The sequence below is a fragment of the Perognathus longimembris genome, chromosome 10 (assembly GCF_023159225.1).
Source record: "Perognathus longimembris pacificus isolate PPM17 chromosome 10, ASM2315922v1, whole genome shotgun sequence".
Classification (NCBI taxonomy): Eukaryota; Metazoa; Chordata; class Mammalia; order Rodentia; family Heteromyidae; genus Perognathus; species Perognathus longimembris.
In genome coordinates this window covers 43,447,428-43,519,516 of record NC_063170.1, presented here as the reverse complement: position 1 = coordinate 43,519,516, position 72,089 = coordinate 43,447,428, and the positions used below count along the sequence as shown (strand labels likewise).

General features: G+C 38.0%; 3 long non-coding RNA genes across 3 annotated transcripts in view; 2 read left to right on the top strand and 1 right to left on the bottom strand.

The window, feature by feature from the left end:
• LOC125358653 overlaps positions 1 to 10,012 on the top strand; it is a 16,715-nt gene extending 6,703 nt beyond the window's left edge. The window contains exons 3-4 of the long non-coding RNA XR_007212351.1: positions 4,237 to 4,245; positions 10,001 to 10,012. This is a non-coding gene — a long non-coding RNA (uncharacterized LOC125358653). The remainder of the gene's footprint in view (positions 1 to 4,236; positions 4,246 to 10,000) is intronic.
• Positions 10,013 to 47,205: 37,193 nt separating this feature from the next.
• On the bottom strand, positions 47,206 to 57,226 carry LOC125358651. The gene is made up of 3 exons (XR_007212350.1): positions 57,112 to 57,226; positions 49,291 to 49,393; positions 47,206 to 47,468 (listed from the first exon to the last, which is right to left on the bottom strand). It is a non-coding gene; the product is annotated as an uncharacterized LOC125358651 (long non-coding RNA).
• On the top strand, positions 49,534 to 61,619 carry LOC125358654. The gene is made up of 3 exons (XR_007212352.1): positions 49,534 to 49,544; positions 52,137 to 52,139; positions 61,487 to 61,619. It is a non-coding gene; the product is annotated as an uncharacterized LOC125358654 (long non-coding RNA).
• Positions 61,620 to 72,089: the final 10,470 nt, after the last annotated feature.

Below are 72,089 nucleotides of genomic sequence, written 5' to 3'. Positions count from 1 at the left end.
CTGTGTTTAAAAAATATTTTTGACATTTAATATAAACGAGATGTAGAAATTCTAAATGCTATGGTTCACTGTGACTTGTCATAGGTTTCTTTTTAATTTTTTTCTTTTTTAGTATCTCATACAAAGGAGTTATTTGTACAAGACAATAATTGTATTGCTGCAGCTGTACAAAGGGTTTGTCATTTAACAAAGCAGTCTATGAATACAATATATCTTGATCAGTGTAACCCTTTTCATCATTCTCACCCATCCTTTCTCACCTATCCCATCCCTTTCCTCACTTTTCTGATTATACATTGAATTTCTGGCTGCATTCTCCCCTTCTTTTCATTCATCTACTCCTTTCCCCTTGACCTCATCCCACCCCTTTTTGAATATCTACTTCATGGTGTTTCATTTTGCTGAACTTTGATTTTAACAGTCTAAGGAAATGCGCTATTTGAGAGCTCCCTTGATTCTACTCTAGTTCAGTTAACACACACACACACACACACACACACACACACACACACACACACACAGAGAGACAGAGAGAGAGACAGAGAGAAAGAGAGAGACTTGCATATCACCTGATGTATTTACTTAAAAGTTTATAAGCTAAATCTAGCTTCCATATGTCAGGGAAAACATGCATCTCTTTTGTCTCTGTGGGACTGATTTGCTTCCCTTAACAAAATGCTTCTGTGGACCTTTAAAACTGATTTGTGTGTTTTTCTTGCTACTTATATTATATCCATGAGAGGGCAGTAGAGTATCTGGTTCAGAAATGAAGAAATTGTGCCCTGGGAAATTCTTAAAAAGGAAAATCTGTATGTGCTGAGTGACTATTAGGATTAGATTAAAAGGATTTCTGTCTTGTCACCTAAGTGCTGTTAGGTAGAAAAGTGAATACTTTTCTTAGTTATACTTGTTCTTAGTTATTCATGCAGTTGTAGGCATTATCTTGTATAATTCCTTTTTATTCATTAATAATAATTTGTGGCAGTATTATTCATAATACTGATCACATGAAAGGTCTATGATGGTTCTTCTTTTTAAAGTCAATATTCTGAGTCCATTCTTTAACTCCAGAAAGAATATTTTTTTTAAGATCTGCTGGGATAAATCTGAATGAATTCAGATGACTTTTCTACTTAATTCTACTTGATCACTTAATATCAATTCTGATCCAGTAAAGTGCCTTCTCCTTTTTCTCCTGGAACCAGAGAAAAAAGGATTTTTTGTAATTTCATATTGTTTATCTAAACACTCCCATAATTTAGTTGGCTCATATCCTGTATAACAAATATTTGTATATCGAGTACAAGAAACCCATTTCACAACCTACTTATCTTAGATGGAAAACTAGAAATTTTTGTTTATTTTTAAATCATATTATGGTCAGTGGTTTTCAACATTTTTCTGTTGTTCTAAAGACTTGATGAAGATAGAGTCCATGAATTCTTTTGCATGCTTCTTGTTTTGTTGACAGGATCTTACTATATAGCTTAGTCAGATCTTGGACTCATAATCTTTCTTCCTCAGCCTCCAAACTACTAAAATTATGACATCAAGCTTGGCTCCTTTTTGAAAATCACGTGTGTGTGGGTGTGCACGTGTGTGCCCATTTCTACACACAAGCTGTGTGATACATGAACATTTGAACTCAAAGCCTTACATTTTTGTTGGCCTCTTTACTTCTCTGCCATTTAAACTATGCTCCAGCCAAGCATTTGTCTGGTTAATTAGAGATGGAATCTTGTGAACTTTTCTGCCTGCAGCTGACTTGAAACTGCAAACCTCCAGGTCCTAGCTTCCTGAGTAGCTAGAATTACAGATGCGGGCCACCAGTGCCTGATAGGTGTTTTTTTTATCTTTGTTATGTCTAATGTTTTCCATGGCTTTTTGCAATACTGTTGAAGCTCTGACAAACCCTACTGAGTCCTTCTACCTGTGACTTCCAGTGGCTAGATCTCTCATGGTTTGTCTAAGGGATTCTTCTGACCATAGGAAAACACACACAGAGCCATGTAGATAAGACAGAGGGTAGATACAGTGCCCAATGTCAGTCCATCTGTGCTGCTATAATAAAATATCTTACACAGGGAGGATTAATTCTTTCAATCCTGGAGGTGTAAAAGTCTAAGGTATAGGCACCAACATTTCATTTCTTGAGGGCATTTTTGATGTGCCTTCACACAATGCAAAGCAGAGGGCAAATGGAGGAGCCAGTCCTGTGCAAAGTTCAGAGGTCAATGCCTTAATCCCACTTGTGACAGAGGGGCCCTAAGGACTTGAACCCCTAAAAAGGCCATGCCTCTCAATACTGTTGAAATGGAAAATGCCAACATGAACTGCAGAGGGACATGGTTACAGCTTGGCAAGCCTTAGCGTACAGCTAATAGGAGTTGATAGTACATCAGCATTACATTGGTGATCCCAGAGGCACAGTTTTACATTCATGGTTTTCCAGTGGCCACTAGTAGGATTGAGCCCAAGTTGCTCAAAACATTAAAGAATTCTGCCCATCAATGCATCTCCCATTGTCTCCTTTTCATTCCATTTCTCTTCTTCTTCCTAGTTTATTTCTCAGAACCAGTTTCCAATAAACTACTTACTCTCAGGTCTTCATCTTTATATTACTTCTGAAAATAACATGAAGTAAAACATGCTATATACCAGGATCCAAATGCACATATGTCAACTAAAGTGATTGATATATGCCAGGGAGATACACATAAATAATAGTTTTACTTAAGCTATCAAATGTTCTTTTCAAAAGAGAATATTTTATATAAAGACTAATCAATTAGTTAAATAGCTAGCATTTTATATTGGTTTACTTAATGCTTTCTCCTCAATTTGTATAAAACCAACTTTTACACTAATTTATTAGGTAGTTGAAATGTTCTGTTCACAATAGTAAGCAGAGGAGAAATAAAAATTTCCCTTCGTATGAAGAAATACTAACTAGTATAGCTATTTTGGCCCCAAATAGAAAACTGATTCTACAGGAAATTGATTCTACAAGGAATTAAATTCAGTGCAAAAGGACTATCTGTGACAGGTTTGTCTCTTTAATCACAATGTAAATGGCTTTGTGAGAAGAAATGAATTAAATAGATGGAACTTCTGTCTAGAATGAGTTTACTTAAGGGATTTCTTCATGTTTTAATCAAAAAGCATACATTATCAGTTTGCAACTTACAATCATTTTATATAATTTATGGATTACATAAACAGACATTACTATTGTTGAATTCATAACCTTAACATTCTGTCATTATAATTTCCATAGTTATATATTCACTGTGAGTAAAAATGAAAAATAACATTTAAATGAAAAACAATATATGACCTAAGACTTTTTCTGAAAAACTGTTAGTATCAAAGTTTTAACCAACATACCAACAAAAACATGAAATTGAGCAATTTCAAATCTACCCTAGTGTTACAATACCTATTTCTACAAAAAATTTCACAACTTTCTCTGTATTTCTTATCAAGTACTATTCATAGTATTATAATATTGTCTGAAACAATATAGAGAAACTTCATTTTATTAAAATGTTTACTGCTTAAAAATTTGTATAGGGGCTGGGAATATGGCCTAGTGGCAAGAGTGCTTGCCTCATATACATGAAGCCCTGGGTTCAATTCCCCAGCACCACATATACAGAAAACAACCAGAAGTGGCGCTGTGGCTCAAGTGGGAGAGTGCAAGCCTTGGGCAAAAAGAAGCCAGGGACAGTGCTCAGTCCCTAAGTCCAAGCCCCAGGACTGGCAAATAAATAAATAAATAAATTGTATAATGATTATGATGGTTGCTGTTGAAGTCTATTTCCTTAAATCTTTGAAGATTTTAAAAACTATTAATATTGTGCTACTTCTCAACTAATATTTTTTATTTTCCTAAATCTGAACATTAAAATATTAAATGATGGAAATTGTGTTTTTTAGTAATAGATATGCTACAGCATAGTATAAAAGAATAATATCACATATATGGAATGAGTATCAATGCAATGATTATACTGTAAGTATAGCAACAATAATAGTCATAGTTTTTCCAAGTGCACAAGACTTCCCCAGAGTTCTCTTCTTGGATTGCTATTGGAAAGACATTAGTCCTCTTTGTAAGTTCAGATATGGAGAAAACAATGACTTTTAAGTATATATTTGTATGCATATATATGTCATATGTGAACCAACACACACATATATATAGACACATATATTTATGTATATATGTATCAGACACTATCAGTATTCATGTAAGTATTCATATTTTAAATATGCAATTGTATATGGAAACCAATAAACATATTGCCAATATAAATGGTTATACAGCCTTTAATTTTAAGTAATTTCTGTTAGAAATAGCTATACAAAAACAAATACTATTTTAACATAGCCTCTAATATATATTGGAAATTAATGGGTTTTCTATCTTTCTCCCATTGCTACCAACATTTGACTTTAAATGATCATAGATTTTATGACTGATGTTTGACACATTTCTCCCATCAAATATTTATTAATGCATTTTAATAATGAGCCATTATAACATTTAAATAATCTTGATGATATTAAAGAAAACTAAAAAATAATGCTTTTTTTGGAATTGGTAATCCTGGCTCTAATGAGTAGCTCTAGTATTATTCATATGCCATTCTTTTTTATCTGTGTAAGATAGAACTTGATGTCTTAATCTTAAGTAACACAAATATGCTGTGTGGATACATTCACTTTTGTTACAAAGCCAGATTTTCTTTCTTCCTTTATAGGACACATAAAACATTCAGACAGACAAGTTGTCTTTTTTTATCTTGCCATCATTTGGTCGATTTCCGAGTACTCTCATACCTAGCTTCCAGAAACCTTCCACTTCTATGACCTCTTCTTTCCTGAATTGACCACTGCCCATTTAAGTCTGCACTACTTTGACAAACGGTGATGTCCTATGTATAAAGGACTCCTTTTTACTTGTATAATTTTTTTAGATCTAATTCATTCCAGGGTCTTCATGACTTAACTGAAAGGATGCACAACTGGAGAAATCTATAACCACTGTGCAAAAAGTGCAAATGAAAGTCACTTTTAAAGGACTAGAGCCTTTCCTGAAGGGATCTTCCCCTGTATCGTTTATCTTTTCACATTTATCTTTATGCAACTCACACTAAGAGATAAAGAATGAGAAATCACTCAGAGATAAACCAGTTCAGGGTCAGCAAACAGGCAGCTCTCCAACTGCCATAGCACCATGCTCACTTGCTGAGCCTTGACAGCACTGGAACACCCAACAATGTTCTTGTCAACTCACTTCTGTTTACACTTGGTATGAAAGTGATTTGTAATTTTGAGTTCCAACCTATGCCTTTATCTTCATGAATGATACACAGAGGGGCTAAAAAGAGGAGTACAATTTTCGGTAGTTTGTGGGTATGTCCACTTTTTCTGTCCAATGTGGTATGCTATTCTATCACATGTTTATCTATAGTTGCATAAAAGACCATATAAACTTGGTTGAAAACTGTGTCTATATTTTCATTCTATGATAAAAGTGATAATTGCGTGCCTGCGTACATGAGAAGTTTAAAGAGCAGAAATGGCATTTGTAGACATATGCCAATGCTGTCAGCCTTTGTGAAAATGGAATTCAGTACACTATATCCTCTAAGATTAGTTTTCTGCCTATTTTGCCTGGGTTCATTGCTCTAAATTACATCAACATATATCAAGCCCTTACTGACCTATAAAGAATAATAGGATAAAAGTAACCATCGATAACCACAAGAGCAAATGTTAATATAATATTTGTATAAATGAGTAATGGTGATAAATATAAATATGTTTCTCCATAGCAAATTAAGAATCACTGGAGTGAGTCACTAAAACTGGCACTCAATTCTATAAGCATTTTATGTTCTTCAAACCTTCTGTGCTGTATATTGTTACTTTGTTTTTGCATGTTCTTTGTTTTGCATTTTCATATAGTTAATTGCAGGAAAATGGCCAGTGTAAAATGGTTAATTGCTGCAAAAATTTCTATGGCTCTCTATTAATTCATTTTCCAGACTACAAAACCAGAATTTGTTTGACTTGTAATTTATGCAGAAAGGAGAGACTTGATTTTGCAGCTCACTCTAATCATGTATAAGGGTAATAAATAATACCCTATTAAACAGTCTCGACAGTGTCTAAGTTCAGGAAACCGCCACTTTGCATCTCCATCTTAATTTCCTTTCTTTTGCAATAGCATCTTGATTTCTTTATATCTGATTCAAGCAAATAAATGTGATTGCCAGTCTTTGAAATTAGAGAACAGGATAAGATGTCCGATCAATTTACCCAAGTTATTGCAACCAGCTTCCTTTTTAAATTGTTTGGACTGGTACACCAGCATTAAAACTGATTGTGAGGGTTGGGGTGGCCTAGTGGTAGAGTGCTTTCCTTGCATACATGAAGCCCTGAGTTCAATTCCTCAGTACCACATATACAGAAAAAGCTGGAAGTGGCATGGTGGCTCAAGTGTTAAAGTGCTAGCCTTGTGCAAAAGAAGCCAGAAACAGTGCTCCAGCCATGAGTTCAAGCTCCAGGACTGGCAGAAAAAATAACTGATTGTGAAATCGCCTGTGCTCTTCGCCTTTTGTTGAAGGGGGTCTCTGTCCTATAAATTCAGCTTATTTTTCTTTAAATAAAATGTACACAATAGTGAGCTAACTCCATTTTTTCACTGTCCAGATTTTCATGAATGTTCTGAGCTCAACTATTTGGAAAACAATCAGAAGACATAAAAGAGAAAATAAATAAAAGTTTGAGCTGATGTCTTTTACTTTTTGTGGTTGTCGTTGGTTGTGGGGCTTGAACTCGGGGCCTGGGTGTTTTCTCTGAGTTCTTCTGCTCAAGACTAGCTCTCTGTCACTTTGAGCCACAGCTTCATTTCTAGTTTTTTGAGTGGTTATTTGGAGGTAAGAGTCTCACTGGGACTATTCTGCCCAGGCTGGCTTCGAACTACAATCCTCATATCTCAGCTTCCTGAGTAGCTAGGATTACAGGTGTGAGCCACTGGCCTGGCTTCTTTTACCTTTTTTATGGTTTTAGCTTGCCATTTAGCTTGCTATAACATAGCCTGAGTCCATGAAAGGAAACATGTAGAGAATCATTCCTGCCTTATCAAACTCTCAGGATGGCAAATTAAGAGGATCATTTAATAGCGCTGGATCTATACTTCTGTACCACATCCATGGGCCTCTTTCTGAGGATGAGTACTTTAATCCTTGATGGTCATCAGGGTGGATGGAAGGTAATTCCCCAGTGTATTGGCAATTCCATCAGTGAGGCCTTCTTTCTGCTGTGTCTGATGTGGGTGCCTGGCTCCAGCTCTGTTAGTATCTGTTTGATCTGATTCATTTAAAGCTAGCCTACATATTCAGCAAGTTTACATTGATCAAATTTATAGTCTGAGTAGGTTTAGGCCTTGTAGATATTCCTCCTCATGTCTTGAATCATTCTTAAGTAAATAGAACAGTTGGCGGACTTTGTCTTCAGATTTGGATGGTGTAGGAAAGGGAAAATGGAAGCTAGCATATTGTTCCAACTGCCATTACTACAGATAGTCATCCATTTAGGATAGAATTTGTGTCAACATCTTAGTACCAATGGTGAAATTTGCAACATTTTAACCAACATTTAGCCATAACACCAGAGTGGCCTTGGTCAAACCATGCAGCAAAATGACAAAGCACAGGCCCAGAGCTTTTGTGCACAGCTTTTCATAACCATTAGCAGAATCTTTCTCATGTTTCTTGTCTGTGAGCAGCACCCTCAGTTAAGGCCTGTTGTCTCTGCTAGGTTCCCTCCCTAGCTCTTCAGGCACAATACTGCAGTTCCCCACTTCCCTTCATCATCAGAAACCCAGTTCTGCCTCCAACCCCATCAATCTGGCATGTACTTCCTCGTTTGCCAGACCTGTCTCGAACATCTTTGGCCCTAACATGCTTTATCTTCACTCTCTCAGAAGATACAGGTCCCTCCTCAAATAGTTGAAGTGTTGTCATGAGCATGTTTCTGTGATGCTGGCTATTGTGTGTGCAATCTTAATCTCATGTCTATATGTTAGCAACATCTTATATTTATCCTTGTGTGTCCGTGTGTGTGTGTGTGTGTGTGTGTGTGTGTGTGTGTTTCAAGCCTGGAGGCCAGATTCTGGCCGTCCCTGAGCATCTTTGTGATCAAGGCTAGCACTCTACCACTTGAGCCACAGTGTCCCTTCTGGCATTTTTGGGTTTTTTTTTTTTTTGAGATAATAGTCTCACAAGAACTTTCTGCCCAGACAGGCTTTGAACTGCAATTCTCAGATCTCAGCCTCCTGAATAGCTAGGATTACAGGCATGAACCACCAGATCCTGGCTATGTCCATTTTTATAATGCGTGGCATAACTGTGACTAAGAAATTATTGGCTGGGAATGTGGCCTAGTGGTAGAGTGGCTGCCTAGCATGCATGAAGCCCTGGGTTCGATTCCTTAGCACCAAATATACAGAAAAAGCCAGAAAAGTGGCGCTGTGGCTCAAGTGGTAGAGTGCTAGCCTTGAGCAAAAAGAAGCCAGGGACAGTGCTCTGTCCCTTAATTCAAAGCCCAGGACTGGAAATATGTGTGTGTGTGTGTGTGTGTGTGTGTGTGTGTGTGTGTGTGTGTTACTGAGTAAGTGAGTAGAAGGATAGATGATGGGTGGACAAATGGATGGGTAGATGAATACACAAACGGACTTTTGTATCTGTTTACACACATATACATGTATATACACACATATAAACATGCATGTATTTGCATATGTGTTCATATATACACAGATATACATGTATACGTATAAGTATATACACATACAAGTGTGTGTATGTCTTACTGCCACATCTTGCTTTTTCTCATATAAAGAAGTTGAGGTCTTTAAGGCCATGAAGAAGAACATACATGATAGGTGTAGAATTCATGTTTTTTGAATAAGAAACAAAACATCCTAGAAGTAAGCCACACATTTAGTTTTTCAGAAAAAAATTGTGGATGGGAATGAAAGATATCACTAATAAACATAAAGCAAGGAAAAATATATATCCTTCATGAATTCAATGTGCATACATAGGCAAACACACCAATATTCCAGATTATTTTCTATCTTGGTCTATTTTCTACTACAGTGACAGAATACCCAATACAGTAATTTATTTATTTATTTTTTTAATTTGGTGATCTTTCACTTTTTATTTATAGTTACAATGCACTCCGGCACTGTGATCTTCAATTTTTGCTAAGGTACAGTCTCACAGTGTAAGTCTTCTTGTTCATTCCTGTGCTTTGCTAAGGGGTTTTGAAGGCAGGTTTAGTTTTGCCTCTTCACTAAGTAAGTATGGTGTTTACTGAGTATCATTTAAAGGGCTATAATATTTTCTAAAATGTCATATTTATGATAAGCTAGAAATGAATAGAGAGAAGAATGTCTATCAGTTAGAAATAATAACAAGGTTCAAAATATTACAATTTTTTCTAAATTACAAACAATAATAAACATACAATAATGAGATAAATTACATGAAGAATATACAATTACTAGATAATGGAATCTGTAGAATTAACTCATCTACCTTTGGATTATGAGTTTCCTAGACATAATATTTTTCTCCAGTACTTACTTCAAGAAATTTGTCTACACAGCATGTATTGACTTCAACCAATACAGTAATTTATAAAACACACACACACACACACACACACACACACACACACACACAGAAATTTATTTCTCATGGATCTGGAGGTACAAGCATCAAACAAGTCCTGTTCATTATGTTTTCTCATAGTGGCAGTTGGAAGAGTAAGGGCATGAAACACTGCTATGATGCTTCTTTTAAGCCAAAGTTTACCTGGTCCACAGAGGATGAGCTATCTTGGTCTAAGTCACCTGTTAAAGGCCCCACCTCCCAACACTATCATGTCAGCAATACCTGAATTTTGGAGGCAACAGATGTAAATCATATCCATCCTTATATATCTACATAAACCAGCTTTTTAATTATTACATTGCAAATAGAAACATATGCATAGACAAATAATCTACATATAATTGATATCATATAGTACATACACATAAGCAAAAAGACTAGAAGGAATTATAGCAATTTTTATGAATTATCTATTGATAAAATAAATCAATATTTTAATGCATACTTTTATATAGTTTTCTTGCAGTATCTATATGTTATAATTTAAATAAAGTTAGGAATATAATCTTTAAAGAGGTTGTTTCTTACATATTATGTTTCTATTTGCATATGAAGCACTTAAATATCAGCTGACCCCATTATATTTTAGAAAAACTCAGAATGTCTTTTTTAACTTGATAATTTCTTTGTATAATCTCCAATTTCCTCTCCTACTTTTTCCTTTCCCTCTGTTCATTTTATAATCCCCACTTTCAGAAAGAACCTAGAAGATTTGACATAATTTTCTGACAAAAGGAGACTGTCTTTTAAAAACTGTAATTGCAAGTTTCTGGCATAAATAGATAAGGTAGCCATATCAGTGAGACCTGCTGGGAGCTCCTTTCAGAGAGCTGTGAAAGAATGACAATTCCCAGAGCGAGTTGACCCTGCTTGTAGAGAATGAGTATCCCAGTGGCCATAGGCATCATAATGTGTCTGGATCATAATGACACATGGTCTCACCTATATTGACAACTACTCTGAAGGGGTCAGGCTTCACAGCATTCGGTTAAAGCAAGTTAAAGACCCAGATGGGTCACAGGAGGCAACTGAAGGAGTTTCTGGAGGATAAGTCTAACTGTAGGAGTTAAAACTAACAAGTACAGGACAAGAGGTCAGGCCTTTGGCTACTGGGCTTAGGTCAGGGCTGGTATTACAGAAGTGTGTGTGTGTGTGTGTGTGTGTGTGTGTGTGTAAGAGAGAGAAGAAAGACACCCACACAGAGAGCGCAACAGAGACTTAAGCTGACTTGTCAGATCATAAATTATTATAGAAGATACTTTCAAACCAAAGTCATATCAGGCAAAAGAATGATACTCACTTTCCAGACACAGAAACATGAGGAGAGGACCCTGTTATATGCCCCTTCACCATCTCTCTTACACAAGATTGAGCCTGCTGGATTACATATTTAGGCCTTTCAGTGAGACGTAGGAGGATAGTCACTAACTGGCTGACCATACCAATTTCCTCATGACTAATTGGGACATAAATTTCCCTCCACCTCATATAAATATCATGTCAAAGAAACAATGCATGCTTCATGCATAGGTTTGTCACTGGGGGTGGAGCGAAGAGGGGAAACCTGATGATGGTTGATAATCAATTCCCTTATGATGTAATGCCAGTAGTATTCAACAAAATCAAGATATGTCATGGGGATTTTTACAACTACAAACACAAGGGAATCCACTAAGTTGATCGAATTAACGGAGACTCAGGCTGAAATCTGAGGGTCTGTGGCTATCCATGAATTTTTGGGGTCATGTACCATGTAAAGAATGACAGAGTGTGACATTCTTTCTATTGCTAAAAGTTATTTATGATGTCTTATCATGATCCAACAAATACAATGCTTATTTAGACAAGTACACAGTTTATGAAATGAATGGATGATTAGTTTTATGTGTCCATGTACTTAGTCACAAGATCCCCAAATAGCTGGTTCCACATTATTTCTAGATGTTTTTGTTTCTGGAAGAGATTAGCTCTTGAGTTGGTGGCTGAGTCTTCCATTTGACCCTCTTCTGTGTGGGTGCTCATGGTCTGGTCCACGGTCTACCTAGGTGCCTGCATACAGCCCAAAGGCAGAGGTGGTATGAGTTTCTTTCTTTCCTCTCTAGTGGGGCTAGGAAGTCGATCATATCTGCCCTTTGCTCCCCTGGTTCTTAGTGCTTGAAGCTGGACTGTGTTCTCTGACATCTCTGGGTTTCAGGAATTTGAGCTACATAGACAAAAGATGGTGGGAACCTCCCAGTCTCCACTGTCATGTCTTCCCTCCCTCCATCCTTTCCTCTCTCAGTCCTCCTTTCACCCTCCATCTTTCCCTCTTCCCCTCTCAGTCCCGCTCTCCTCTCATCTCTTCCTCCTTCCCTCTTTCTCTGCCCACCTGCTTTTGTGGAGAACGCTGGGTCAACAGAAGTCATCTCTGAAGAAAATAGGTAATCCCCCATGGCTTTGTTCTAGGTGTACTAACTGTACATCATTTGGTTCTTTTATTCTCAATAGAAAAAAATATTTTAGCAATAGTATTTCCTGCTTCAGGTACACTGAAAATTACATTTCCCTCTACTCACCTCTCATACTCCTTCTGCCTGTAAACAAACACATAAGTAAGTGTACATAATATATGTGGTGCCTGAGAAAAGACTATAAAGGCAAATACAAAGGTATCCTTATTGCGCATCTCTTCAAAAGGGGATTCCTTTTGATTGTTAAAACTGCCTCAGCTTTCAGCATGGCAGCAGCTTTAGTCTTTTGTCCTACTGCATGTTGTGACACATGGCAACGGACTTCAGTAAAACATTGGCCATCTTCACAGCGCGCCTACTGCAGCCGCAGCTGACACTGTTCCTCTGGGGAAAGTTGCCTGGGAGTTACTGCACTCCCAGCCACAGGCTCTGTCTTTATTTCCAACAATAGACTACTAGGCTGCACACCTCATGGAACACAATGGGATTCGTACTTGCTAGATGGTGCAATTTATCTCCCATAACGATTCTTTATTTTCTAGTGCTTTTGATTGGAACAATTTTTCTTTTTAGTATGGGTTTAAAAAAAAAAGACTAACAACTTCAGGTTCCTTTTTATGCCCCTATTTCATGTTGTAGTTTTATGTAGGAGGCAATAGAAATTCATAATTCTAAAAAAGAAAAAGGAAGAAGTGGGAAGAACACGTATACATTTCCAGTAGGGAATGTATGCCAAGCTCAAGGGGTTATAAAATATTGAATCAACCACTTACAGGTAGTGAAATAGAAGAAAAAGATGTGTGGAAAGAATGAAGAGAAGGATGGAAGGGAGGAAGAAAGAAAGGAAGAAAAAAAGAAGGAAGAAGGGAAGTAAGGAAGGAGAAAGAGCTGCAGAAAGTCATCATTAGTCTTCTCTAAAGCAGAGCAAGTAGATGCCTGACTGTGAAAAAAGTGATGTAACTCTCTTTTTCCTAGTCCTCTTAGAAAGCAGGACATTGTGGAAGGAGGGGCCTTAGTGCTCACAAAGGAACAGAGGAAGCTTCAGACATACCTACCAGAAGCCACGTGGACTTGGTGGTGGTGACTTCATCCACCATCCATGCCTTGTGTAAGGAGCTGGACTAGTTTTACTCCAACATAATTGTCCAACATAAATAAGACAAAAATGAAGTTCCCTACAGATCTCCCACTCTCTACATGGACAGGAATTTTGTTTTAATGCATTTTTATTTACTATGACTTATGTATATAAAATTTGTGTATATAAAATGGATATTATGTATATGGTAGATAAAATGTATGTTCTGCATAATATATCCATATAATAAAGAATAATGTCTGATGATAATAACTTTTATATCACTAAAGTAAAAACTGATTTGCCTATCAAAGCTGGCCATGGGAATGAGATTATATGTCTGTAAAATGTCAGTTGATTGGAAGATAGAAATAGAAAGTTCAAGGTTAACCCAGGCAAATTGCTTAGTGTGTGTGTGTGTGTGTGTGTGTGTGTGTGTGTGTGTGTGTGTGTGTGTGACAGAGAGAAGAGGAGGGGGGAGGGAGAGAGTACTGGAGCTTGATCTCAGGGCCTAGGTGCTTTTCTTTGGCATTTTTTGCTCGTTTAATGCTTCACCTCTTGAGTCACAGCTATACTTCTGCCTTTTAGTGGTTAATTGAAGATAAGTGTCTCATGGACTAACCTGCCTGTGTTGAATGTGAAATTACCTTTCCTGTATATGGTCTGTTATTTGGACATGCGTGTTATGACAACTCAATTTTCCAAACATATACTACTGGCTTTTGTTATAATAAGATATTACTTACCCAAGTTATTGTTAACCCTCACATGTTACATTTGGGATCACAAGAATCTCCCAAAAAAGTGTGCACTGGAGTTACAAAACAGTCATCAGTTTTAGTTTTGTGGAGTACTCAGTCCCACAAAAAAAGTGTGGATCACCTCTGGATCATCAAAATGCAAAGAAGCATTTAAAATAAACCAATGAAAAGAATTTCCTCAGATTTAATTGGAAAGACTCAGATGTAGTTTAAAATTGTCAAATAATCCACATTGTCTGTAGTTTCTGAGGGCAGTCTCGGAGACATGGGTACCAGGTGGGGTAATTATTTACTTTCTGATGATACAATTTACTGAACATTTAACACTCTCCAGTCAAAATGATGAGCATTAGTGAACATTGTTGACATAGATAAGACCTTTGTCTTTAAGAAATGCAAGAGAAACAATTATGTATTTTGACACATCACCTCAATGATTAGTAACAACCCTAAGGCAGTGATCACAAAAGTATGTGCAAAGAGTTTTGGGAAAATGTAGAGAATATGGATTTAATTTTCTTTAATCTTTCATCTGTAAGGGAAATTGAAGACGAATTCAAACATCATTCTCTATTTGAAAATGGGTTAGGATCTATCTTCTTTTTCTCAATTTTTATTGTTTCATTACAGTTATTGTATATTTTTCTCACCTTTCCATGGCTCTTATAGCCAATGGCACCAAAGAAATGGTTAGCTTTGTTGGGGACATCTTAATACTAAAGAATCTCTTTTGGTTATAGAACCATCAGTGAAAATGCTGTGATTGACACTGTATTAAATGAGATTGGAAATTGGTTTAGCTTAGATATGAAGCTCAGGGTTTCTTAGCTCAAACTACAGGAATTCAGATTCTAACTTCCTATCTGAGCAGCAGTGGACTAATTGCTCCTATTTGATCTTATTTACCACAAATAATTGTATTTGATTCTTATAGTAACTAGAAGAATGAATAAAATTAAATGAGTGTAAGCACATTATACTTTCAGACAAATGATAAGTTCAATAAATACTAAAAGAGCCCCAGCCCTTAGTCATAATGATGAAGAAAATCACCCTGTTTTAAAAAAATATCAACAACACTACACTTGAGCTCTGTTCTAGCTGTCAGTCTCAGTGCATTTTGAAATTTGCCATGATTGATGATTTCCTTCTAGAGCAGGCCTCTAAGTTCCCATGGAAATCACTTCATTTTATTCTATTATGAAAATGCCTACTGTTCAAAGGGAAAGGAACAAGGGACTAAAATCAGATTTTATAGAAGTCCAATTTGTCCAGTAGCACATTCCGTTGAATGAAATAAAACATTTTGCCTCACCAGTGTACTCATTTATAAACTAGAAAATGCAGTCAACAGAAGAATGAAAATATGACCTTGCACTTGTTCTAAGATTTTCAAAAAGTGTCCAACTTTTGATAATTATCTTTTGGGCCCACAATTTATGAACATATACTGTTAGCATGGTATTTGATTTTTGCCAGAGAATCCCTTTCGTGTGTGTGTGTGTGTGTGTGTGTGTGTGTGTGTGGTTTGTAGTTGAACTGTAGAAGTATATAAATTACTAATATTCTTTCAGTAGCCACACCTTGCAAAACCAAGTATGTTAGCTTATAGGAAAATGCCCAAGTGTCACGTTGGAGTTTAAGACTTTTATTTTCTGAGTACTAATTGTATAGTAATAGGCATATTATTTCTCCTCTTTAAGGACAGTCAGTTCACAGACTAGTATGTGGCATAATACCAGAATACGATCTTGTTCTTTGCTTTCTACCCATATCTTACAGCTACAGCATCTTTCCCATTTCTAACTACACCAAATTGTTGATGTTTACTTATATCTCTGTGTGTGTCTTCTACTTTTTGAACTTTCCTACAAGATAAGTATTTTCACTCATCACCACATGGGAAATTTTGGTGATTTTTATTTCCTAAATGATTTTGAATACTAACAGAGTAGATTGAGAGAAGTGATTTTTGTAAAATTACAGTCCAAATAAAAATGTGTGCGTGTTAGAACTCAATAAAACCTCACTTTCCCTTAGTTTCTATTCAAATTAACCTAATGCACCTCAGAAATAATTCCATTAAAAGGTATTGAGAAGAGAGAAAAGGGTAATCTGATCAGAGTATAGACGAAACAATCATCATGAAACCCATATAAAAATTTCAAGAGTTAAAAATGAGCAAAGTAAGGAGAGTGATAATAAGAAAGTAACGGGGTGAATTCAATTAATGTACATTGTGTACATGTATGAAAATATCACAGTGGAGCCTTTCACATCGTGGAATTAATAGATACCAAGATGTAATTTCAATATATAATGAATACCTAAATTAACATATAAAATAAATACAGAAATAAATACATAAATGTGATTTTACAACTATAATCCTACCTATTTGAGCAACTGTGATCAAGAGAATCCTGGTTCAAGGCTAGCCTAGACAAAAAAGTCTGAAAGACCCTTATTACTCAATCACTGGGTGTAGTGCTGTTTACCTGTCATCCAACCTATGTAAGAGGCTGAGATTGGGAAGATCACAGTTTCAAGCCAAATTAAGCATTAATCCACAGGACCCCATCTCAATGGAAAGGAGCTGGGCTATTTTCACAGCTACTAGAGTGGGAAGCACATGGTTACATGTGGGCCTCACATGCACTTTGTGGAGGGGAGGAACAAATCACAGGAGCAGATTTGGGTATGCTATCTGAAATCAAGGTAAATTTGCTCATTCCTGGAGGCCTTCCTGTCTTTCCACTTGGTTTTCTTGTGGGTCTCTGCTTGTGCTCTGACTTCTGCATTCTAGCCCTCCACTTCTCACATCTCCAGTGTCTGTGGGAGCCCTGTTATTTCTTTAGGGACCTCTAACCAGACTTTATCCAGTAGCACTGAGCCTTTCTCCTTCCTTTCTATTAGAGTCAGGTCTTTTTCTTCTTTGATATTGCAAGCCAGTCTCCCATTTTGTTCAGAATATTTGTAATAGTGCTTTGGTAGGTTTGTGTATTTGTATGAATGCAAAGGATTTTTTATCACTAAAATGTGGATTCTTTCAGCACAGGAATTATCTTCTTATGTCCAGATACTGGAATAGGGTACAAATCCAGATATTTACAGATGATTAGATATGTGAATGAACAAATGGTTGAATTAATAAAACTATACTGAGTACTTTTCACAGCTAACTTGTCATACTTTTATTTAAAAAAGAGTGAAGATATACATTATGATTAAAATATGTAAAAAATATAAAGTTTAAAAGAAATTCAATATTTTTCTTGATGTATTTTCTGTTTAAATCTTTGAAATAATAACTTGTTCCTAAAAAATAAGGTATAAGAGTATTTGGAGACACAGACAAGGAATTAAGAGATTTGTGTCATGCTTCTTTAGTCAGGCTGCCATCACAGATTAAAGAGTGCTATTGTATACTTTATTATTTTTACATGTGTTCATATCATAAGTTTGTAGGTTTTGTTACTCAGTAAATATTGTAAATTTCTAATGACTAGCTTTAATAGACCAAATTTTCTTAGAGGTGTACACTCAAGGTTTTTCTTCACTCTGTAGGCTGAGAATAATGTTCACAAGAAATTAGAATTAAACTGTCTCTTTTTATCAGACTCCAGTGGCTCCTGCCTGTAATCCTAGCTACTCAGGAGGCTGAGATGTGAGGATCACGGTTCAAAGCCGGCCTGGGCAGGAACGTCCGTGAGACTCTCTTATCTCCATTTAAACACCAGAAAACTGGAAGTGGTACTGTGGCCCAAGTGCTAGAGAGCTAGCTTTGAGCTGAAGAGCTCAAGGACAGTGCCCAAGCCCAGAGTTCAAGCCTCATGACCAGCCAAAAAAAGTTTCTTCTTTCTGAGTTATCTAATTTTTCATTACTTAATTTATATAATTTCTCAGTATATAAGCATATATTACCTGAAACTATCAGTATCTAGAAATTTATTTTAGATAATTCATATTCTCAGTCAAATAGACCTTGCAAAAAATAGTAGATTTAAATTTATAGCTATATAATTCTATTCAGTTTTCTATTTCAACCAAGTTGTTGAAATACAACAGAAGATTTACGTATAAAAGTGAGATACCAGTATGGTACTAGCTCTTCAGAAGGCTGAGATCTGAGGAAGGCGGTTCAGAGCCATTGAATAGATGAAACCTAGAACCTCTTATCTCCAATTAACCAGCCAAAGTCCAGAAGTAGAGGTATTGCCCAATTGACAGAGTACCCACCTGTACCTGAACAATAATAGCAGGCCCTGAATTCAAGCCTCAGTCCCCTCACCAAAAAAAGTGAAATACCAGTATCACAGGTACTCTTATTCTTTTCACCCAGAATTCTAAACCAGAAAGATGAAACCAAAGCTACACTGAAATGGGTGAAAGCAGTGATAAACCTTGTGAGAGACTTTTGGAAGAATGAGAGCCCAGTCTGTCTTAAATGTAGTGATGAGGTAGGGTGCACATGGCCTTTATTTAGATATTCCTTAGTAAAGCATCAGTTCTTGGGTCATGGTGTCTGTGATTTAAACACTAGAGAAAGTTTCACTTTCAAAAACTCATCCAGTAAGCCAAGGAGACCAGGATTTCTTCCCAGTTTAATATAAAATTGGAATTCCCCTAAAGTTCATTTAAAAAATGGTATTGCACTATTTGCATGGTTGGCTCATGTCTATAACCCTAGTTACTCAAAATGGTGAGATTTGAGGCTCCTACTTACAAGCCAGATCAGACAGGAAAGTCCATGAGATTCTTTCTTTAAAAAAAAAATTTACTTATTTTGTCAAAGTGATGTACAGAGGGGTTACAGTTTCATATGTAAGGCAGTAAGTACATTTCTTGTTCAACTTTTTACCTCCTCCCTTATTTTCCCCCACCCCTCTCCCTTTCCCTCTCCCCCCCTCCCATGAGTTGTACAGTTGGTTTACACAAAATGTTTTTATAAGTATTGCTTTTGGTATCATTTGTCTTTTTATCCTTTGTCTCTTGATTTTGATATTCCCTTTCCATCCCCTAGTTCTAATACACATATATACAATATACAGGGTACTCAGATGAGATACAGTGATAACAGGGGTACAACCGCAGGAAAGGAATACAAGATAAACAAAAAAAGCTATTGTTTCACATGGCAAATACCAGATGAGAAGCTATGGCTCAAGCGGTGGAATGCCAGCCTTGAACCACAAAGAGAAGGGACAGTTCTGGATTCAAGCCTTAGTATTAGCACACATAGACACAAAATACTGGTAACGTGAAATTGTCTTTCAATAATAGGCTATTCAACAAGTTGTTACTCTTTGTTAGAATGACATAGGTAAGAAACTGGCTTTTCATTGTATGGCTCTTTCCAATGTTCTGTCTTCAACTTGTTATTGTATTTGGTAGTTTTAACAACAAGCAGAATGAGACTAAATATTACATATTATTCTTATATGATAATATTTTCCCCCCAGTCCTGAGGCTTAGACTCAGGGCCTGAGCACTGTCCCTGGCTTCTTTTTGCTCAAGGCTAGCACTCTACCACTTGAGACACAGTGCCACTTCCAGCTTTCTGTTTATGTGGTGCTGTGGAATTGAACCCAAGGTTTCATGCATGCTAGGAAAGCACTCTACCACTAAGCCACATTCCCAGTCCCCCTATATGGTAATTTTTAACCCCAAGTTTTGATTGGTATGTTACATTTAACTTCAAGCCACATCTAAAGCAATAGTTTCACTAAATCTTATTTGCTTTAGTAATTAAGGGAATCAAATAGTCATAAATGATAAAGAACTAAAAATTAAATCTAGTTAAACTAGAAATAAATGAAACACTGCATTCGGTAGGTCTAATATCACAGATTTCAAAAGTATGCCAATTAGAAGATGAAGAAACACATAAGTTCAACATGAGTATCTTAATTTCAAGTGTCAAGATCTCATTCTTTCCCAAATATGGCCTAAATTTCATGTGAGATACTTTGCATAACATGAATTTAATTGTTGTTATTTAGCAGTATACACAATTAAATATTGTGTTACATATTCAGACCGACTTGCCTTGTGCCTACCAATAGTAAAATATTCTTTTCTGTTTCTCCTGGTAGTTCTCTGGCCCTTGGGCATTGACTTGAGCTTGGAAGTTGTCACTTTTCTTAAATCTGAAATTGCTCAGGTGTGATAAGAAAAATCTATATCATACTGCAGCCCTTGCAGTCAGCAGGAGTGATGTAGTGGTCAAGTGCAGAAGCCACTTCGCTCTTATGGCCCTTGCTTCATGTGGAGTTTTTTATCATAATACACCACAGGTGACAGGAATTGACTCAGGACCCTGCCTGCCCTGGGTGCCTCCTGTCCCCTTCCCATTCGTGTAGCAGAGACCTCTGCAGTCAAACCCAGAGCTACACCAAAGCATCCCCTCACTGTTCTCTTGGCAGATCTAACTTCCTAGGACCATTTGCGGGCACAATTTAATGTTAGGAATTTTTTTTTATTACAATAAAGGACTGTGATAGGGGATGGGCTAATGGTGATTAAAGAAGACTTTTCCACCAGGTGCCAGTGACTCACATTTGTAATCCTAGCTACTTTTAAGGAGTCTCAGATCTGAGGATTGCAGTTCAAAGCCAACCTATGAAAGAAAGTTGTAAGATATTTATCTTCAATTAACCATCAAAAACCACTCAACTGGAAGTGAAACTATGGTTCAGATGGTAGAGAAACATCCTTGAGGGAAAATGCAAGATACAGGCCCCAAGTTCAAGTCCCAGTACCTGTACAAAAAGAAGATAAAGGAGGAGGAGAAAGATGGTGTGGGGGAAGGGGAGGGGGAGAGGATGGGAGAACAGGGGATGGAGAGGTTCTGGAGAAGGGAGGGGGGAGGGGAGGAGAAGGATTAGGAAAATATTATCAGGCTGATGCCAGATCATGCCCAAGTAACAACTAGTAACACACCACCAACATACACACACACACACACACACACACACACACACACACACACTTCACAACACTCAACGCAAATGTTAAGACTGAGATCCAAATCTCAGAACATGCATGACAGAATAGACTGAGCCTGCATGTTCTCCAGGAAATTTATCTGTGCTGTTGCTAGACAGCACATCTATAGAAGGCATGCCTGTAATGGAGGAGGGGTGAGGGGAACTATGTGTGCATATTGGCATCTTCGAGGCCCTTTCCTCTCCAGTGTCTTCTAACACTCTCTACTCATGACATCATGACAGTGAACAAATAATTGTAAGGTCCATCAGTAATAAGCAATGGAGCTAGAGAGATGACAACTTAGTGGCCATCATAGCCTGCTTTCAAATTAAGGTTATATTTGAAAACAACTTTGCCAAGAAACTATGAACACATGCTCTAATATGAAAACAGAATCTCTGAGGAATACAGCACAAACCTAGTGTCAGGGACATTTTAACACATACCCACTAGGTGTGTAAGAGGATGACATAGATTACAGTATCTGAACAAAGAGTGAAAAAATCTGAGCTGGGGGTCTGCCTCAAGTGGTAGAGCACCAGAGCTAACAAGCAAACCAAGCAAGGGCACAGGGCCCTGAGTTCAATCCTGGTATTGGCAAACAGCCATTTATTGCTATTGTTGCTGTGTTTTATTTGGGTGTTTTTGTGGGAGCTGTGGTAGGGCAGTTGCTTCCATCTGGAATCCACAACCCCAAGCATACTGCCCCATCTAAGGTTCCCACACATGAAAGACACTGGACTGCTCTAGCCTGGGCCACTCCAGCAGACCTCTCCTTATCCCTGTCCACATTCAGAGGCACAAGAGCAGTCATGGCCCTGCTTCATCCTGGTGCTTCTTTGGTCTCATGCCATGTTGGAATGTGTCACTCTGAAGCCAGACCTGAAAGCTGTCATGGGCCACCACACAGCAAGTGGCTCAGCAGCCTCCTCCCACCAGGTCAATGATCCCAGAGCCATCATCTCTGAAGTCCAAGGTGAGAAGGCTGCTCAGAGCCCTCCTGATCTCTCATAGTTTCTCTTTCTTTGTTGTCTCATAATCCCTTGGTCAGGGGAGACCAAAGGCCTGCTTTTTTTCTTCATATTACTGGCACGCTGTGCCCATGCTAACATGGCATGCAGCCCAGAATCAAGGGCAGAAGGCATGGGACAAAATGGAGGGTTTTTATCCTCCTTCCAATGTTTTCACTGATTTACTAAGTTAATTAAATGTATAAAAATCTCTTGCTTTAGACAAAGCCCTGCTCCAGTACTAGTAACAGAATCTTATTTGTTAACATTGATTTTCTTTGCATGCCTCCTATAACAACACTAAACCTTTTCTGGGCATATAGATGATGATGGCAGAATAGGAGAATGCCTACAAAAAATGAATATGAGACAGAGGAGGCCTTAATATAGCTCAGAAGTAGCACTTTTACACAGGCTCACTACAGGAAGACTTTCCCTTATTATTAATAAAGTGCTGATTTCCAACTTACTGCTCTTTTCCATATGGTAGGATTAAGTCTGGCCTCAAGTAGTAAAATGCATGCACAAATGGTTTAGTCATTCATATTTATTCCCATCTCATGTACAGCTAGGCAGCCGCGGAGTCATGTAATAGCTCAATGTCACCGGAGATTAAGGCTCCTAGTGTGTTTATCACCATCCCTAATAAGTAATTTCTGCTTGTGTTTCCAAGGAAAATCTCCCTAGTTCCAGCAACCAAGTAGTTTGTCCTAGTCCAGCAAACACAACCCAGGCCAAGGATGGAGAATACATCATCTCTCCAGTCAGTGACACCTCCTGAAATGTCTACAGCTCATTCTACTGGCTTCGTTTACACAGAACTAAGTGATATATTACATCTATGTGCAAGGGCCAATCTTCCTTTTTTTCTTTCTGGTGGGCTAGTGTTTAGTAAGGATTTGTGGAAATGAACAGTGACAGAAAATTAGCAGTCACTGCCAAAGGACTAAGTTACAAATGGTGCTCACAGTGAAAAAATATGTAGTCATTTCATGACATTGCTAGAAATACACTACTTAGAATACTCACAAATAGTTTTTGAAATTGGTGCTCATGGCTCATGCTTATCCTAGCTACTCAATAGGCTGAGATCTGAGGATCAAGGCTAGAAGCTAGATATAAAGATGCATAAAATAAGATTCTTGACTTGTCTGTAGAGATGCAGAAAATATGTATATACCATGTTATAAGCCAGTTGGTGACTTATATACAACAAATATTTATTTCTTTCAGTTCTGCAAGTACAGTAAGATGAAGGAATTTATAAATTTGGTACTTGGTGAAGATCTGTTTCTTGTTTTATATATGATGCCTTCTTATACCCCACTTGGTAGAACAGCCTCTCTCTCTCTTTCTTTCTCTCTCTGTCTCTGCCTCTCTCTCTGTGTGTGTCTCTCTGTCTCTCTCTGTCTCTGTGTCTCTGTTTCTCTGTCTCTCTCTCTCTCTCTCTCTCCTCTCTCTCTCTTTCTCTCTCTCTCGCTCTCTCTGGATACAGTGTGGAGACCTTAGAGCCCCTTGGGAGCTAGGAAGGGGAAAGGAAGTGTTAGTGGATGAAGAATGTGAAGAAAGTCTCAGTGGTGTGTGTTTGCCGTATCTTGTGTTTGAGTAAAGACACAGGATTCTGAGTGATTGATATTGCATAGTGATCCCATCCAAAGACAGGATGAGTGCCTGTGGGAACCTGATACTGACTTCTTCCTGACGCCCTGCAGTCTACCTCTTGGAATGTACCCTGTGATCTATGAACCGAGATTGCCCCAAGTTAGCATGTACTCTTTGAACCATTAACAGTGGAAGATGGAGAAAAATTCTGGAGTCTGGAGGGTATATCCATTAACTCTTCTTCACCCCTCTCAGCAATATGAATATTTGTCTTGAGCAATCTTTTCATCCACCATCAGGAAATCCACTGGCAAAGGGTGGCAATGTACAGATAAAATATTCATATGCAAAATCTAACTGTGGTGATGTAGAGTTATATGTAGAGTATACTTAGTTGTACATATAGAATATAATTGGGGTAATATATACTAGCTGGCTAAAAATTATAGTTTTGGATTACTTGATACATTTCAGTTTCACTCAGTGCTCATGAGTTTCTGTTCAGGACATGGAATGGGAAAGGATTCTTTCATTCCTTGCTCATTCATAGACTTTGCTTTCTCTAAAGACAAACGTGCTGTCAGTGCTCCAGCTTGTGAGGATTCAGGAATGTGCCACTTGTGTGCATTATTGTTAGTTGTCCATGATTGAAAGGCTCCAGAGTTCCCTGACACAAGATCAAGGTATTTGGGTAGGTGTTAGTCTATGTTTTCCCCACAATACTGCTTTATGTGATGAAATAGATTATTCAGGATCCATCACTATATTGGCATGTGATATAACTTCTGTAGTGAACACTTGACACTCTCTCCAAGTAAAAACATCTTAGAACATGATTGCTGAACATTTTGTGTCTCAATTAGAGTGCACACACTGCCAGGTCAGTGTGTCCCTTTTGATATTCTTTCCTAAGTATATATTTAAAAAATGATTGCTCTAATATATTTAGATTGCTCTGATACAAAAATAAATGACTCACATTTAAATGTATGTAGAGATCAGAATCAGAAAGCATTTCAAACATATCTTTCTATGCATATAATTCCCACATCTTTTTTTTCTCAATAGAAGTACAAATATATATATATATATATATGAGTGTGTGCATATATATATATATATGTCAAAACCTAAAATAATAATCTTCTAATGAGATAATGATACAAATTGAGGTATTCCATATGCTGTCAATGAAAACTGAAATCTTTCAGGAAGTATCTCCTTTTGCTAATAGGATGTTGACAGTTTCGAGAAATAAAACAGTTTTTCTCTGCATTGCAGGGCTGTGAAGGGACACTTGGTAGCTAGTATTCTTGTCTACCAATTAGTAATTATCATTACTTCACTTCAGAAAACTCTCCTCTTTCTAATTCTCAAGCACAGGCCTTGATGAACATTCAACAGAATGTTTCCTCTGTAAACATTGCAACTTATGCTTGGTAAATGCATTAAAATGGAAATATTTTAATTATTTAGTTTATTTATTAGACTTTCACTTGATGTTTTAATTGATTTATTTATAAAATGAAGCTGGGTGCCTGTGGCTCCTGCCTATAATCCTAGTTTCTCAGGAGGCTGATATCTGAAGATTATGGTTCAAAGTTAGCCAGGGTGGAAAAGTCTGTGAGACTCTTATCTCCAATAAACTCTTCAGAAGTGGCTCTTTGGTTCAAGTGGTAGAGCAGTAGCCTGGAGCACAAAGAGGCTCAGGGATAATGCCCAAGCCCTGAGTTCAAGTTCCAGGACCAGCAAAAAAAATATAGTAAATAAAATGAAATCCACAGTTTGACAGTGATTTTTGGGTTATTGTGAATAGTTTTCTCTGGTCAACCAAAATGTCCTGTGTTCTGAGCCACTCAAATTCAGGGTGGGAAAGACAAAGTTTACAAGAAACCCTTTAGACCCATGCTCAAGACATGTTTCCTCTGGTATTTAACAGAATCAGCTGTCCACACTTCTTCCTTCTAATATCTGTTTGTTTAAATTTTTTATTTTAGGTCAGGGTTTTGAGATGTAATACGGGTTGGCCTTGAACTTGCAGTCCTCTGGCCTAGGCCTCGGCAGTTGCTGGCATTTCAAGCCATCGCTAACACACTGGCTTCTCTTTGCATTCTTTGAATCATTTTTTATTCTATTTCTGTCTTCTCCACTTTAGAATTAAAAGATGAAAACAGCTACTAGGTGTGGTGGCAAGTATCCATCACCCCAGACATTTAAGAGATAACAGGAAGCAAGAGGAATCTGAGACAAGCCTCGAGAACACAGCGAGACCTTGTCTCGCAAGAAAATGAAAGGAAAAAGAAAGGACTAAAGAATATTAAATATCAAAGTAACATTAAAAAAATCTTAAAAAGCCATATTAGAACTAAGGGAAATAAGGTAGTTTACACATATGAGAACAATGCACATTTTTTTTTTCCTTTTTGGTACCATGTGTTGATCTCAAAGCTCTCAGCTCCCACTTAGCTGTCTTGCTCACATCTGGTACACTGACACTTGAGCCGTGCCTCCATTCCAGCATTTTTTTTTCAAATTTTTATTATCAAACTGATGTACAGAGAGGTTACAGTTTCATATGTTGGGCATTGGGTACATTTCTTGTACTGTTTGTTACCTTGTCCCTCATACCCCCTCCCCACTCCCCCTTACCCTTTCCCCCCCTGAGGTGTTCAGTTCACTTACACCAAACAGTTTTGCAAGTATTGCTTTTGTAGTTCTTTGTCTTTTTTTACCCTGTGTCTCGCAATTTTGGTATTCCCTTTCAATTTCCTAGTTCCAATAGCAGTATACATGGTTTCCAATATACTCAGATAAGATTACAGAGATAGTGTAGGTACAACCACAGGAAGGTGATACAAGAACATCATCAATAATAGAAGCTACAGATACACATGGGACGTTGAAAGTAGTTACAACTGTGATATAACAATTGTCTCTATAACATGGAGTTCATTTCACTTAGCATCATCTTATGTGTTCATAAGGGTATAGCTATTGGGCCTTGTGATGCTCTGCTATGACTTGCCTAAACCTGTACTAATTATTCCCAATAAGGGAGACCATAGAGTCCATGTTTCTTTGGGTCTGGCTCACTTCACTTAGTATAATTTTTTCCATTCCAGCATTTTGCTGGTTAATTGGAGATGGGGTCTTTCAGACGTTTCTGTCTAGTCTGGTTTTAAACTTTGAACCGCAGATCTCAGCTTCTTGTGTTGCTGGCATTATAGCTGTTAACCATTAGCACTAAGCTGAAAATACTCATATTTTTTCTTCCTTTCTTTTTAAGAAACAATGTTCAGCGGAGCCCCAGTGGTTCACCCCCATAATTCTAACTACTCACGAGGCTGAGATCTGATGATCAAAGTTAAAAGTCAGCCTGAGCAGGATAGTCAGTGAGACTATTATATCCAATTAATTACAAAAAAAATTGAAAGTGGCTCAAGTTCAAGAGCACTAGCCTTGAACCAAAGCTCAGGGCCAGCAGAATTCATGCCCCAAAACTCACTAAAAGAAAAAGAAACAAAGTTCAGTTTTTTATGCATAATAGCCAACATAATTATTTCTATAGAATTCCACCTTGCTTATACATCTACACTATTTTGAGGCTAATTTATACAGAGGAATAACTTCCTAACTCACCCTTCAAATATGACATTTATTTCTGCAACGTGCCAGTCTTTGTGATACGGGTTTCTGACAGCTGAGCTGTGTAACACACTGATTTTCATCACCTGCCACCATTAGAGATTTCTGATTTGAAGGTAATATCAAAAGTGACCAGATATTACTGCTTTTGTTGTTGAATTTTCTTATCTTCCTAAACGCTGAGCTTTCCACAATTTTCTTCATGATCTCTCATCTGTGAACCTGGAGACAACATATCTCAATGCCAGGTCATTATCCACTCATCTTTTGACAGATTGGAAAGTGATAAGTAAGTGCTAAGGGCGCATGTGCACAGCACAGCCACCCACACTGATGGGTCTGAGCCCGTCTGACACAGTGTGTGATGATCACCAAATGATGACCACTCATGATTACATTGCAACATTATGAAAACATTCATGCTTTCAATTTGCCAACACTCTGCCAAAAAATACAGGCACCCAGCAACTGTAAACTCTTTGCAGCACATAAAAGCTCACATTTATGTCTTTTGCCAAAGATATAAATGTGTTAAAAGCATTTTTTAAATGGGCATTTACTTGACATTCTCAACACTACATATTTAGTTGGACATTTCAAATTATAAGCTGAGGAAATTCTGTCATGATTTCAGTGTTCATATAAAGGAAGCCAGAGAAACTAAGACAATGTTCATAAATGTCAGGGTTTTGAAAGACAGGTTATCTTCAGTTTTGAAGTCTAATAAAAATACACAAATATATATGTATATATATACATATATATATATATATATATATAAAACTAAGGCAGGTTTTGTTTTGTTTTACTTTCCACCTTGTCAGTTGGTCTATTTAAATGTTCCACAGTCAAAATTCAAATTTTCAGAAATGGAGATTATAGGGTCTTTTTGTAAATAGAAACTTTAGTTGTATATATTTATTTATCTTGGGTTTATTTTTAAAAACAAATTGTTGTAGAGGTAATACACAGAAGGATTATAGTTACATGAATTAGGTAGTAAGTACAATGCTTTTTTTTTTTTTTGCCAGTCCTGGGGCTTGGACTCAGGGCCTGAGCACTGTCCCTGGCTGCTTTGTGCTCAAGGCTAGCACTCTGCCACTTGAGCCACAGCGCCACTTCTGGCCATTTTCTGTATATGTGGTGCTGGGGAATCGAACCCAGGGCCTCATGTATATGAGGCAGGCACTCTTGCCACTAGGCCATATCCCCAGCCCAGTACAATGCTTTTTGAACCATATCTCCCTTTCCCATGCTCTCTCCCAGGTTGCCCCCTCTCATCCTTACCCATAAAATGTATAGATTGTTTTCCATATAGTGTCTAGTGAGTATCACTGTTTTATTTGTTCACTCTTCACTCCACCTTTTTCTGTGCCCCCGTACCCTTCCCAAGACAAAAAGATAACAAACAAGATGAAAGGAAAACAAAAACAGAAACAACAGCATTTGAAAAAAATCTCTTCTTTCCCCTTTTTTGGAATTCATTTCATAAAATATTATTTTATATGATGATATGCACATAGCTATTAAGCTTTTGATATCTGCTCCTATGCATATTCCTTTGGCCTCAATGTGTGAATAGAGACCTGTATAATTTATCATGTCCCAGAATGGCCAATAGACAAATGAAAAAATGTTCAACATCACTGGCCATAAAAGAAATGCAAACCAAAAGAACACTGAGATTCCACTTCACCCCAGTTAGAATGGCCATTATCAAGAAAACTAACAATAACAAAAGCTGATGGGCTTGTGGTCAAAAGGGAATTCTTTTACACTGTTGTTGGGAATGTAAACTTGTTCAACCACTCTGGAAAGCAGTATGAAGGTTCTTCAAAAGACTAAACATAGAGCTACTCTATGACCCAGAATTCCCACTTCTGGGCATTTATCCAATAGAGCACAAATAAGGCCATACTAAAGTCACCAGCACAACCATGTCCACTCTAGAATTATTTACCATAGCCAATATATGAAATCCATCCAGATGACTCTCAATGGGTGAATGGGTCAAGAAAATGGGTACATTCTACTTATCCATCAGAAAGAATGATATTGCACCATTTCTAGGGAAATAGAAAGACTTGGAAAAAAATATATTAAGCAAAGTAGGCCAGACCCAAAGAAACATAGGTTGCATGGTTTCCCTCATTTGTAGTAGCTAGAATGTGCCCATAAATCTACAAGTAAATACACTTAATGATATATATATATATATATATGTATATATACATATATAACAGTCTTTATGAAAGCAATGGTCTCACTTGAAAAATGAATAGATAGTAACCTATCACTAATGAATCTATTTCCTGAAATGGTGATTCGGATTGATATTTTACTACCCCTCCCACTCCTGTTCGTAGAAACACCTCCTAAAGCAGAAATTATATAGGTGTTATGACTATAATTTGGAACATCTCTTGAGAGGAATCATTGAATGAAGTGATTGTTAAATGTGAAGGAAAACTATGTGATATGTGTTCCAAACTGTAAAATGCTGGTCTTTGCATCTAGGGAAATACTGTAAAGTAAATCTGCTTTGCATTCAGATGCAGACACTCACCCCCAGTAAGTGTTTAATGAGTTGAAAGAAGACTGATTTCTAGAACAACCTACTAATAAGGAGCATTGCCTATTTCAGTCCTGGCTGCCCTGGACCAAATCACATGAACACTCAGTTAATGGTACGTTTGGTTGATTACCAATGTTGCATTGGTTTAATTTTAATTTTTGTGGTGTCTCGTATTCTTTCTAAATTATTTCCATTTAACATTCTCCTTTGAGGAGAGTAAAAATTAGGCAAGGTGGAAGGTGAGAGAAAAACATAAGTAAAATTAGCTGTGAAAGCATAGAAACTCCTTCACCTGATTTCACATTCATAGTAGCATACAGTAATGAAGGAAAGAAATCATGCATAACATCTTAACAAAAGCAGCCACCAATACTGAAATTGGAACAAAGCTATGTTAGCTTTGTCCTTGGATGCAGTTATTGTGAATACTGAAATCTTGGGTTACTAAGAAAATCCATATACAAATATATGAGTTTTAATGGTATATATTGCACATATGTATAAACTCATATTTAATATGTCTATATGTTATGCATAATATATAACTTTAAGTAGTTGTACAAAGGGGTTTCAACCCAATATGTTAATTGATTATTGTAATGCATCTTAATCAGTGTCACCCTTCTCATATGTATTTTGATTTTTTTTTTTTTTTTTTTTTTTGGCCAGTCCTGGGCCTTGGACTCAGGGCCTGAGCACTGTCCCTGGCTTCTTCCCGCTCAAGGCTAGCACTCTGCCACTTGAGCCACAGCGCCGCTTCTGGCCGTTTTCTGTATATGTGGTGCTGGGGAATCGAACCTAGGGCCTCGTGTATCCGAGGCAGGCACTCTTGCCACTAGGCTATATCCCCAGCCCCTCATATGTATTTTGAATCCAGGGCTTCTAACCAGAGTTCAGATCACTTGAAAGGTTGCTTTGAACACCATACTACATACTAGATAAATGCAATGTTCATCTCACAGATTTATATATATATATATATATATATATATATATATATATATATATATATATATATATTATTTTTGGCCAGTCCTAGGCTGTGAACTCAAGGCCTGAGCACTGACTGTCCCTGGCTTCTTTTTTGCTCAAGGCTTGCACTCTGCCACTTGAGCCACAGCGCCATTTCTGGCCATTTTCTGTATATGTGGAGCTGAGGAATCAAACCCAGGGCCTCATGTATACGAGGCAAGCGCTCTTGCCACTACGCCATATTTCCAGCCCCATATTTTTTTTTAAATTTCAGGATTATAAAGAATTTTAAAATGGATAGTTTCCTATGCAGATTTATGGAGACTAGAACCCAAAGTTCAAGTATTTTATTTGAGAATAAATTAGCCCTGGGAACAGTGGAGTGTTAGGAATTGGTGTTTGTCTAGGGGTGTGGGGTTGTATCCACCACTGATTAAAGAATTAATAAGCAGACATATTTAAAGCAGGCAGAACATGTTTACTTGAAAGTAAAACAGCAAAACAGACACTTCATAGAAAGTTCACCATACCTGGAAATCTAAAGGAATCCTCTCAGTAGGTGTTTATTTCACAGGACTCCTCTTGAGTCTCCTCCTCTGGGCTTTGCAGTAGCTGGTGGTGTGTGCATGTGCCATGCCAGTTCTTTTCATTGGTTTAGTAGGAACCTAGGGCATTGTAGGAATAAGAATCATTTGAGCAGGAACCCAGGGTACCATGGGGAATAGTGCCACGGTGGGCCTCACAGTATCTGTCACATGCTATGTCTGCCATTCTTTAAGTCCCCATCTACCTAATGTGTAAGGCCTAACTCTACCACAGAATGACACTGACAACTTGAGATCACATGAGTGGGACGATAGGCTACTAGCATTAGTGATCAAAACCAGGGACGATATTAAAATCATTGAAAAGATTTTGAAAGTATAAATGCTCAGGACCATCCCAGAGTAATCAATCACAATCTCTAGAATGTGCCCTTAATATTTTTTTCCTTTTTATACAATTCCCCACATGATTCAAATACTAGTACTGAAGACCACTGAATTAATGTAGTGGTTCTCATTCCTCAGGCTACATCAGAATCACTCAGTATTCAGAATTCAGGTTCCCGTGAGAGGCTGTTATTACTTATCTGATAACCAGTGAGACAAGGAGGGAACAAAGCCACCTGGAGGTGAGAAGGGAAGGGTCTAATGTTGAACAAAAGGCTTCATTCTTGACAGATCTTCATTTTCTATGATCACAAGAAGAGACATGGGTGATGAGAATGTAGAATGGCCTGCTTGGAAAAGTCAGGGCAGAGTCATCTCCATAAGGTGTATGTCAGGAAATCAGATGATAATTCAAACTCAAATAGACACACAGAACTGTAAGGAAACAGAATGTCCCTTTTCTTGCATCTTTGAGCATTAAGCAATGCATTGAAGGCACTGGAGAAATAGTACACAGTGTCTTTTTGAGGTTGGAATCAGGAATTTTAAAAGGGGAAGCAGCCAGACTCCTTTATGTAATTTTCTCTTATAGTAATCAGAAGTGGCCACTACACTAGATTCGTGTCCAGCTATCATCGGATAGTAATTTCCTCATGTTAGGCAACGGGCTAGATGCTTTTTATTTTGATCCATCCATACAGAAATTAGCTTCCCTGCCAGGCCTCGATGATATCAATGGATACAATTATAGCCATTGAAATACTTCAAAGGCTGTTTATGGTAATGATGTATCTAATTATTTTTTCATTGACATAATCAGAGTCTTCACTCCAGCTGATCATTGTGGCATCTGCTTGTCTCAGCCTTTTTTTGCTTCAGAGCCAAGGAGCTGGCACTGGCCCGCAATCTACACAGCTGTTCAGAGTGGTGACTTAAACTCTTTTGGGAGCTTACTATAGACATCTTTATCTCACAGGTACACAGAAGCCAGCAAACATCCCAGAAAAATACGAATGCCTACAAACAGTGACTAAAAGTATCTGAAGGCACCTAAACCCATATTTTTAAATCCCCAGAAACATGCAGGAAACATTAAGTCAACATTGTTCAGCACAAGCAGAAATAGGAGCTTGCGTAATGATGTTCCTTTTAATACATAAAGATGCACTTCTCCTTTAAAGAATGAGAAACTATTCATGGATGACAGAAATGAATCTGTTTGTTAAAGGTTCTTTTATGAAGGAGAGAATGCTTCTCTTGGTATGGATAAATATATTGCATAAAAAAAAAACACATGTGGGCTGGGGATATAGCCTAGTGGCAAGAGTGCCTGCCTCGGATACACTAGGCCCTAGGTTCGATTCCCCAGCACCACATATACAGAAAAAACGGCCAGAAGCGGCGCTGTGGCTCAAGTGGCAGAGTGCTAGCCTTGAGCGGGAAGAAGCCAGGGACAGTGCTCAGGCCCTGAGTCCAAGGCCCAGGACTGGCCAAAAAAAAAAACAAAAAAAACACATGTGTGGTTTTGGCAATTCTCCTATTTCTGTCTTTTTGTGATACTAAAAATACTGTGCCTTTACTTCTTCAGGCAGCTTCTAAATGTATTTACTTCTCACTTCAGCAAACGATTCTTAATGCTTTTTGTGCCAACTCCTCATCCTGTTCTTTCCCACTGTAAACTTGCAAACACAACACAGGCCATTATATTCCTATTCCAGGTAAAGGAAAAAAATCCCTAAATTATTTGTGGAGTCTTGCAATTGGTGGCTGAAATGAGGCTAACCTTGGATCACTAATTCATTGCTAAAATTATGCCTTAGAAAAGTTGTGAATTATAACATTTTACAGTTAAAATGATTATGAATACATTTCAGGAAAGATTAAGTTACTAGAAATTTAAACTACTTTCCCCCCAAAGTGTAAAGAAGAACGGAGAAATAATGACATTTTACTCCTCATTTCCCTCCTTTTACTGATAATTCCTTTTTATGTAAAAGTAATTTTAACTTAAAAAATTGGAAAATGAAACAGCAAGGAATTGAAAGGAAAACATTATTGGATTTCTTCACAAACCATGGTTTTCTCAAATTAATTTTACTTGTAAGTTAAAGATAATTCAAGGTCTGCATTTTGACCCCAATATGGCTTTGTTTCACGAACAGAATTCCCAGAGCCCCTTTTGCCTTTGTGATTCTGACTCTACTCATCTCTGCCTTCCCTCCCCCACTCTCCCACCAAGAGCTTTTAAGATTCTGTTTTTTCTAAGGTGCTTGGAACTAGAAGTCTGAACTACAAAAAGAATTGGAGAGCCTGCAAACCATCTGAGAGGCTGGTTGGAGCTTGTGGCCTCACTCGGCTGAAGACTTAAAGAAAGTGCTTTTATCTCAGCCCCTGAGAGCAACTGTTCTCCATTTAGAATCACACAGCACAGCCTCAGGAAAAGATACGCATTCTGAGTCACTAGAAAGCAAATCTAGACTTTTCCATTTGTTCTCCGGGTCCACATGTGCTCGGTTCCCTGTCATCTTTAATATTGTCTTTTTTCTCCTCGTCTGATAGTGTCCTTCCTTTTCCCTTTTCCTTTCCTCTATTCCTTTCTCCTCTTTGTGCGTGTCCCCTCCTTCCTTTGTTCTTTTCTTTCTTCCTTCTTTTTCTCATCTTTGCCTCCTTCCTGCCCTCCCCATCTTTTCTCCTCCTTTACTCCCTTACACAACTTTTTCTTACAACTTATCTTCTTTTACTGTCTTTGTTCAATTTGATTAGTCTACAGAACAATGTATCTGAAATGTAACAATCATTCGGTTTAGGGAAATGGTGACTCTGAGCTGGAACATGGCAGTGGCTTATGCATGACTGCAATCCTTGCCACGTGAGAAGCGAAGATCACTGTTCAACACCAGCCAGGGAAAAAATACATGACAACAAAATAGCTGTGAGTGCTGGTGAACTTGTCCTTCCAGGTATACAGCATGTGTAAGTACTAGGCTCATGATCTAGGCCAGACTGGGGGGAAAAACAACAACAACAGGAGACCTCCTACAAAAATAATAAGTAAAATCAAAAGGGATGGAGGTTTGGTTGTATTCATAGAGCTCCTGCATAGTAAGCATGAGGTACTGAGTTAAAGCCCCAGTACTCCAAACAAAAGGAAAAAAAATACTCATTGTAACTCCGAGCCAGGCTTGGTGGTGCATATCTATAGTCCTAGCTACTCAGGAGGCAAATATGGGAGGACCATGGTGTAAGGCCAGCTCTAGGAGACACGATAAGAAAACAAGAGTAAAAAAGGTCTGTGACATAGCTTAAGTGAACAAGTGTCTCTAGAAGTGAGGTCCTACGTTTAAACTTTAGTAATACACACAGACACACAGATACAGATACACACACACACACACACACAGAGTTGTAAGTCTGTATACATTACACACACCAGAAAAAATAGTCAATATAATCAATCCTGTTTCATGCCAAGCTCTTCAGTAACTAGCTGGTATTCTCACTTTTAGTGATAGTGACAGGATTCTTTTTATTTATTTATTTTTTAGTAGCTTACCCCTAACTCCTACTGGAAAATTAAACCTTGCCTAACCCTAATGGTGCCCCAATCCCAAAAGTGACACAAATGCTCAAGATTTTCTGCATCTTATCTTCGACTCAAACCAACTTCCTTAAAATAAGTTGCAGTTAACTCCCTGAAGGCTTCTTTTTTTCTCCATAACCTTTTCCATTATCCCAAAAGTACCCATAACCCTGTCCAGAGCCTTAACCTTCATTCTAGTCTTTATCTTATAGCTAATAGCAATGATAGGATTCTCCAGAGGAGACTAATGCTGCTTTTAAGGATTGGAGGAAACCTCTGTGTGACCAGAATCTTGAGGAGTTTCATGAGATATTCTTTGCCATTCTTAAAAAAAATTTCAATCCATAAATATAATCCAAGGAGTCTATAATGCCCAAGTATGGTCAAGATGCCTAGTATACCTGGTCTTGTCACAGATCTAGGTAAAGAATGTTCTGTGTCCATTTAAGAAGTTTTATCAGACTCAATTGACCATAGGATGTGACTTCTTGTCACACCCATTTGGACCAAAACTTCTAACTTGGTCTCATGATTCATCTTCTCCAATGCTTAATATCATCATGATTACCAGATGGGACTATGAAAATAATGTAATAAGTCCCTTGACTTGCATATAATAGGTAAATTATTGCCCTTCTCAATGAAGTAGTAGGGAATCATACTTCTCTGACTTTGTAGGTATCCAAAATCCCATGGCACCAGTGTATCATTGAAAGTATATGCCATGGTATCAGTGCACTGACTATCTTTGACATATTTGGGCATGTCTGCAAGGAGGTGTTCCTCAAACTCACTAGCTACAGGTGCAGAGTGTAGAATGCAGTGTGTGGTATGCCACACGCAGAAAGAGCTCCAGAAATAGAGAACTCTCATAGAACTGCCCAGATGTCAGATACACAATACCTTCTGCATGTCAGCTTTTTCTGCCAACCCAAGAGAATGTGAGTTCACTCAAAACTGAGCAAGAATTTCCTGTGGCATACCCTATGTGGTTACTGTTTATGATTTTGGTACACTGGATATTGTATATATGCCTACCTGATCTAGGGAAAGGAAAGAAAAATGAGGGTGTAAGATATCACAAGAAATGTACTCACTGCCTTATTATGTAACTGTACCCCCCCCCTTTGCATAACATCTTGTCAATAGAATTTAATTTAAAAAACTGAGCGGGGATTTTTCTAAGTATATGACAATCTTGGCTTAACACATCATGCAATTTTTCTTATCTGCAGTGTTACAGGGGACATGAAAGACATGGAGCAGTTGAATAACAATCAGTTATGGCCCCAAAGAGTGGAGCGAGGGAGGGCCAGGGAAGGGAAATGGGTTTGATAACTGAGGATGCAGTACAGACAAAACTCCAACATTTTCTGTTTATTCTATATGGATCTAGATGAAGAATTCATTTGCAGATATGTCTCAACATTTCTTGCATTGCAAAAAATATCAGGGGTCTACTGAATAGATAGGTTGCCATTTCTGTGAATGATGTTTGGATTCTTGCTAGGTTAAGAATTTATTAGAGAGAACTGAGTTGAACTAAAGCATGTGATGGAAGCTAAGAATTGAGCAATACTGAAGAAAGGGATGGAAACTAAAATATTTTCCAAGTGTTATGAATTTAGTTTTTAAAAACAGTAAGAGAGGAACATAAGCTGCAATGTAGAAACATGTATCCTTTAATAATGTAAGTAACCAGGTAACTTATGCACAGTCCTTCTGGGATTGCATGCTACCTTCTTCTTTCAAAGTGTTCAGTCCATTGCAATACTGTATACTAGTCACAGATTCAGTAACTAAACAGGGAGTTTTAAATTTTAGCAGACTGACAAGTGCTCAGTTCATAATTTTTCTTAACCTAGGTTGATAACAGTTCTCTTAACACTTTTTCTTCTATATTGCAACACTAAAGGCTTTCTGAGGAGCCAAGAGAACTTAATACACCTGATTAATTGAATCTAATTGAGATTGTTAAGCTGTTGATGAATTATATTGTTATAAATGACCTTGTTCATGTTCATGCTTGCACAGTATCATAACTTACCTCAAAACTCAAGATATAGTTTCCTGGTCTGGGAATGTGGCTTAGTGGTAAAGTGCTTACCCAGCATACATGAAGTCTTGGGTTCGATTCCTCAGTACCACATAAACAGATAAAGCTGGAAGTGGTGCTGTGGCTCAAGTGGTTGAGTACTAGCTTTGAGCAAAAATGAAGCTCAGGAACAAAGCTCAAGTCCTGAGTTCAAACCCCAGGACTGATGAAAAAAAGATATAGCTTCTTGTGATGCTTTACATCATGGATGTTTTCATCTAGAAGTTCATTTCTGCCACATCTTTGTTCAATATCTCCTCATATCCTGAATATGTGATTATAGGAATTCCTTTACATAGCTATATTTGAAAACAGGTCTTCTGTTTTATGTTCTTTCATCCTACTCTGTCCAAAGATAATGGAGGAAGATCCGTAGAAAACTATTTTCACTTTCTAAGTATATATTGAACACTACAAAGCTCCTTCTTTTAAATTATGACAGAAACTATTAACTGTATTTACTGCTTTAGCCTTCCAGTTGCTGTGACACAGATGCCTGAGAGAAACTAGTTAAAAGGAATAAATGTTTATGTTAGTTCATGATTTCAGGGATTTCGGTCAATGAAGATATGGCTCCATGTCTCTGGGTCTGGTGTGAGGAAAACATTAGGGTCCATGGTGGAGCAAAGCTGCTTACTTCACAGAGGCCAGAGAGCAGAGAGGAGAAGGGAGCAAGAATCCAAGGATAAAATATGCCCTTCCAAAGCATACCTCTAGTCATGAACTTCCCACAAACAGGCCCTATCTCCTAATAAGCAATGCTACTATAACCTTATCAGTGGATCGATTCACTCATAAAGTTAACTCCCTCATGATTCAAACACTTTTCAATATTGCCACTATCTGGGATTAAACCTTCAACATATAAGCTTCTTTTCTGGTCATTTCACACCCAAATCATACATTCATCATCCACCGTCAGAACATGTAGAGACATTTGGCACAGTGCATTTTTAAGTTACTTTTTTTAGTAGCATGCAGTGGTTGTACAGGGGTGAGTTCACTGTGACATTTCCACCCGTGCATGAAATATATACTGGTCAAATCTACCTGCTCTATCACTCTTTCCCCACTCCTCTCCCCCCAAAAAAATTTCAATGGGTTGCATTGTTCTATTTTTATATATGCAAGTATAAGCCTTGGACTGCACTCATCCTCATTCATCTTCTCCGTTTCTAGTAGAAGTTAATGTTGGAGTAAAGATCCACACCTCCCAGAAGCCAGGGAATAATGAGAGTACTGCTTCTGTTGGTACTGGATCACCAACAGGCCCTGTTTGCATTTGGAAAGCAAATTATTTCACAGACTTGGCTATTCATCTGCATTACATACTGTATGTTATTAAAAAATACATTCAGTGAAATGGTGAGACAAAGGGTGAACCAAAGCAACAGCAATACTCACAAGACAATATGTTGGAAATGAACTTTACAACTTGGGTGGGGTGGGAGGGGAGGGAAAGTGGGAGAAAACGAGGGAGGGGGGTGACAAAGTTCAACAAGAAATGGACCCATTATTTTAGGTATATAACTGTAATTCCTCTGTACATCACCTTGACAATAAAGTAAAATTAAAAAAATACATTCATAACTGTAGATAAATCTGTTTAAAAATAAACCATGTACCAGTGACTCATGCCTGTAATCCTAGCTACCCAGAAAGTGAGCTGAGGACCTCAGTTTGAACCTAGCCTTAGCAGGAAAGTCTGTGAGACTCTTATCTCCAATTGATCACAGAAAAATTTGGAAGTGGAAGAAGCCTTGAAAGAAAGGAGCATAGGGACAGTGCCCAGGCCCAGAGTTCAAGGCCCAGAACTGGCAAAAAAAAAAAAAAGTAGTAAACATGTTTTACTTTTATGCAACAGCTAAATTTATTATTCTTATTTTAAAATGTATTAATAGATAATATTTGTTAATAATAAGTTTACTTTAAGCTTCTAGATGAATATGAGTATTTATAGAAAATAAATTTGTTTGTTGTACTGGTGGTTTGAACTCAGGAATTTGTGCTTGCTTAACAGGACTATACCACACAAATCATGTCTTTAGATGGTTTTTTCTATTTATTTTTCAGATAAGGTCTTTCTTGCTTTATGCCTGGACCAGCCTGGACCACAATCTTCCTTTTTATACTTCCCACTGTAGCTGGAATAATGGGCATATGCCACTCTGCTGGCATTTTTCTGTTGAGAGAGAGTCTCTAGAGCTTTTTACCCAGGCTGGCCCTGTGTCTCTGTCCTCCTGATCTCTACCACTTGAGTACCTACGATTATAGGAATTAACCATTGACACCAGGCTTGGAAAATGATTAAGTCCACAAGGAAATTTTGATTTGCTTCCTACTGTTAATAATTAATGTATGTACATATAATACAAATAATATGAAACAATTCAAAATAAAGGAGAAAATTAATGTGTTTCTAATTCTAGGAAAGAACCATTACCAATGTGAGTGCACACATAATTCAGAACTTAGTTTGTTACACTAAAAATGAAACACTGAGAGTAGTATGGTAACAGGGCCTTGCCTTACCTGCCTTTGCTTGCTCTTTGTTCTAAACTCAGCTAAAAGCACTGTGAATGCCATATCCAGCCCCACAGGAGAGCAACAGGGCATACAGGGAGAACCATAGGAGACATAGGAGACAATTGCCTAGACTGGGCTTTCACAGGTGTGTGGCATAGACCTGGTCATTGCTGAGATGAAAGAACAGAGAGAAAGAGCCATGTACCTCATATGGGGTGGGTCCTGTTGGCTTACCACAGCTGCACACTTGTGCACAACTATAAAAGGAAGCCAGAGCCTAGCACATCCTCTTCACCCCCCCTTCTCTGGGCATGACTGTAGGATAAGGGGCCCTGCAGCCTGGCTTGGTTTCTTCCTTGAGGCAAAACCAAATTTCATTAGCTAATAGTAAAACACAGCATTCTAGTCTGCTCTCCCAGTGCACATTGTTCTTGTAACTTCAGGTTTCCATCAAGTCAAGTGAAACATGTCATCATGCCATTTTTTTATAGTTTATTTTACCTCTATAGCTATTGCCTATGTGCTACCCATTCCTGGCTCCTTGGGGGCTCTTGTTACATCTTTAATAAAATGTCTTTTCCCTCCCTACACCTCGAGCCTAATACCATGGATAACCTCTACAAATATCACTGGGCACACTTCTCTCACATACTCCTTTCCTTCCATAATAATGTCTACTTGCTTGGACAATAGAAAGAGATCCTTTGGTGTTAGGGGAGAGCCTTTGGGCAGTTCCCAGAAATGACAAGTGAACTAGTTGCATGCTTCTCCTTTCCTTACTCATAAGGAGCCTGAGCCAGGCCCTGGGCTTCTCATTTCCTCACACTCTTGAACCATTTGACAAGCACTCACCGGTGAGAAGAAAGAAGTCACTGGCAAATAATCTGTTCTAACACTCACTTTATGACACAAAGGTCCCCTATAGCAAGTTCTACTGCTTATATCTTAGTTAGAGTGTATAATCCTGGAGAGATGGCAGCTATTTGTGATAAGGAAACACCACAGAAACAAGTGATTGAAGTTATGCAAAGTAAAGGTCCAGCCTGAGTACTGAAGGACATCTGGAAGCAACCCATGCTTCATATTTGTTGAATGAATTTGCAGTGTCACTGTGATCTCAGCTTCTGTGGCGTTGCTGGCTGTGTTGAACTTGTGGCTTGAAGCATTTCCACAGAGTTTTGCACCTTCCAGACCTGCAGTGTCCTTCCTCACCAGCCAGCTGTAGCTAGTTAGTTCAGTCAGCATTCACTTAGGATTATATAGAGCAAAGAACTTGATTATAGGAATGAGGAAACACACAAATGTGGTAGGAGATGGGGAAAAGATGATTCAAAATTGGATCAAGCTGCTATAGCAGGTCTTCATGAAGAATAAAATAAAGATTATACTAATAGTACAATAAAAGTTATTCTATGAATATGATACAGTACTGTGGCCATTCTGATGGCCACATTAATGATGGAGATGGGGAAGCAAGGAGACATGTGGATTGAGCAGATAAAGGGAAAATATGTATTTCTCCCATGTTGCACTTGGATGCCAGCTCTAAAGATGAAAGGGTTGAGGCTTTGAAACCCATCAAGGAATGAGTAATGAGGTGTAACTCACACAGTTGATCTGGAACTCAAAAAGTATGGCAGAGTGCAGTTGTAGGATGAGGCCATGTTATCAGTTACAGACGAGTAGAAATCGGACCACAGCATCTGAAAATAATAGAACTTTGTGAACAACCATGTGAAAGAACTGTTCAAAGTAATAGAAGAGATAATATAGAAAGGAAGAAAATAAGAGGAAAATAAATGCGATAACTCGTAACAAAAGTACACCACCATGTCCAAGTTCCTGAACATAAACAGTTTAAAAATTATATTATTATATTACATATATTATATGTTTTGGATAGTTTTTGTATTTTCTAAGTCACCGTAAAATAATAGCTTCTTTTACTTACATAGCTTCAAGTTGTAGGAGGAAGATATCTCTCATTAAAAAGCAGATTTATTTGCATAATAACACACATAATGTGAGAATTGAAGAGTGCTGTTTCTGAGGTTGGCATTGTTTAGAAACATTAAGGAGAAAGAAAATAGGCAGTATGTTTGTGTCTTGTCATAACTCAAAGATAGTGTCTAAGGCTTTGGCAAAGCAGATAACAACTCAGAAACTATGTACAAATCTACAGTGACTTCATTATGTGTTACCAATGATTGCCCTGCGGAGCAAAAATAAACTGCTGTATTATGTGACCTATAAAATGGTATTAGGCATTTTATGACCTGCTTCCTGTCAACTTGAATGTAAGGCATTTATTAAAGATTATGCTGAGAAGATTCTGACTACTACAGACTTCATTTTTACAGAGATGACAAGTTGCCCCTAATGTCTCCAGCCATAAAAGAAAACAGTGGATAAATCCAAAGCCAAAGAGACGAACTCAATGGACAGAGTGCTACACGAAGCACAGGCATGAGGAATCTGCTTTTCTCACATTCCCTTTTTCTTCCTAATGACTGTGCCGTTTCTTTAACAACACATAACTGATGTGAAATTGGAAAGCCAGGACATTAACAAAGTTATTCCACTGAAGAAAAGATGGTTTCTTTATAGTCACATTAGGGCCCCTAGTGTGAGCTAAACTTTCACAATTTATGGCTGAATTGATGGATGCCAGAGAGTGGGAAACTGAGAGCTAAGAAAGCCCCTTTGATGATAGGCATCATTGATTTTCAGGAAGCATCCTTTGTGGTAGAGAAACTTATTTAGCAACTGGGATTCTGTTTTCATAGAAATACATGTTCAACTTCTTTCTCCTGCGGCATACTCTCTTCCTGGAACAGACTCGTCTCAGATCTTCAACAGCCAACTAGTGAGCATCCAGAAAACAAAAAACAAAAAACAAAAAACCAAAAAGTCAATGGCCTCATTGGACATTTCTTGCCTTGCTCTGCAACCACCAAGCAGCCGTGGTCTTCTGGCGCCCCCTGGTGCACAGATGGGGAAGGCACCTCACACAGCTTTTTCCTCCCCCCTTTCCTCCCAGTAAGGAAGCAGTGTTTTCTCCTTTCTTGTCTCTGATAGTTCAAAGCTGTTCTTATGGCTTTCTAATCAGGTTCAGAAGACAGATGGTCTTCTGTTTATGCATACTAGTTAATGATAAACTAGTTGATCGAGTAGATTGAAAAACATATGCAACTGGGTATTTTCTGTCCCATCACTTCTTCAGCTTGCAGCTTTCCTCTTTCTATGCTTACTAAAGACATTTCTGGAGGATAAAGATCTTATTTATTTATTTTTGTGATTCTCACTTGAAAAACAAACTGCCCTTAGGTGACTCAATTTCAAAAGGAATCCCCGGATACTGTTCAAAGTTTCTCCCATTCCACCTGACTACTTTTCTAATTGGCTTTTGCCTCAACTTTTTCAGAATCCACATGTGGACAGCCAAGAGCAGAAAGCAAAGAAGCCTCATGCTCACACGTGGCCTTTTCATTCAAAGCTGGTGCTCTACCACTTGAACCACACCTCCACTTCTGGCTTGTTGGTGGTCAGTTGGAGATGAGATTCTCATGGACTTTCCTGCTTGGGCTGACTTCACACCCTGATCCTTAGATCTCAACCTCCTGAGGAGCTGGTGTGAACCACCAGCACCCACCCAAAACATCTTTTCTGATTGGTACAAACTGTGATCAGTGCTGTTCTTCTGGTTTGATAGGTATTTGTATTCTGATTTTCTTTTGTTATGCACTTTATGCTTTTTGGCAATGCTATCTGCTCTTCGTCAATCCCATACATCCACAACACAACCCTTGATTTATGGTCCTTTGTATTGCCTTATCAGAGTGAGAACATGAATCTTTTTGCTCTAACATATCACTGTAAACTTCACATATCCAACCAGTTTTCTCCCCCAACAGATCAATGCCAGGCAGCCTTCTTAAGGCAAGGGCCTGTTTGGTTGTCTCCTACCTGGACGCTATTGATCACTCCGTGCTGGAAGGGAAACTCACTAAACCGTAATATGAGACACTAATATAACAATGAATGGTAGATCCCTGCTCTTGCCCTGTTTTGGAGTGCTGTCATTGTCTCTCACCTTTGGTATTTTCTAGAAATATTTTCAGTCAAGCAGAGAGACAGGTACTCCGATGCATCTCTGTGAATAGCTAGATTATGTTTCTGTTTGTTCTGGCACTTCTGGGCCTCAAACTTACTTTGCTTAGTTGCTTATGGCCAGCACTTGATCACTTGAGCCTTACTTCCAGTTCTTTATTTCTTTCTCTTTCTGGTGACTTGGTGATGTGTCTTGATTTGTCTGTCCTGGTTGGCTTTGAATTGTGGTTCTCATATTTTAGCCTCATGCATATCTAGGGCTATAGATGTGAACCACCAGTGTCTACTGGTATCTGGTATCTGAGTTCTGCAATAGATCTGTCTAGCACTACAGGGTCTGTCTAGCTGAGGGGAGGATGTTCATCTCGCTTTCCTATCGGTCCTAATCCTCTGCCAGTGATTCTTCAGTGAGTACATTTCAGCTTGAAAGAAGGGGCAAGCCAGGAGCCAGTGACTCATGCCTGTAATTCTAGCTATTCAGAATGCTGAGATCTGAGGGTTACAATTCAAAGACAGCCCATGCAGGAAAGTCCGTGAGACTTTTATCTCCAATAAACTACCAAAAAAGGAAAAAGAACCAGAAGTGGAGCCGTGGCTCATATGGTAGAGTTCTAGCCTTGAGAAAAAGAATTTCTGGGACATTGCCTAGGCCCTGAGTTCAAGCAACACACACACACACACACACACACACACACACACACACACACCACCACCACCACCAACCACCAACAACAACAACAACCGAAATAAAGCAAGGGCAAGAGCTAAGCAACTCTTCTCTTGAGCTTAAACATATTAAGTCCACAACTTTCTAAATAAGTTCACCTTCTGCATTTTAGTGTGCATGTTCATATTTCATGATTTATGTTTATGTGATATTTCCTCATTAAAGCACTAGGTCAGAAGAGCCAATTTGGCTACTTCTTGGAGAATCTCATTATTATTCTCATGTTTGGAAACTTCAGCCAAGTTTTAGAGACATGGAGAAGGTCCCACCATTCAAATTGATTCTGAATTTCTTTTACTTTGTCTTCAAAGATATCTTGGAGCAGACATCAGGAAAAAAAATCCCAGCATTTTTCCTTTCTGCATTTGTACTATAACAGAAGTAAGTAATCATCAAGTGCTGAGATTTTATGTGATGGTTCATACAGAGTTAGATGTTTTACGCATTATTTGGTGATGGCAACAATTTTAAGAGGTAAGTACAGAACATCCCCATTATATAGGTATGAGATTACATAGGTATGACAATTCTGCCTGAGGAAGGTTGACTGATTTATTTAAGTAATTACAGTTGCTAAGTACTAAAAGATTCTCTTCCTCTATTGTCTTTAGACTGCTCCATTGTGTCCATATGTTGCATCTATCCTCCATTCACCAATTGATGGACACTTAGGGCTAGTACAGTGTCTGGCTTTTGTGAATAGTGCTTCAGTGAATGAGGGCACGCAGGTACCTTTTCACAATACTGATTTCAATTCATTTAGATAGACGAGGGGAGAAATGCCTTTAGATCCAACAAGGAGATCAATACACACACACACACACACACACACACACACACACACACACACACTGCGCAATACATAATCCAAGTTTTGTTTTTATTGTCTGTTTGTTTTGAGACAGTATCTTGAACTTTTTGTGTAGCCTAGGCCATCCTCACAGATCCTCTTTCCCTAGTTTTCAGAGTACTGAGATTCTAGGCTCTTCTTTTTATTTTTTTTATTTTTTATTTATTTATTTTTCAAATTTTTATTATCAATCTGATGTACAGAGAGGTTACAGTTTCATACGTTAGGCATTGGAGGCTCTTCTTTTTAATTTAAAAGCTCTTAGTTCTCCCCCCACTTCAAATTCAGATGCATAGCATCACCAAAAGCTCTGTTCCTTGTCCTTTCCTAATTGACTGTCATATTTCTCAAATAACAGCATTTAGGTTAGAGAATCATCTCTCCCCACCGTTCTGAGGGGAATCGTGTCAGGTCTGGGGAGAGGGCAATGGCCTGCCCAGAGCTGCTTGCCATGCAAGATGATGCAGGGATTCCTTGTGATCCATCCTCATGACGCCTGCCTTTTCTTTTTTAAAACACAGCTAAAAATGAGGTACAAAGTGTGACAGTGAAGTATATTGCCTTCAAAAAGCTTCCATCTTGGCTTCCTAGAGCTTCTTGAGTTAGAGACTGGGTTACAGGAAATTTGTCAGGGCATGCTCTCAGATGAGAAATTGTGTGTTATAGAAAAGGAAGAAACACTGGACCGAGGAAACAGTCTGATCAGACCCAGTAGGAGCAATGCTATCTGGGGATGTCTTTTCAGAGTTGTGTTGAGCTGTTCAGGATGATACCTATAATAGTCTCACTTGCGCTGGATAGAAACAGGCTGCCCAGAAGAGCACAAATGTGGCTTGGGGTAAAGGAGCTATTTTTCCCTGAGTATAATTCCTCAGGAGAAGACAAGATGCTTAAGGGCTATCAGTGTGCAAGAAACCAACAGCTGGGGTATAAATCCTTCAGTCTCCAAGGGAGATATGAGCACAGCCCCCCCCTCAAAACGCATTACCATATTGTCATGGCTACTTTCAATTTATCTACTCCAAGGGACTTCATAGAATTTAGTGGATTTTAGTGGTCTTCACAAATGATATAGGAACTTTACAGAGAACTTGTTTTGAGGAAGTCCTTCGCAGATTCCAAATAAATAGCTTTTGGACCCAGTCTTGTGATGAATTTGGAAATTAGATTCTTTATAATTCTTGGGCTTTGTACTATTTTATTGAGACAAGAAGAAACAAAATAATATACTCTAAAATCACATAGAACAAGTTGTGTAAGCCTCCCAGTAAACCATCATTCAGGTGATGGCACTGAGGCTAATAAATCAAAATTACACACTAAATGGCTAGTCTAAGAGGCTCCATTTTTTTTAGTGTAAAAAGTACATTGTAGGTCATTTTCAGTTCTCCATTGCTGCATAACAAATTTCTCCAAATAAATGAATCAATGGCCAACATATTTCCTCATGCAGTTTCTGTGGTCTTGAGCTGTGGGTGGCTTTGTTGGATGGTTACAGCTGGGACTTTCTCTCCAGGTTGCAGTTAAAACACAGTACAGGCAGCAATTCAATGGTGGTTCACTCACTGGCTAGCTGCTGGAGTTTGGCACCTGGTTCTTTCCATATGGTTGCTACATCTTCACTGTGTGGCTTCTGGTTAGTGCATGCACAGAACAAGCAGAAAGCTACCAGGCCTCACAAATTGTGCCTTGTCATTTCTACTCCAGGAAAGCAAGTTTTTAAATCCCACTCATACTTAGGGTAAGTGACAATCTAGTGCATCTTTGATTGGCTGAGCAGGGGGGACGAGTCACTTATTTGAAATGACTGTCAGAGAGAAAGCCATTAATACCTGTGATTATCATTTTGTGATGCATTTATGTGATAGGTTTTTAGTAAAATGTTACTACTTAATTTTGATTTGATATGAAATTAACTTTATCATAGATCCATAGTTTCTTTTGATGACATTATTTTTCTACTTTACAATAAGAGTTAAAATTTTCTCATCTACCCAGAGGTAATTGTTAGATGAAGTAATTAAAACTGAAGCTCAGAACTCTCATTTCTAAAATTAATAGTCACTTTTTCATTTTGTAAAACAGACTTGACTGGATGGCTTTCCTTATTTGATTTCCTCTATTTTTAAACTAAAGGATGCTTAGCTGGTAGCAGTCTACTGAGTAATGCTTACATTTATTTTTTTAATCATCTAAAATTTGTTTACTTATGGCCTAAGGCCACTACATTACTTGCTGTAACCTTGTTTAAAATGAGACCTAAAATGAGTTTATTGTTCATATGTTTGAGGAATATGACCAGAATTCAAAGGTAATTTCAGCAGAATTTGCTAGCACATTTAGCACACTAAAATGCCTTTTATATTTCTTGTCACTTTTTTAAATTTTCCATTTCTGAAATGGAAATAAAATTGATAAAATCAGAACTTCTCATGAAATAATAAGCTTAATTTACTCTTTGGCAAAAGGTTTGCTTACCCTGTTTTTATCTCTCCCTAACATTAAAATTTTGGAAAATCAGGTATATAGTGATGATAGAATTAAGTTCATTTGGCATTTAGTTATAATTACTGATTTTTCAGTAAATTCTGATTGAACACAGGATCCCAACTTGAGAGACAGTCCTAAAAGAGATGTGATGCATTAATTGGCCCACAACATTTTAGAGGCCCATAGGTCCCCTGATTGCCTTTTGCAAGCTGGAGACCCAGTAGGGTAATTCATATAAAAGTGTCCATTGTTGATTCTTTTAGTCATCCAATAAATGATGACACTCAGCAAAGCTAGAATCTGATTTTTCCTCAACCCATTAATAAACAGATGTTAGATTTTACAGGGGTATTTTAGTGGGTCTCAGCACAGTTGAAATTACTCGTGTGAATGAAAATTTAGAAAACGATGTTTGGTTACAAGTAGGAAACGAGAAGCAAGTTGCTTTCCATCAGTGATATTTCTTTAAACATTCTAGACAGCAAACATGGAGAACACCTGCTAGTGAGTTGCGCATTCTGATTAAATGTCAGCAAATGGCTTTACTGGGAATTCTAGTCAATCTGGAATGTCTTTTCTAATAAGCATATGTATATACACACACAAGATACAATGGGCCGCCAAGACATTGTCATTTTAGAGGATGACTCTATTGAGTGTTGTGTATCAGGGATAGAGATAATGGGGGCCTGAAAACATACTGCTTAGTTACTGAAACTGCCAGAAAAATGGGCACTTTTAGAGAAAGAAGTTTTATCTGCTAAGCAAAAAAGTACATCGGTGCTTTGAATTGAAGCCCTGCATGAATACTTTTCCTCTCAGTGGCCCTTTGTTTATTTCATTTAGCAGGTCCCCTGCTGCCCACTCTACTGTCATTTGGGTAGGAGCTATTGTGCTCAGCCATGGTCATCAATTTTTTCCTCCCAGTTGAATCTGCTCTGGTTGACAATTATTAGACTAACAAGTGCCTGTTCAGTAATGTTCAGTCATTCAGATTTCTTCCTCATTATTTTTCTTCCCTGGAGGCCAGGGATGTGAATTGTCCTCAGCTCCTCACCAAGAGCTTAGAGACAGAGCAATTTATTCAGTTCTCAGTTCGGATTCTGTCCTTGTTTAATTGCAGAGGAGTTGAATTTCACCTTTCAGGAGCAGCTGGGGTCCCAGGGAGCCACATGGGGAACCAGAGCTGCTCTGCATCCCAGGGCTTCTGAACTTTTCTGATTTGAGAGGATCATTGGGCATCTGAATTAGAAAGGTGAAAACCATCTTCAGAAATGATCACTGCCTATTAGACAAAACACTTACTGGAAACGATCGCCTTACTTGACTTGTAGAAATGATAATGAAATGTGTTGGAACATTCCTGCACTGTGGGATGATGTGAGAATGAAAAGTTTCTTACAGAGAGCTCTTACCTAAGAAATCTGTCCACTCTGCTAGTGTCAGGAGATGAAGCAGAAGTTTTGGGAGAGAAAGGAATTGCAGGACTTCCTGTCAGCTTTACAAAGAAAGAAGGTATTCTTGAGGCTGTGGACAATGAACGATTCTCCTTCCTTGTGTCCTCTGTTGTGATGCTACTAGAAGACTTCTATACTGTATTATATTACTTACGCTGCTGTATTATTTATTATGTCATGTCATGTTGTTATAGCTCTGTGTTCTCCTCCATTCTTCACCACACCTCTAGACCGTTTATAACAGGCCATCTCAAAAAGCAATCCACACTCATCACCTCTTCATCTTACCAAAAGAGCCAGTTCCCCTTCTGCTGCTCCTCCTCCTCATTTTCTTCCTCCTCCACTTCTCCCTCCTATTCAGTGGAAGTCCTCCTCTTTTAACTTTAGTATGAATTTGTAGATCTTAGAATAAACTAAAAGCCAAAGGTTGTGGGCAGGTTCCAAGTGTTTTTCTGATAGTTTCTCGCTGACTTTTCCTGTGCTGTGTTTTCCTTTTTCACATTATATATTCAGCACATTAAATTGTCACTTTTGTAAAAAAAAGAAAGAAAGAAAGAAAGAAAACAGTAGCTTAATATCTGCTCTTTCATATTGTTCAAAACAATGTCCAAAGCTACAATGCACTCTAATTAATGGGACTATAAGTGTGTGTGTGTGTGTGTGTGTGTGTGTGTGCGCACGTGCGCGCACGTGCATGGGCATGTGCCAATACTAGGGGCACTGCCCCTAAACTTTTTCACTCAAGGCTAGCACTATACCATAGCTCCACTTTGGCTTTTTAGTGATTAATTGGAGATAAGAGTCTTGTGGACTTTCCTTGACTGGAGTGGCTTTGAACTGTGATCCTCAGATCTCAATCTCCTAAATAGCTAGGATTACAGTTATGAGCCACTGGTGCTTGATTCTAGTACATTTTTAATAAAGAGAAAAATTGTCTAGAATGGTAGGCTAGAGATAGAAAACACTGGATGTCATTATAAGAAATATATCAGAGACTAGATAAGTAGCCATCTGATACATGAAAAATGTAGTGTGTTGCTGTGTGATGCTATCAGATCTAATTTTAAGATGCCAAACAGGAAAATGGCACACATTATATCATTTCTAGGGAAATGGATATTAATGGGGATCATAATTTTAAGTGAAAAATTTTGCATATTTTCTATCTTTCATGGAATCTTATCTTTTTAAAAGGGGGAAGGGGGACAAAACAGGGCAGTAGGGGTGTGTGAATCTGGTCATGTAAATGATGTACACATAGGAAAATGTAATAATGAAATCCACTGTGTCATATAACTATACACATTAATCAAATGAGTAAGACATGCAAAATTAGTTCATTGTCACTCTTTGCCTGTGAGAATCTGTGGCATCTCTCCCTAGCCAGAAACCCACTACATGTTTTAGAGTATTTTCTTCTTTGTGGATAATTCTATATTTGCAGATGGGCCTCTTAATTGATGCACCCTTCCATAGAATCTAAATGAATTCAAAATGGTAGTTAGCAAAGAATCTTCTGATGAATGTTTCTAGAAGCTTCCATTCCTTATGTATCCATTATATTGACAGCCTTAGAGGTTTCTCCACTACTTTTTGCTATAGCTTTGAAATATGGTCCTCCTTCTGGCTCTTTTACAAGTTCTGTAAATGGCCCTTTCATAATTTTGAGTTTGTTATTACTTTGTAATGAGAGCTCATAGCATTTGTAGACCATTACATGAACTATGAGGCATTATAGAATTGAAAGGTAAAGTTACTGACTGCAATTTAGAGTATATCTCCATCAGATCTCTCCTGATGATACTTAATTTAATTAGCTTATAAGAAATGCACAACTATTACCATATACATCACCACAGTGCACATTTGTAAAAAGTTAACTGTAGAGCTTAGCGTATATGTATTTCTTTCTGTAATGCTCATGAATCTGTAATGCTTATCATTCATTATCAAGACTTAAAGCTCTTAGGGCTGGAGGCCTGGCTCAAACAGTAGAGATCTTGTCTAGCAAGTGTGAATCCCTGATTTCAAACACAAGTCCTGCCAAAACAAAAGGGAAAAAAAATCAATCTTGTTACTCGATATTTCCACTATGTTTTGTTGGATGGATCTTTTTTCTTTTCTTTTTTTTTTTGGATGGCTCTAAAATTATTAAAAATATGGCTCAATTATAAGTTTCTCTGAATTTTTAATTGATTAAGCTGCCAGGGAAATGAAAGTTTGGGGAGTTCTGCAGTAGAATAAAATTCCCACTAGTTTTTCTCTACTCCAACTTTAACTGTTCTGTGTACAATATGTCACTGAATTCTCTTCAGCAGTTCTGGGAATCAGTGTTATTGCTATCCTACTATCATCTCTACTTTAATTTGAAGTAATTGAGGCTAAGAAATAAAGCTCCTTGACTAGTGAACTTCAACTCTAGGACATGCAGGTAGTGTGCAAGGCACCCAGGATCCAAAGCCAGGCCATTTGCTGATAGGGAGTAAGAATTCATCCACTATTTTATGACCTCTTCCCAAGTGATTTAGGAAGTTTATCATGACCACATCTTGTTATTCTTTTTCTTTTTAATTTAATTTTATTGTCAAGATGATGTACAGAAGGGTTACAATTATATATATATATATATATATATATATATATATATGGTAGTGAGTACATTTCTTCTCATACTTGTTACCCCCTCCCTCATTTTTCTGCCACCATTTCTCCCCCAGAAGATGTGCAATTAATTTCCAACATGTTGTCTTGTGAATATTGCTGTTGCATTGGTTCTTTCTTTATCCTTTCTCTCACCATTCTGATGTTCCCCTTCCCTTCCCTAATTCAGATAAGTGCATATACAATATCTACTGAACCAAAATCAAATACAGTGACAACAGGGGATAAACCATAGGAAAGAAAAAAATGCAATAAAAAAGAAATAACTTTGCATAGTACATTTAAAATAACAATGAAAAACCTCTTGTTTCCATATCCATATCTTGGAGTTCATTTCACTTAGCTTTATCTTATATGGTCATATATACACAGCTATTGAGCTATTGCCATCCTCTGCTAGGACTATCCGAGACTTGGAGAAAATCATATTAAATGAAGTGAGCCAGACCTAAAGAAACACAGATCCATGGTTTCCCTCATAGTTTTTCTTGCACTTAAAAAAATTTCAATCAAGATATTTTTGTGTGCCATTACTCATTATTTTAATCCTTTTCCATCTTAATTCATCACCTTGTTCTTGGTTGGTTCCCAATAAATCCAGATGGAGTTCAGCTGTGTATACCATATACTCAGACCATTGCTGCTATTTCCTTCAATCTTTCTTACTCCAGTATTTTCCCTCTCCTTCATTCTCTCTAGTATTTATTAATTTCTCTGTGGATAAATAATTTTGTCAACTGATGTTACTCCTTTGCTTTTCTCACTCGAGTCAGATAGAGAAGATGGATGCATGTGGGTATTCTCATTGGACATGAAATGTCTCCAACATTTTACAATGCACTTGTTTCATTGTGTGCTCTTCTATGGAAGAAAATGTGATGACTAGCTGTAGTCTTCCCTCTTGTTTACTTCTGAGAACAACTGAGTACTTTTCTCCTCCACCAATGCTCTCCCTTCCACCTCTGCTCCATGTAGTTCCTGCTGTTTTATCTGAATCATTTTTCCTGACTCCTGACCATTATTGAGTTTTATAAATGTTATTGTAAATTCTCAGGGTAGAACTCAGAACCCTACCAGGCTATCCTGTCTTCACAGTAGGTAACCTACAACAAAACCTATCATTTTAATTCCAGGTGTCAAGGCCCAGAAAAATAATATTTCTTAGTTTTGGTTCTTACTTTCTCTATCTGCTTTTCAAGTTTTAACTCTTTTTTTCTTATCCCCTGGGCAGAAATAAAGAAAGTATCACGTACTTCTTGATCAGCAAGTCGCAAGCACACCATATGTGTTTGTTTTCTGAAAGCCACAACAAGATTCATAGCCTGTAGGGACACAGGAACCCTTCCTCATTTTTCTCCATAGTCATACTTTTGGAATCTACACAATTATTTTTCCTTCCAGAAACATGATTTAGAAATAGTCATGGCCGAAATTTTGTTGTATTGTAGAATCTTTGGTTAGGTGATAATTTGGGCAAATGCTAATCTTACACTCTCCTAGATACTTGGCTCCTCTTTCCTGTGTTCTATCATGAACAATGAACAATCATTTCAGCAGTCTCTCAGAGATTATCACAGTATTTCAAAGCAAAACAGTTGTTGTTACAACAGTAACAAAACAAACTTAAAAATGCTTCCACAGAGCCACTTCTTTTGGTACTTGCGATGCATGCTCTGGGATTTCAATGATAAACATAGGAGTTTTGCTTCCATTGGAAAAGAAAGTATGCTCACATTTCACGGAGAATTCACTTTTATTATTCAAAGGTGTGAATGTATGGGAGAGGATTTTTCTTGGTGAGTGGCAGGGACAAGTCCGGCTCTGATTATGTCTTGATTATTTGAATGAGCAATGCCTGGACCTGTGAGGACAAGGTTGGAAAGTTTTGTCTATTCTGATACTATTTCTTTTTACTGCAGCAGTTACAGCCCAATTTGACTATTTTTTCAGTAGAGCCCACACTAAATGATGTAAATGATAAAACTTATTTCATCCAGAACATTTACATTCACTTGGTTGTTTATCTACATCCAGAAAAAAGATGACCTTATTATCCAGAGCTCATTGGTTTTTGCTCATAAACAATAGTATATAAAATTGTCTGTTGCCTTCAGTCAGATCATTTGTTTAATTGAAAGAAAATATAACCCAGCACTGAAAGCTCATACCTATAATCCTCCCTACTCAGGAAGCTGAAATCTGAGGATTGAGGTTCAAAGCCAGCCCTGGCATGAAAAGTCCTAAGATGCTTATCTCCAATTAACTACTGAAAAAGGCCAGAAGTGTGGCTCAAGTAGTAGGATAAAAGCAGCTTTGGGACAGCACCCAGACCCAGTTCAAACCTCAGGCAGGGGTGGAGTGGGGATATATATATCATGAATTGGTTGGTACCCTTCTAACATTTTCCAGACATATTTGATATGCAAATATCAAAGTACTATTACATTGTAGAAATATTACACTGTTGACATTAAATAGATGTTTAAATCAATTAAAATTTTATTTATCCATAAACTCAATAGCCTGTAGAATATATGATTTCCTTAATTATTGATATGTTATGTTTTCAGTTTTACCATAAAATTTTTGTAAAACTGATAATTGAAAATACTTTGTCAATATGAAACTGTTATGAATTAGTAGCTTGTGTTACTTAGTTGGTCTTGCTTAATAAATCCAGGATCACATCAGCATAGGGTTTTATATCCGTATTTTGTGTTTTATACCCATATTTTGTAATTAAAATGAATTTTTCTTCTTTCTTCAATTACTACCTATTAATATTTTTTGTGTATTTGACAGTACTTGGGCTTGAACTTGGGGGCGGAGAGACTGTCCCTTAGCTTTTTCTATGGCTCAAGGGACAGCACCCAGGCCCCGAATTCAACCTCCCCACCCCCGCAAAAAAAAAGGTGGGACAAAGAGTGAACCAATGCAACCGTGATACTCACTAGACACTATGTTGGTAATGAACTTTACAACTTGGGGCAGTGGGAGTCAGGGGAAGTGGAAAGCAAGAGAAAACAAGGGAAGGGAGAGGGTAGCACCATTGGAAAAGAAATGTACTCATTACCTTCTTTTTATAACTGTAACCCTCTGTTCATCACCTCTACAATAAAATAAATAACGGAAGAACAAAAAAAAAAAGAAAGAAAGAATTGTCTTGGAAATGCAACAGTTATTTCTGCAAAAGGGTGTACCATCAGGCAGAAATCTGTCAAGAAAGCACACAGAGCAGGCAGACTGCTCCCCTATTTATCTCTACTGAAGCAGGCCATAGCCCTCTGCTCAGATTGGTTGAGATGGGGTTCACAATCTGCTCATGATTGGCTAGTTTGAATAGGATGTAAAATGCATTTACATAAGGCTTTTTGAAATAGTTTAACACTACACAAGTAATCAATATATCCCACACCCTCTGCTATTTCTGGAACAGTCTGGGGTGTGTCTTAATTCAATCTTGTAAATAAATCAATTTAAGACAAAACTTCAGTTTTCAAAAATCCTTATTCCAAAGCAATCCCTCTTTTACTTAACAATAGCCATGCCACTAGGCCAAAGCAAGAACTTTTAAGCAATGCAAGTCTCTCTCACAATCCCCCCTCTTTTCTACTCTTTTCTTCAAACTCTTTTAGCATTAGTCTCCACATGAATTAATCTACAATATCCAATTAAACACATTGCTCCCATCACAAGAATTACAGACTTTATGCCTGGGACTGTGGCCTAGTGGTAGTGTACTTGCCTCCTATACATGAAACCATGAGTTCCATTCCTCAGCACCACATATATAGAAAAGGCCAGAAGTGGCACTGTGGCTCAAGTGGTAGAGTGCTAGCCTCGAGAAAAAGAAGCCAAGGACAGTGCTCAGGTCCTGAGTTCAAGCCCCAGGACTGGCAAAAGAAAAAAAAATAAAGAATAACAGGGCAGGGAGCTGTGTCTGAATTTTTAGTTTATGTTCCCATCCAAGGCTGTATTTTTAAAGGTGAAATTAAAAGCTGTTTAGGACACATGCCCTCCCCCTTTTTAACCTGCTAGAATAATAGCAATAATCATCCAATTTTCCCATACCATCTTGCTAGAGGAATTCAAATGTTCCTGGCCTTTGTGTGTCATCTGGTACGCCTCATGGATCCCCACCACATCTATGTAAACCTGGAGTTCTTATTGGAGAGTTCTTCATTTTTGAAATTCAAAGGTGAAAGAGGTAGCCAATTGAAACAAAGCACAGGTTGAAGGGCTGACTACATGTTATTCCCCCAGGTCAAGCAAAATACCAGGTGCAAATTTATGTGTAGGTAGGTTGTTCCAACCTTGGCTTAGCTGAAAGTTTCTTGGTCCCAAGTGGAGATTCAATTCTGGTCCTGGCTGAGGGGACCTGCCCTTGGCCCTTCTTGGCCTCCAAGAAACCATAGCCTGTTTCTTATTTTCTGTATTCTCTTTAACACCAGGCTTATATAGCCTGACCCCCAGTTCTATCTCCTCTCACAACCTCCAATCCTGCCTCTCACTTGTTGAAGACTGTCCTGTCCCTCTTTCCATTTTCCTAACACAGATTCAGTTGCTTTTGTTCAGAAAAGCTTCAAGCGTAAGTCCCACACAATACCACCAAAAAATCAGTTGTAGCAATTACGAGAGCCTATGCTTTCCCATCTCCTCTAATGCGTGGCTTTCAATGTACCCAAATATATTTCCCAAGGACTGGATTTCTCCTACCCTATCTAGCAAGGCATGGGGTGAAGTTAGAGTTATGAGGTAGTGACTTAACTGAGAAAGCCTTATTTGACCATGAGCGACAGTAGTGAAACTGTCCTGCAGGACTTACTGCCCCAGCCGTCTTACCTCAGAAGCAGGGTTTCATGCAATACTATGCTGGTAGGATCTGTGGTACATCCCAGAGGGAAGGGGGGGACAATTGTGTCTTGCCAGATGATCCTCAATGGGAAGTTGAAGAGTGGTGCCATGGTGACCTGATGAGAGTCAGGAGACAGGAGGGGTGATGTTCTATCAATAAGTTTTAACCATGTGTATTTCCATTTCTGAGATCCAATTCACAACAGTGTTGATGGGTTTGGCTGTTGTAAAAGTTCAATCAATTGGGTAACATCTAAAAAGCAGAAAATTATTTCTTACACACTGGAGACTGAATGTCTAATTTCAGAGAGTCATCATGGTATGGTTCTGGTGAGACTCTTTCACAGACTAAACTTCTGACTTCTTTAATGTTCAGATTCTGAGAGCTGAGAGTTGAAACAAAGGTTCCATTGACTTATACTAATTACCTGAACTGAGAATTTGACTCTACGCCTTTTCTAAACCCTTTCTACATCCTTATGGACCCCCTGTTACATCTTTATTGGACTCCTATGTCCACACCAGACTACTACATAAAATCAAAATGCCCCATAGGCTAGAAATTGGTCTCAATAGCTCAACCTTGTTCCCTCTATAGTGCTACCCAGGCTGAGTTCCAGGGGACCACCCCTCCCCCCCAGGTTCCCTCTCAAAGGCTAGGCATTCCGGGTTTGATCTAAAAATCAAAATAAACATAATCACTGACCTACGTTTTCTTAGCACCATGACTTGTTCAGAAATTCACCATCTTGGCCACCCCGACCATCTTGGTGGGTGGAGTCACAGTTAATCTCCCTTGAAGCAATTCTGACTCCAAAAGTGAGAAATTTTAGAGAAATAACTCTGGCAAGTATTTGTGGTCAGTTCTTTAATAGTTATAGCCCCTGACTTATGAGACTTCTTCCAGGCTTTATTCAAGGATTGGCATCTCCTCTCAAGGGACAGCTGCTGCTTGCCTTCTCCCATATGGGCCACATCTCTTCCTTTTGCAAAGAAATGGAAAGACCTGAACAAAAATTATGTTCACTGAAGTAAGCCAGGCACAGATAGACAAAAGTCACATGTTTTCTCTCAAGCAAGAATTACTTTATAAATACATGAATAAGTACCTGGGGTCATACGTAAGCATATACAAATGTCTTCAGTGAAATACAATAGATTCAGGGGAGAACTCAAAACAGTGTAATTCCTTAGAAAAGTAAAATCATACTTCAACAAAATCAATGCCAGAAAACAGGTACTTAAAATGGGTATGGTAGGGTCAGATGAAGAGGGGTACACAAATGAAGAAAAGTGGGGAGAATGCAGTAAAACAAAAATCGAGTGTACATCCTACAAAACTAAGTGAGGGGGGCTGGGAATATGGCCTAGTGGCAAGAGTGCTTGCCTCATATACATGAGGCCCTGGGTTTGATTTCTCAGCTCCACATATACAGAAAATGGCCAGAAGTGGCGCTGTGGCTCAAGTGGCAGAGTGCTAGCCTTGAGCAAAAAAGAAGCCAAGGACAGTGCTCAGGCCCTGAGTTCACAGCCTAGGACTGGCCAAAAAAAAAAAAAAACCAACTAAGTGAGGGAAGGGTTGGATTAAGAGGGGTGGGTGAGAATGCTGAAGGAGTGATAATGATTAAATTCATAAACTGCTTTGTTAAGTGGTAATTCTTTTAAATAGCAAATTTAAGACAATCAAACAAATAGGTGTGTGGGGGTGTGTGTTTCCCCTTGATACAATCCCACCTCTTTCAAGTACATGGTATGTTTCATTTTGCCGAACATTTAAAAATATTTTTATTTTGTCTAGGTAGTTGTACAAAGAAGTTGTCATTCAATAGAGCAGTTTATGAATATATAGTGCCAGTTGTTCAATTTCAGCCCTTTCAATCTTCTTCCCTTAACACACTTCTCTTATTTTTCTCAGTTCTGTGGCATATGCAATGCATTCTTGTCCACGTTCTACTCATTTCCCCTGGGCCCATAAGTCTAGAAGTAAGCACACTGGGTGGCACCCCAGCAATTATAAATGAATTAACGGAAGTATAGTAGAATCTATGGAGAACACAGACAATATAATTCTTTAGAAAGACTAAGTCAAAGTCTAACAAAATGAGTCCTAGGAAAAGGAGATGCTTACAAGGAGGGCAGAGGTCACAAGGAGAGGAGTAGAAGTATTTTTGCTTAATTTTTAATTTTGCCTTTCTCAGAAATTGCACTATTTGAGATCTCCCATTAATCTACTATATTTCTATTAAAACATTTGTATATACTTGTATACCACCCGACATAATTACTTAAAAGTTTATGAGCTAAATTTAGCTTCCATGTATATGGAAAAAAAATCCCCCCAAATCCAGAAAGTTTTTACATGAATTAGGATACATTGGTGACTGTATACTCTGATTATTATTATTATAGTTATCAATTTTGAATTCTTTTTGGTCATAGTTGTTAGTAACAAGTAAAAGCTAAAGATAATCTACTGTAACCCAATATAGGCAAACTGCTCAAATAAGCATCCTGTGGAAAATTGACTTTTACGTTTTTAATTTCTCCTTGATCACAAACCTTTTCCCTGCTAAACTCACCTTGACTTCTTTGCTGAGAGGCCCCGAGTGCCTTCAATGTGTGTTGCTCTTAGGATCCATTCCGAGAACCTTCTGAGTACACAGTGACACTGAACCCCAGCAGTTTCTGCTACTGTCTGCTGTGTGATCAGGATGGGAGTGGAATCTGACCTTAAAATATATCCAATTAACTGTCCTCCTATGATTTGCCTATCATAGGCAATGACCCTCATACCCAGAGATTAATGCCATTCACATGGAAGACTGGACTACCTCTGGCTCCCTCCGCTCCATCTGCAGGGCAAGGTGGAGCTGAGGAGAGAGGCCACCCAACTGAACAATGAAGTTCACATTTCCACTTTACTGTGCCATTTGTGGAACCTCAGTCAAGTTCTTCATTTCTCAAAACTCAAGACTCAGAGGCTTAGTTAGGACATTAACAGAAGCACTACTTATATGTGGTGTGTACAGTGTATAAATCGTATGGAAACTACTTAGTAGTCATTTGTATTATTAAAACCTGATTACCTTTCTAACCATTGTGGTAAGTTACTATTTATCAACAAGGGTGACTCCTTATTTTATTTAAATGATCACTGTGCAATCTCATATTTTTTTAGTTTTCTGCTGAAATTCAAGCACTTAGAAACTCAAAGACATTTTGTAACCAGTTCTACAATAGAATTTGAGCCTGTACAGATCCCGAGTCCCTCAATGAAAACAATCCCGGGCTCTTCCTGCAGTTCAACCTCAGATACAGGGCATTCTTCCTAACTCTTGCTTTTCATTTTTGTCTATAATACACTAGACCTTCTAGAGCAGAGATCATATCACTTGACTGGTAGTGTATTAAAATCATGTAAGAAAAAAGTAATGTCTATTGAAATTCGTTGAAACATCAGCTTGATGTAAGACACATTGCTTTGCTTCCAAGTGATGTTTAGAATCCCTTTTTGTTTGTTTTGAGCAGATTCTGTTTGCCCTCAGCCTGAATCAGCTTTGTAATTTATCTAAATGTGCAGAGAAAAGAAACATTGTCACAACGACTCATTTCATTTTCAGTGAAGATGGGTTTTGAGGTAAAACTTCAATTTGAGATTGAAAACACTGAGAAATCATCTAGTTTCCCAGTGTGATGCTTTTTAGTGTTCTATACCGCTGGGTTTTCAAATGTGCATATGAAAGGGATGCCAGTGTGACAGGATCATTACCAGTAAACTCACTCAGTCCTGCGCTTTGTGTTGCAAGCACATGAACTCCACACAGCCTGAGTTAGGCCTGCATACATAACATCCATGAAAGCTGAGGGGCCTCCTGTACCACTTCCTCTTATTTCATCCCAATCTTGTGAGTCCCACCACCATGGATTCAGTTCCAACATAGTACCTGGCAGTTCCTGATTAGATGCTCTCAGTAAGGAATAGTCAGGGAAGACAGAAATGAGGCAAATATTTGAAAAGAGTAGACTGAAATACATGTAGTCTTTATGGGTAGTTTTCCTTCATCTGTCTTCTCACGAATCCCCATTATTTTCCCCCTCAGTCTCGCTTCTTCTGCATTTTTGTAGCATTATCTGTGGCTGCCTTCATTGCTAAGGGAATATAAAAATGAATGGGTGCCACTGTGACCTTGACTGAAGAAAAAAATTAAAAAGCTCCCCTGTCTTTGCAACAAATACTATTTGGCATGGTTTGGAAAGAATCAGTGATCTGTTTATATAGGAAAAAAATCAAGTTGTGACTCTTCTTGAAACTTTTCCTTCCTCAATTTAATTTCTGATCTTTTAAAAAAGCAAACAAATAGAGAAGGGGAGAAGAATGCAGACGAAAATTCAATGTATATCCTACACAATTAAGAGAAGTAAGGGAAGGTGGGGGGGTGGGGAGTGATGGGTGAGAATGTTGAGAGGGGTGACATTGCTCAAGGCACATTATATTCAGAAACAGCTTAGTTGAAGGGCAACTCTATTGTACAACTACTTAAGATAACAATAAAACATATGAAGAAAAGCCCCCAATTGTTATATAATATAAAGAATGGTGATTTCGCTGAGGACAAATAGTATTCTGAGGACAACCAGAGTACACTATTATACTGTTCATGCTGTTTGCTTGGCTACTTAGAAATCTATGATGTGTCATTTCTGGCCTGGGAATATGGCCTAGTGGTAGAGTGCTTGCCTTGTATACATGAAGCCCTGGGTTTGATTCCTCAGCACCACATATATAGAAAAAAAGCTGGAAGTGGCACTGTGGCTCAAGAGGTAGAGTCTAGCCTTGAGCAAAAAGAAGCCAGGGACAGTGCTCAGGCCCTGAGTCCCAAGCCCCAGCACTGACAAAAAAAAAAAAAAGAAAGAAAAAGAAAGAAAAGAAAAATCTCTGATATGTCATTTCTTTTTTATAGATTTCCTTTGGAGCATTCCTGGGGTTCGTTTAAGGAAGAGCTGAAGTGGAATTAGAAAGCGGTGTGTGGTTTCTTGATGCTATTAGAGTTCTCTCGGGTTTTGAGGACCTGAGAGAAGAAAGTTCATGGAATGAGGTCCGGTTATAAGATTAGGGTTGGTTTTTTCCACATTCAGAATCAATTTTGAAGTGGAGAAATCAATGTGGAAAAGTGAGCACTAAACAACAACTTGGTAATAAAAATGCGAACGGCTATGACTTCACTAACAACAACAATAACTATAATGATAGCTCACATTATTAAATCCGTAGGCCTTCTTCTATACTCCTTCTATACTCTCCTTTGCAGAGTCACAGATGAGAAACAGGTCCTGAGATGTCATGAGGTTTAGTGCTTCACAGAACATGTTACATGAGTGGATTCCAAACATATATTACTCAAGAACCCTCTTAAAAATCCCAAACCTCAGCTATACCCTAGACTAATCAAGCCATAAAGCCAGGGACTGGGGCAGAGTGTCAGTCATGTCTGGAGCTCCCCTAGGGTTTCAGTGGATAGACAATCTTGAGAAGCACTGAGTTAGAGGAAACAGCTGGAAGGTATAAAGATTGCCCTCATTTCTAAACCAGGCTTTATTCTTTTGAACACTACAGTTGGTTGATGATTCCTAAAAGAACCTTCTTGCCATAACTTCTTTCTGAGTACTTGGCCTTATCGTTGAATTACACATTTTATCTGGATTATCTCATTGAATACCCATATAAAATGAATTTAACAAACTGGATTTGAGGTGTAGCCCAATGGCAGAATGCTTCTCTAGGATGGGCAAGGTCCCAGGTTTTATCCCAAGCAGCACAAAACAAACCAACCACAAACCAAACAAAATACCCACCAAGAGCATCTATCTATCTATCTATCTATCTATCTATCTATCTATCTATCTATCTATCTATTATATCTATCTGTTTAAACATGCTCTCCAAGAAACACTGTAGTCACAGTGGTAGACAGAAAAAGAATTGTCTCAGCAAGACAAAATTTACGTCTGAAGAAGGGTGTGCCATTGGTCAAAAATCTGGCAAGCAAGCACACAGCGCAGGCAGGCTGCTTCCCCATTTATACCTAACATAGCAGCTACAGCCCCTCTGCTCAGATTGGTACAGCTTAGGTTCACAGTGTACTCATGACTGGCTAGTTTGAGTAAGGTAAACTGTATTTACTTAAGGTGATCTTGAAATAAGATCAACAGTACACAGTACTCTCAAAATATACCTATACTCTTTGCTATCTCTTAAGCAGTTTGGGGGCATGTCTTAACTTCATCGTGAATAAAAACCAACTTAGGACAAAATATAACATTTCAAAAATCCGTGTTTTCATCCCAAAGCAGTTCCTCCCTTCCTTAACAAGAGCCAAGCCAGTAGGCCAAAGTAGGAACTTCTAAGCTATACACTTTGATAGAAAAAACAGTTTTCCTCACTCACTCAGTCTATCCATCTGCCTATCTATCTATCTATCTATCTATCTATCTATCTATCTATCTATCTATCTATCTACCTACCTACCTATCATCTATCTGTCTGGCTATTTATCTATCTCCAAGATCTAAGAAAATTAAAACAAGTTAGTCAAAGTCACATAGGTATTGTTCACAGAATGTTATGCAAGCTACGGTAAAACCCCCAGTTCTATAACAAAGAGAAGCCAGTTCCCGTGTATCAGGCTCAGCTTCCTGTCCAGCATACGGGGTGGTGAAGACATGATGGAGGTTTTATATTTAGGTGGGATATCTGGAAGGACAGACACATAATGGCCTAAAATATGTCTCCAAAGTGCTTACAGAAAGGAGAAAAAAAATAGAAAACTAAGGTTTGTGTTTTTCCGTTGTAGCAGCCAGTACCTGCTATCTTGGTCTTTGTTGGTGCTCTGTTGGTACTTAAGAACATGTTTGTTGCTTAGGGGACAGTTTTGGTCCTTTGTACTAAGATATTTATGTTAGGTATTGTTGTTCCTGGAGTTCTTTGGTATCTGTAAAGAAGAAGCCTCAGGATGTCACAGAAGTGAAGAAAACCAAGAAATTAGATTCCAAACCCAGATGGAGATTTGGAAGTCACCATCTGGGCCCTCCTTCAGAACCAAGGCTCAAATTTTTAGTCACTTTGACTCAGAATCAAAGATGCTGTGATTGGTAATAATTTTGATTGTCTTTATTTCAGATTTGATTTTGTTCCTACCCTTAGAATATCTAGGAATCTATTTGTACTATGGATTTCTGATCTTTCTGTATGATAAACAAGGTGTCTTCCAAAGTTTTAGGCAGCAGCATTAAGTATAACTCTGGCTGTTCCTATGTTGGGAGTGTTAATCATGCTAAAGGTTGTGTTTAGAGCTTTATTGGTATTTAGTTTCCAGCTGTTCTTGCCGATGAAACTGCTATAACACAGAAACTATCTCCATTTTGTGTTCCTCATGTGGTTCAACTGAAAAAATACAAGAGAAGAGGAAAAGAAAAAAGAGCTTCACCAGTGTACTGGATATTTATACATGCAAGTTGTCTCTGCTGCCCAGGTCTCCTTCAATTGATGCTTGACCTATCAGCTTTCATTCTTGTGTGTATAATTCTCCTGTAAGTATAGTTCTGCAACTCCACACTTTAATGATTACATCATCTGCTAAATCATGGAATTAGTACAATAGAATTCACAGTATTTTGAAGTACCCATTAATGAACCCCCCACTAGCATCTACCAATGAATTTTTTTTTTTAATTTTGCCAGTCCGGGGGTTTGAACTCAGCGCCTGGGTGCAGTCCCTGAGGCTCTTTGTGCTCAAGGCTAGCACTATACCATTTGAGCCACAGCTCTACTTCCAGCCTTTTTTGAATAGTTTGTTGGAGATCATGGATTTTCTTGCCTCTACTGACTTCCAACTTCATTCCTCAAATCTCAAGTGGCCTTAGCTAGGATTACAGGCATGAGCCACTGGCCCTGCTAAATTCTTTTAAGAGGAAGCTGAATGTTTATACTGTATTGTATATAATTTTATTAATTTTATTTAAAAAATCATCAGTTACTAATTTAGAATGAATTAGCAAGGTACAGAATTGCATATAAAGTTCATCACAAAATGCTATCTTCCTTTGTTCACTTTCTGTTTCAGCATTTCAGCCACTGAAAATTAATAAACATTGGATAAATGGTTAAATTAGATTTACTACATTTTAAAAGTATTCATAGCAACAAAATCTGCTCATGCCATATAACATGTGTCTCCATGCTCAAAAGGGCACTGTGCTCACTTGAATATATGATTTGATTTCTTAATATATTTCAAAAGAAGATTCTACATTTTCATTTTTTCTTGCTTCCTCTAGCATGCTGTCATGTAGCTAAAGGGTACCAATAAAAGCATACATCTAAACATAAACTTAAGAGTCTCCAAGGGCAAGCCTGACCTGGGAAAGCTTTCAACCTTTGGTCCCTGTGTCTTTGTGTAGACAAAACATTCAGTAATTGATCAGGAATTAAAGAATGTTCATTAGAATGAGGTGGGTCAGCACCTGTTTGGTATACATGCTTACAGATTTCTATATTTATGTATGTGGTTAGTAAAGTCCAAATGATTTTAATACCTCTACTGGGATTTCATAAATGCTAGAAGTTTTGATGTTCACCAGAAGAGAGAAGTTAGATACTTATTCTTAAATTAAAATGTCCTTGACAAATTTGATGGCCTGACTTAAAACTTGATTGAAGGGATTTAACTTCCTCATATCCATTCATAGAAACAAAAGTACGGGAAAATATAGCACAAATTTTAAAACATAATGTGTATTTGAGCTGAAAGAAGTTTCCACATTCCGGATACAGGATGTGAACGCCTTTCTCTAAGGGCTGTCAGGTCAGATGCAGGCCTCTGTTATGGCTACAGCTTTGGTTTATTTCCTCCCATAAATAGAACACAAGAGATTTCAACAGACGCTCCCATGTGAAGCCAAGACTCTATAGCTCCTTCATAAATCTGGTAGCTCTATGGACGAAATTGGGAACCAGTGAAGGAATTATCCCTCAGGGTTTTTGGTGTGTGCAGGTGGGAAGGGGAGAAAAGAGAGAAACTGCACTTAAACCCATCTCTAGGGAATAGAGTCCCAGTTTTCATAATCTGTGTATTATGGCTCTAAACTCAAGACTTAACATTTCGGTTTCACTAACTTATATAAAAGAATTGGGCTGCCCTACAAACAAAGGTCAGAAATCCTTACAGGGATGCCTCTGCAAAATGACACCGAGCATCCTTTATAAAGATTCAATCCAAAAATAAAAGGGAGGGAATAGTAAAGAAGTGAATTCTATCCGTTGAGTTAGAGAATTTTCCCACTATGCATTAAAAAAAGATTCAATCCAAGCTAAGGAAAAATCCTTAGGTAATAAATGCAAAGGGGCCATAATGTGGGAAAGAGAGCAAATACAAGCAACAGTATGATTCATACTTGATTGCTGGATAGGCTCAAATATTGTCTGAGGTGCTGTAGATAATTTCTAAAATAAAATGATTAAAGTGATAGAGCAGAATCAAAGCATGTAAGGAATGATGACATAATAAGCAATTAGATACCTGGAAGTTAATCAAATATCATTGTGTATAAAACTATAGCAGAGGTAGTCAACACATAGGTAAATTAAACAGTATTCTTGATAACCTTGAAGAAGGAATTAGTGTCTGGGGAAGTACAAGGAAAAAGTTACCACAAGATATAAAAGATATAAAAACAGGATAGATAAAAAGGGAAGTCATTAAAAGTGATGTTAAGAGTGGTAAAATAAAAAGAGTGGTTTGTTTTGGCTGTTTTTATTTCCAATGTACCCTATGAAATTGTAACTTTTTCTTTTGTCTTTCTTCCCCATGGTTTTACCCCTGATGCCACTGTAACTGACTTTGGTACACTGGGTGTTGTACGTTTGTTTATCAGAACTAGGGAAGGGGAACACCAAAATGGAGAGATGATGGTTAAAAGGTGAACCAAGGCAACAGCAGAACTTATGCTGTAAACCAACTGTACAACTCAGGGGAGGGTGGGGAGGGATCCTGGGAGGGGGTAAGGCAGGAGAAAAATGAAGGAGGGGTTAACAAATTTGATAAGAAATGTACTCACTGCCTTATGTATGTAACTGTAACCCTTCTGTACATTTCTTTGACAATAAAAATATTTTTAGAGAAAAAGTAATTCAGGTGAGCATGTGCAGGTCTTGGGGCTGGGTGATGTCTCTTAGCTTTTTTGCTCAAGGCTGGCTCTACTCTATCACATGAGCCACACCTCCACTTATAACTTTTTGCAGGTTAATGGGTGATAAAAGTCTCCTGGACTTTCCTGCCAGGGCTGGCTTCTATGATTCTCAGATCTAAGCCCCTCGAATAGCTAGGATTACAGGTGTGAGTCACGGATTACTAAGAAAAAATTTAAGTATCCTGAGCAGAAGTCAGAAATGTAAGAGAGGAAGTGGGAGAGGGCTTAGTGTTGGCAACACCATACAAAATGGCTCCATACTTGCAGAATCTCATGGATTTTTCCTCCAGGGATGGCTTTAAACTGCGATTCTCAGATCTCAGCCTCCTGAGTAGCTAGTATTAAAAATGTGATCCACTGACATCCACTGACATTCTCTTTTTAAAATAAAAATGTTTTTACTATTATTATAAAGGTAATGTACAGAATGGTTACAGTCACATACATCAGATGAAGAGTACATTTCTTTTCAAACAATGTCACTCCTTCCCTTGCTCCCTCCAGTTTTTCCGTCTTGCCCCCACCCACAAGACATAGAATTCATTTTCCACTGCTGCATTTGTTCACCTTTTGTCCTTCTATTTCTGTGCCCCCCTTTCTCTCTCAAAGACAAATAAACCACTAAACAAGACGAAAAAAGAGGGGGAAAAGCAGCAAACAAAAAAACTCCATTTCCTGGAGATCATTTCAATAAATATTATTGTATATGATAAAAAAGAAAAGTAATGCATAATATGTATATAGATAGAATGCTGAGCAAAATAGGAGACAGAAAATGAAAGAAAATGACTAAAGCTGTTCCAAAATAGTATTAAGGATTATCCAAATAAATATTATTCAACACTAAGTATGAGATGAGTGTACTTTACAACAGGTACCAAATTTCCACTCATGGAATCCATCTGTGAGACATATCAAAGTTATAGTTCAATTAGTTGAAGTCAGGTGACTGGCTGTATTTGTCTGATTTCCCAGCTGCAGGAGACACTAGAGGTGGAAGGACCGTGGGCTGAGTCTAGCCAGGAATGATCCCATCCGAAAATAAATGAAAGCAATAAAGAAGATATGGTTTAGAGAGGTAGAAGGCCCTGAATTCAATCCCCAATACCACCAAAAGAAATTGAGTAACAAGTGGGTTAAATTCAAGAAGTATTTCAGGATATGTACAAGTCCCAATAAGAAGAAACATTTAGAAATTAAGAAATCATTCATTTGGACAGGATATTTAAAAGGATGACAAAAATACACAACACCATCATTTGAGAAACTCACCCTTTTGGTTTGTGCGCAATGGGATGACAATGTGCTCCTGTAGAATATGCTAACAACAACAAAAAGATGCCTTCCTACAGAACACAAATGATCTCCAGGAAATGGAGTTTATTTGTTTTCTTTGCTGCTTTTCCCCCTCTTTTTTCATCTTGTTTGGTGGTTTATCTGCCTTTGAGAGAGAAAGGTTATGCATACTCCCCTAGATTCTTGGTGGTTCAAAGATCAAAATCACGGGTGTGAATCCATCTTTGTAGAGACACTGGCAGCAGGAGATGAGTTAAAAGTGATAAAACAGAAAGTACACTTTGGGACAGTAGAGTCCAGAAAAAGAGAGAGAGAGAGAGAGAGAGAGAGAGAGAGAGAGAGAGAGAGAGAGAGAGAGAGAGAGAGAGAGAGAGAGAGAGAGAGACCAGGGGCCAGGATCCACATGGTTTCTGAAATAAGGGAAGAGCTGACAGCTGCTTATGTTGCTCAAAGTTGGGTATTCACAGCTCAGATTTCCAAGTCCAGAGAGCTTGGTTCCTGGATGGATGAACAGGAGTGGATCTCAAAGTCACCAAGCACTAAGGTGATAAAGCTACAAGACTGAAAATCAATGTGAGTGAGATATGGGGCTGCCTAAAGAGGATGGAGAAAAGGAAGATAACCCGTTGGAAGATGTGAGAAGCCTAGATATTTTTCCTCACTTGCCCTACATGATAATGACATGATAGTGCTGTGATTTTGTGTGATGCCTTGCAGACCCTAAGAAAATAAGAAAAAATAGCCATGCAATGTGTCTATTTGCAATTTGTTTAGGTATTATCAATATTTTTTTGCTGTAATAAATTGATAAAGTGCTCCTATAAAACCTACCAGCCAGCTTAACGTTTGACAGTAAACCTTTCTGATGTAACCTGAATCCTGTAACTGCCAGGAAAATAATTCTTTACTATTTTTCTACATCAACTGTTTGCTTAGATAAATAATAAATGTGGTTGATCCATTCTACATGATGAGCTATACTTAATTTTTTAAAAGGAATCATATTGCGATATGTTTCTTATAAGCAATTCTCATATATACATATATACATATACACACTACAGAGAAGAGAGAATTTTCTGTTCTCACTCCACTAATTAGTTTCTAGATTAATGTGTAAATAATTTTCACTTTCTGTTTTAAACTTGTTTGGTGTTTACTTTTAAAGAATTACTTTTTTCCTTACCTTTTTGTTTGTTTGAAGTACTGAGGCTTGAACTCTGGACTCAGGCCCTTGAACTTTCTTGGTTTGTTTGCTTGACTGATGATTAAACACTTACATCACATCTGTAGCTCTTGGTTTTTTGCTATTTATTTTGAAGCTAGACTCTAGCTGTCCTCAGCTGTCCTCAAACATCAATCTGCCAGGTCTTAGCCTCCTGAGTAGCTAGGATACAGGTGTGAGCTACCAGTTCTAAGTCATTCATGCCAGTCATTTGTTAATACATTTCTTGGTTGAATTTTGCATTTGTTTGTGAATATGTACATAGAAATTCCATTATTAATAGAAAAGTTAATCACAGTAATTAGGAGGGTATTTTTGGCTTATTATTCTGATCCTATTGTTTTCACTGTTTCTTCAATTTTCTTTTTAAATTTTCTTACCTAGCATATTTATTTGTTAATATTCTGTGACTAATTTTCAGAATGTGTGTGTTTATGTATTTCTGTAGTTTGAATATTTGGGGTGGTGCTTGTAGCTTAGTTCATTGCACATACAACTATGCTGGTATTTTTTATGTCTGTTTGATTGCCATCTTTTGCCACAAATGACTTTGGTTCCCATTTCTTTAATCTTTCCTCTGATAACTTGTAAGATGGTTTTCTATGGTGATCCTTCTCTTTGGTGTGTGCAAGTCTCTACTTCTGTGTAGTCTTTTCTTTTCCCTTGTGCTTAAAAATCTAGTACTTTCTGTGTGTAGTTCCATGGTACCATATTTGAATTCTTTAAGATTCTGTTTTCAATAGGGATGTGTCTGGTGTAGCTGGCTCTTGGGACTTTTTTGTTCAGATCAGCTTTCCTGACAATTATTTTCTTAAAATTCTCAGTGATTGGGTGATTTGTTTACATATCCAAATGAGTCTTGGTTGCCCAGAGCTGTTGAAACTACTATCTCAAATTAGCATTCTTGAAGCTTCATGTAACTAGGTGGGATGTCCAAAACCTGTGGGTCCAGTTGGCTCGTTTCCCTGGAATACTAGTGTTTTGAGAAACAGGCATGAGAAAAGCTGTCTTTTCTATTAAAGTAGGTGGCTTCCTTTCTATCCATGTTGTGAGAATTATTTCTCTTAAAAGTTCCTGCTTTGGCTTGGCGATTTGGCTTCTGTTGATTATCCTCTTCTGCTAAAATAATACAATAACAGCAAGTAAAGAAAGCAGAAGATATACATAATTAAGACACAACTCTGGTTGTTCAAAAAAGCAGAAAGTGTAATTAAGACTGTTAATCTTATTTCAAGGTCTTTCAATAGTCACTTTATGTAAATGTAACCTACTTTCTTCAAACTAGTCAATCTGAAGCAGATTGTGAACATTCGAGCAGAGGGGCAGGGCCTGCTGCATTAGGGATAAATAGGGGGTAGCCTGCCTGCAATGTGTGCTTGTTTGCCAATGGCTTATCCTTCTGTGAGGAAGTAAATTTTGCCTTGCTGAGATAATCTTTGTTTTTGTGTCTTCAGTTATGACTATGGTGGTCCTTGGGAAGCATATTTCTAACGATAGTCTCCCAACTTGACCTGAGGCTCCTTCCTTCATGTACCCACCAGCTCTATCCTTCAGTTGTCTCATCTATTTCTGGAGTGTTCTTAGGGTTGTCCACTTTATTTTAAAAAAAAAACACAACTTGTATGTATTTGTATGTATGTGTGTATGTATGTGTCTATTTTAATGGTACTGGTGATTGAACTCAGCTTTGTACATACTACACATGCATGCTACCACTTGAATTGCACACCTTTGTGTTTTCTTTCATTGTTTCTCTCAGTCTTATTAGCAATATTTTTCTCATACCCAGACTGGTCTCAAACCAGTACTCCCAATCTCCTTCTTAAGAGTGGGTAGGATCATTGGTATTTATGAGCTACTACAACCATCTATTGGTAATTCAAACATTAGGCTCCACTTTCTCAACTAATCAGAAACTTAATTTTCTACCTATCAACCCCAAGGACTGAGTTTGCTCCTAACCCTGCTGCCTAAGCTAGGACAGCTTACCCTGGAGTCCTACTAGAAAATTTGTTATTTTCAAAGCTCATTTTTTGGAGGTCTTATTCCAAATATCAAATATTTTAAATGTTCCCATTCCAAGGATGCATGGAAATAGTTTGCAATACAAAAATACAAATTAAAAAAAATCATTTGGCCTCACTTAACTCACTTAATTTGTATGGTTATTTTCTTGGTGATTGAAACATCATGTGTAGGA